Source organism: Pseudophryne corroboree, chromosome 9, assembly GCF_028390025.1.
Source record: "Pseudophryne corroboree isolate aPseCor3 chromosome 9, aPseCor3.hap2, whole genome shotgun sequence".
Lineage (NCBI taxonomy): Eukaryota > Metazoa > Chordata > Amphibia > Anura > Myobatrachidae > Pseudophryne > Pseudophryne corroboree.
The window spans coordinates 463,883,911-463,955,999 of record NC_086452.1 but is presented as its reverse complement, the minus strand read 5'-3'; the positions used below and the strand labels follow the sequence as shown (position 1 = coordinate 463,955,999).

Genomic DNA, 72,089 nt, shown 5'->3' with positions numbered 1-72,089 from the left:
CAAGATAGCTCAGTGAGGAAGAGGGTGAGGATAAGGGAGGGGCTGAGTGGCTATCCACCAAGAAAGCTCAGTGAGGAAGAGGGTGAGGATAAGGGAATGGCTGAGTGCCCATTGCCCCAAGATAGCTCAGTGAGGAAGAGGGTGAGGATTAGGGAGGGGCTGAGTGCCCATTGCCCCAAGATAGCTCAGTGAGGAAGAGGGTGAGGATTAGGGAGGGGCTGAGTGCCCATTGCCCCAAGATAGCTCAGTGAGGAAGAGGGTGAGGATAAGGGAGGGGCTGAGTGCCCATTGCCCCAAGATAGCGCAGTGAGGAAGAGGATGAGGATTAGGGAGGGGCTGAGTGCCCATTGCCCCAAGATAGCTCAGTGAGGAAGAGGGTGAGGATTAGGGAGGGGCTGAGTGCCCATTGCCCCAAGATAGCTCAGTGAGGAAGAGGGTGAGGATTAGGGAGGGGCTGAGTGCCCATTGCCCCAAGATAGCTCAGTGAGGAAGAGGGTGAGGATAAGGGAGGGGCTGAGTGCCTATACCCCAAGAGAGCTCAGTGAGGATAAGGGAATGGCTGTGTGCCTATCCCCCAAGATAGCTCAGTGAGGAAGAGGGTGAGGATAAGGGTGGGCTGAGTGCCTATACCCCAAGATAGCTCAGTGAGGAAGAGGGTGAGGATAAGGGAATGGCTGAGTGCCTATCCCCCAAGATAGCTCAGTGAGGAAGAGGGTGAGGATAAGGGTGGGGCTGAGTGCCTATACCCCAAGAGAGCTCAGTGAGGAAGAGGGTGAGGATAAGAGTGGGGCTGAGTGCCTATACCCCAAGAGAGCTCAGTGAGGAAGAGGGTGAGGATAAGGGAGGGGCTGAGTGCCTATCCCCCAAGATAGCTCAGTGAGGAAGAGGGTGAGGATAAGGGAATGGCTGAGTGCCTCTGCCCCAAGATAGCTCAGTGAGGAAGAGGGTGAGGTTAAGGGTGGGGTTGAGTGCCCATTGCCCCAAGAGAGCTCAGTGAGGAAGAGGGTGAGGATAAGGGTGGGGTTGAGTGCCCATTGCCCCAAGATAGCTCAGTGAGGAAGAGGGTGAGGATAAGGGAGGGGCTGAGTGCCCATTGCCCCAAGAGAGCTCAGTGAGGAAGAGGGTGAGGATAAGGGAGTGGCTGAGTGCCTATCCCCCAAGATAGCTCAGTGAGGAAGAGGGTGAGGATAAGGGTGGGGCTGAGTGCCTATACCCCAAGAGAGCTCAGTGAGGAAGAGGGTGAGGATAAGGGAATGGCTGAGTGCCTATCCCCCAAGATAGCTCAGTGAGGAAGAGGGTGAGGATAAGGGTGGGGCTGAGTGCCTATACCCCAAGAGAGCTCAGTGAGGAAGAGGGTGAGGATAAGGGAGGGGCTGAGTGCCTATACCCCAAGATAGCTCAGTGAGGAAGAGGGTGAGGATAAGGGTGGGGCTGAGTGCCTATCCCCCAAGATAGCTCAGTGAGGAAGAGGGTGAGGATAAGGGAATGGCTGAGTGCCTATCCCCCAAGATAGCTCAGTGAGGAAGAGGGTGAGGATAAGGGTGGGGCTGAGTGCCTATACCCCAAGAGAGCTCAGTGAGGAAGAGGGTGAGGATAAGGGTGGGGCTGAGTGCCTATACCCCAAGAGAGCTCAGTGAGGAAGAGGGTGAGGATAAGGGAGTGGCTGAGTGCCTATCCCCCAAGATAGCTCAGTGAGGAAGAGGGTGAGGATAAGGGTGGGGCTGAGTGCCTATACCCCAAGAGAGCTCAGTGAGGAAGAGGGTGAGGATAAGGGTCGGGCTGAGTGCCTATACCCCAAGATAGCTCAGTGAGGAAGAGGGTGAGGATAAGGGAGGGGCTGAGTGCCTATCGCCCCAAGATAGCTCAGTTAGGAAGAGGGTGAGGATAAGGGAATGTCTGAGTGCCCATTGCCCCAAGATAGCTCAGTGAGGAAGAGGGTGAGGTTAAGGGTGGGGTTGAGTGCCCATTGCCCCAAGAGAGCTCAGTGAGGAAGAGGGTGAGGATAAGGGTGGGGTTGAGTGCCCATTGCCCCAAGATAGCTCAGTGAGGAAGAGGGTGAGGATAAGGGAGGGGCTGAGTGCCCATTGCCCCAAGAGAGCTCAGTGAGGAAGAGAGCAAGGATAAGGGAGTGGCTGAGGGCCTATCCCCCAAGATAGCTCAATGAGGAATAGGGTGAGGATAAGGGTGGGGCTGAGTGCCTATCCCCCAAGAGAGCTCAGTGAGGAAGAGGGTGAGGATAAGGGAATGGCTGAGTGCCTATCCCCCCAAGATAGCTCAGTGAGGATAAGGGAGGGGCTGAGTGCCTATACCCCAAGAGAGCTCAGAGGGGAAGAGGGTGAGGGTAAGGGAGGGGCTGAGTGCCTATCCCCCAAGATAGCTCAGTGAGGAAGAGGGTGAGGATAAGGAAGGGGCTGAGTGCCCATTGCCCCAAGATAGCTCAGTGAGGAAGAGGGTGAGGATAAGGGAGGGTCTGAGTGCCTCTGCCCCAAGATAGTTCAGAGAGGAAGAGGGTGAGGATAAGGGTGGGGCTGAGTGCCTATACCCAAAGAGAGCTCAGTGAGGAAGAGGATGAGGATAAGGGAGGGTCTGAGTGCCTATCCCCCAAGATAGCTCAGTGAGGAAGAGGGTGAGGATAAGGGTGGGGCTGAGTGCCTATACCCCAAGAGAGCTCAGTGAGGAAGAGGGTGAGGATAGGGGAGTGGCTGAGTGCCTATCCCCCAAGATAGCTCAGTGAGGAAGAGGGTGAGGATAAGGGTGGGGATGAGTGCCTATACCCCAAGAGAGCTCAGTGAGGAAGAGGGTGAGGATAAGGAAGTGGCTGAGTGCCTATCCCCCAAGATAGCTCAGTGAGGAAGAGGGTGAGGATAAGGGAGTGGCTGAGTGCCTATCCCCCAAGATAGCTCAGTGAGGATAAGGGAGGGGCTGAGTGCCTATCCCCCAAGAGAGCTCAGTGAGGAAGAGGGTGAGGATAAGGAAGTGGCTGAGTGCCTATCCCCCAAGATAGCTCAGAGAGGAAGAGGGTGAGGATAAGGGAGGGGCTGAGTGCCTATCCCCCAAGATAGCTCAGTGAGGAAAAGGGTGAGGATAAGGGAGTGGCTGAGGGCCTATCCCCCAAGATAGCTCAATGAGGAATAGGGTGAGGATAAGGGTGGGGCTGAGTGCCTATCCCCCAAGAGAGCTCAGTGAGGAAGAGGGTGAGGATAAGGGTGGGGCTGAGTGCCTATCCCCCAAGATAGCTCAGTGAGGATAAGGGAATGGCTGAGTGCCTATCCCCCAAGATAGCTCAGTGAGGAAGAGGGTGAGGATAAGGGTGGGGCTGAGTGCCTATACCCCAAGAGAGCTTAGTGAGGAAGAGGGTGAGGATAAGGGAGGGGCTGAGTGCCTATCCCCCAAGATAGCTCAGTGAGGAAGAAGGTGAGGATAAGGGTAGGGCTGAGTGCCTATACTCCAAGAGAGCTCAGTGAGGAAGAGGGTGAGGATAAGGAAGTGGCTGAGTGCCTATCCCCCAAGAGAGCTCAGAGAGGAAGAGGGTGAGGATAAGGGAGGGGCTGAGTGCCCATTGCCCCAAGAGAGCTCAGTGAGGAAGAGAGCAAGGATAAGGGAGTGGCTGAGTGCCTATCCCCCAAGATAGCTCAGTGAGGAAGAGAGCAAGGATAAGGGAGGGGCTGAGTGCCTATCCCCCATGATAGCTCAGTGAGGATAAGGGAGGGGCTGAGTGCCTATACCCCAAGAGAGCTCAGAGAGGAAAAGGGTGAGGGTAAGGGAATGGCTGAGTGCCCATTGCCCCAAGATAGCTCAGTGAGGAAGAGGGTGAGGATAAGGGAATGGCCGAGTGCCCATTGCCCCAAGATAGCTCAGTGAGGAAGAGGGTGAGGATAAGGGAGGGGCTGAGTGCCCATTGCCCCAAGAGAGCTCAGTGAGGAAGAGAGCAAGGATAAGGGAGGGGCTGAGTGCCTATCCCCCAAGATAGCTCAGTGAGGAAGAGAGCAAGGATAAGGGAGGGGCTGAGTGCCTATCGCCCCAAGAGAGCTCAGAGAGGAAAAGGGTGAGGATAAGGAAGTGGCTGAGTGCCTATCGACCCAAGAGAGCTCAGTGAGGAAGAGGAGTATAAATGGGGGGCTGCGTGCCCATTGCCCCAAGATAATTCAGAGAGAAAGAGGATGAGGATAAGGGAAGGACCGAGTGTCCATTGCCCCAAGAGAGCTCAGTGAGGAATTGGGCGAGGATAAGGGAGGGTCTGAGTGCCTATCGCCCCAAGAGAGCTCAGAGAGGAAGAGGGTGAGGATAAGGGAGGCGCCGAGTGCCTATTGACCCAAGATAATTCAGAGAGGAAGAGGATAAGGGAAGGGCCGAGTGTCCTTTGCCCCAAGAGAGCTCAGCAAGGATAAGGGAGGGGCCGAGTGCCCCTTACCCAAAAGAGAACAGAGAGAAAGGTAGGGCGAGGATGGGTGTGCCCTAAGAGAAGGAAGAGGGTGAGGATAAGGGAGGGGCTGAATGCCCATTGCCCCAAAAGAGAACAGTGAGTACCCATAGCTCACTGATTATACAGTTATTATTTAGAGGAGATTATACATATATTAGCCAGAGTTGTGTGCAGACTCCTCTGTTTTGGTTTTGGTTCTAAATCTTCAGCATGTTTTGGTTTTGGCAAAACCTCCCATCGCATCCCCATAGAAACTTATGGGTGCTGCAGCCGTCAGTGGAAATGAAGGGATTGCAGCAGAGATATCTGTGCGGTCTCTCCTACATACATTCAGGGGATACTTAATATTTGAGGCTCCCCCGCAAAACGGGTGTTTTCTAGGAAATAGCCGCAAATATGGTTTGATAAATGGCCCCTTTATCATGCAGCTCACCAAGAACCATTGCAATCTGGCCGGACCATTATGCAATAGATAAGACCTATCCTTATGTATCAATGCCTATTTCCCTATAGAGTGTAAGTCTGCGAGCAGGGCCCTCCTACCTCTATGTCTGTCTGTCATTACCCAGTTGTGTTTGGTTCAACTCAGAACCCCAAAGTGACCCGAGTAGGGTCTCTGATCAAAGCGGAACCCTAAAGTTTGGGTGTGTTCTGTTTTTAGCAATACCAGACCTCTCATCTCTAATATTAGCATCCCTTGTGCATTATGGGGGTCATTCCGAGTCGTTCGCTCTGTATTTTTCTTTGCATCGCAGCGTTTTTCTGCTTAGTACGCATGCGCAATGTTCGCACTGCGACTGCGCCAAGTATTTTTGCTATGAAGATAGTTTTTTTACTCACGGCTTTTTCTTCGCTCCGGCGATCGTAATGTGATTGACAGGAAATGGGTGTTACTGGGCGGAAACACGGCGTTTTATGGGCGTGTGGATGAAAACGCTACCGTTTCCGGAAAAAACGCGGGAGTGGCTGGAGAAACGGGGGAGTGTCTGGGCGAACGCTGGGTGTGTTTGTGACGTCAAACCAGGAACGACAAGCACTGAACTGATCGCAGATGCCGAGTAAGTCTGAAGCTACTCTGAAACTGCTAAGTAGTTTGTAATCGCAATATTGCGAATACATCGTTCGCAATTTTAAGAAGCTAAGATTCACTCCCAGTAGGCGGAGGCTTAGCGTGTGTAACTCTGCTAAAATCGCCTTGCGAGCGAACAACTCGGAATGACCCCCTATATGAGGATATAAGAGATTATATATAAGGAGGTTTAGAGGAATAGATTAAAGGGGGCAAGAAAAGGAGTGAGAGAGCGAGAGAGCGATGAAAGCTTTGAATGAGAGAAAGCCGGAGAGGGAGTGATAGACAGTACAACAGGAGAGAGCACCCTTGCAGCTCAGTGTTCGGCATAAGTCACATTTTCTAATATCTATTGCCATTTGCTGTAATGTAGGCACTAATGAAAGTAGTGTAAAAGCACCACCTAGAGGCCAGCGCTGTGCACTGCAGCCACGTGAACTCCCCATTTAAGTCCCCTATTATTTAGCACAGCATATAAATGAAGCAGCACTGCAAACAAGGGCCCTCATTCCGAGTCGTTCGCTCGGTAAATTTCATCGCATCGCAGTGATTTTCCGCTTAGTGCGCATGCGCAATGTTCGCACTGCGACTGCGCCAAGTAAATTTGCTATGAAGATAGGAATTTTACTCACGGCTTTTTCTTCGCTCCGGCAATCGTAGTGTGATTGACAGGAAATGGGTGTTACTGGGCGGAAACAGGCCGTTTTATGGGCGTGTGGGTAAAAACGCTACCGTTTCCGGAAAAAACGCGGGAGTGGCTGAAGAAACGGAGGAGTGTCTGGGCGAACGCTGGGTGTGTTTGTGACGTCAAACCAGGAACGACAAGCACTGAACTGATCGCAGATGCCGAGTAAGTCTGAAGCTACTCTGAAACTGCTAAGAAGTTTGTTATCGCAATATTGCGAATACATCGTTCGCAATTTTAAGAAGCTAAGATTCACTCCCAGTAGGCGGCGGCTTAGCGTGAGCAACTCTGCTAAAATCGCCTTGCGAGCGAACAACTCGGAATGACCTCCAAGAAGTACATACATAGATGGGTGGTCTTCAGTTTGCCGGCGGCCGGGCTCCCGGCGACCAGCATACCGGCGTCGGAATCACGACCGCCGGCATACCGACAGCTTTTCTCCCTCTTGGGGGTCCACGAACCCCCTGGAGGGAGAATAGATAGCGTGGCGAGCGCAGCGAACCCACAAGGGGCTCATTTGCGCTCGCCCAGCTGTTGGTATGCCGGTGGTCGCGATTCCGGCGCTGGTATACTGGCCGCCGGGAGCCCGACCGCCGGCATAACATACTACACCCACATAGATTAGTGTGGTGTGGTTCATAGGGTTGACAGTGTCTAGGTCGACCATGTTTGGGTCGACCACTAATGGTCGACATTAACTAGGTCGACAGCATCTCTAGGTCGACATGGATGGTGTAGGTCGACAGGTCAAAAGGTTGACATGAGTTTAATGTTTTTTGGTGTTGTTTTCTCCGTACAGTGACCGGGAACACCAATTAGTGCACCGTGTCCCCTTGCATGGCTCGCTATGCTTCGGGCAAGGTTACGATTCCCAATCGTAGTCCGCGTGAATCGCTAAGTATGAAAAAATAAAAAAAATATTTTTTTTTTTAAACTCATGTCAACCTTTTGACCTGTCGACCTACAACATGTCGACCTAGAAACCCTGTTAACCTTGACACCCTGGCGACCTAGAGACCGGATCCCAGATGAGTGACTGCAGAGTTTGCCTCAGACAATCACACACGTGTCACGTCCCAGTTATCCAGAATGGACAGTTTGTGGATATCGATCTCCGCGAGGGCCAGATGTAACCGCTGACTTATTAGGGATCAGAAGACAGAATTGCGAGGAATTACAGAGCTAAGTCTTTCTGAGACTCCGGAATTCCAGGGTTATTAGTGAAACACAGATTAAATTAATCAGGAAACAATTAGCGTTTCACTTCTTCCCTCCCTCTCGTAATAAGCGGATTCTGGTGTCAATGACTTGTCTGACAATATCGTTATTCCCCTGCCCCGGTAGCAGAGAATTTGCTTTCTCATTAATTAATGCATAACTGCCCCCAGTAACTCCTCATTTGCCATAGTGAGCAGGTGGGCTGCGCTTTGCTGATCCCTATGCTGTGGCATAGGGGGTCTGATTGTGGGTGCGGGAGAGTGACTGTGTGGGCCTAATGCAAGGTTGACATCATTCTGGCCCCTCCGGGAGAGAGCAGCTAGCTTAGCGCTGCAGTGGGGCAGTGCTGTTGGGCATGACGCAGCATTGTGGCGTGGCGGGGGTGTGGCACAGTGAAAGGCAGTACATGGGTGCAGCATTTGCGTCATCATGGCCACGCCCCTTCTATACAATGCCGCTATTAGAGACATTGGTGGTCTTTCCGAGTTGATCGCTCGCTAGCAGTTTTTAGCAGCCGTGCAAACGCTAGGCCGCCGCCCACTGGGAGTGTATTTTAGCTTAGCAGAAGTGCGAACGAAAGGATCGCAGAGCGGCAGCAAAGTTTTTTTGTGCAGTTTCAGAATAGCTCAATACCTACTCAGCGCTTGTGATCACTTCAGACTGTTCAGTTCCTGTTTTGATGTCACAAACACACCCTGCGTTCGCCCAGCCACGCCTGCGTTTTTTCTGCTATGCCTGCATTTTTCCGAACACTCCCTGAAAACGGTCAGTTGACACCCAGAAACGCCCACTTCCTGTCAATCACTCTGCGGCCAAGAGTGCGACTGAAAAGCTTCGCTAGACCGTGTGTGAAACTACATCGTTCGTTGTGCCCGTACAGCACGCGTACGCATTGCGCCGCATATGCATGCGCAGAACTGCTGTTTTTTTAGCCTGATCGCTGCGCTGCGAACAAATGCAGCTAGCGATCAACTCGGAATGACCCCCATTGTACAGTGGCAGAGCTACAATGATTTGATTCGTGTTCTCGGACCGACCACTTGTGCTCTGTAAGTGGGCGGGCAGGGGGGCTGCACCGCTGCGGGAGACTTGCCCACCTTTCTGGGGAACTACGGATGGTGTAATGGTTAGCATTACTGCCTCACAACACTGTGGTCATGGGTTTGAATCCCAACGTGGCCCTAACTGTGTGGAGTTTGTATATTCTCTCCGTTCTTGTGTGTATTTCCTCCAGGTACTCCAGGTTTCCACCAACAATCCAAAAATATTCTGGTAGGTTAATTGCACCCTCCTCCCCCCCGGGAGAGATGTGTGCTGAGCGTGCGGGGGCCGCTCACTTCACCCAGAGGGTGAAGTGAGCGAACCGCTAGATTGGCCTGCACGCAGGCTCAATCTAGCAGCGGCGATAGCTATGTGCGGGGCCGCGCATCGCTATCGCTGAGGGGGCTACACACGAGTGATCTGTGCTTAAAATCTAAGCAATCTAGTCAGATTGCTTAGGGGGGGGGGTACGTGTGTTTAGGGGAGACTAGATGGGCGAATGGTTCTATCTGCCGTCACATTTTATGTTTCTATGTGATCAACAAAAATAACTACTCAGAGCCTGTGGGTGCCGGGACTGGAGAGATGCCATTTAAGTGCCAGTTACTGCAGCGTGGGCAACCTTATGCTATCAGTGTGACATAAAATATTGCTAAACTCAGAATGCCAGTTCCACATGCCCTTTATATACCATTACTCTACGCAGGAGCCCAAAATGTCATCAGATATCCCCCATATGCCCATTTTATGGCACCAGACCACTCCTTATACCCCCTTTCTGCCATCAGACTCATCTGCATGCCCCTTACATACTATCAGACCTTGCCACATACCCCTTCCATAGGGGTGAGGCCACAACAATAATGACCGCCCTGCCTAATTTTATCATTTTATTGGTTGGTTGGTTGGTTGGTTGGTTGGTTGGTTGGTTGGTTGGTTATAAGTCCTCATTTGTTGATAGCCAAATACAATAATAAAAAAGCCACTGACAATTTTTTTTTTTTTTTTTATTATGTATAACATATTTACTAAGTAGGAGAGCTTACAGGGGTATTATGTTGCCACAGTGCGTCGACGCATGCCAGTCAGCCGCCGGCCGTCTCAGACCTGCGATTGCCTCTGCCTGACAGTCACGGTCGCTGGGAGGGAGGGGCCGTGCAGGCGGCATTTGGCCGCCGTTTAAGGGGCGCGGACCGGGCAACGCAGGCGCGCCCAGACCTTTGGGGGGGGGGGAAGCGGCGGCTGCGTGATGTCACATGCAGCCATTGCGACTAAAGTAGCGACGAGTAGCTCTCTGCCAGCGCTCAGGAGCTGCGCTGGCTGGGAGCTACTCTTCCAGTACAAAAGCATCGCCGCTGTGCCATGCTTTTGTACTTGTGTGGCGGGGCAGGGACCGACTTGCGGGGCGGACTAGCACTGTGCCAATTTGATCCACCCTGACTGGTGCTACGGCACAGGTTACTATTCCCGGTCGTAGCCCACGTGGATCGTAAAGTATGAAAAAGTTTTAAAACATTTTTTACAAAAAATTGTGAAAAACTCATGTCGACCTTTTCATGTGTTGATTAACAGTGGTCAAATGAAAGACCGTATCCCCACTAGTGCCAGGACTGCGATCTGACAGATCTCCACGTGCTGATGTAGTGAGGGCAGAGCCAAGTACAGTACATTGCATATTGTATTACTCTGCCCATTATACCATACACCTCTCTAGTGCCAACACCTGTGGTAATTACTAAGGGCCACAGGGCCCCTAACACTAAGAACTACACAGGGTGGCCACACAAACTACCACACAGTCTCTCCCTGGTTCTCGCAATAAATAATAGCTATAGCATAACCGTGGCGTTCTAATAGCTCCCTTAAAGACTGGGCTCTGGAACATATATGAAAATATACTAATACAGAAACACTTTACAAAAGAAAGCATTAACAAAATGAAGAGAGAAACTTGCACAGAATTATACTTGGCTTATTCTGGCCAGAGAGAATGGCCGGAAATGCAGGTCCAGGCTTCAACTTACAATTGATCCCCCAAGTCTGAAAAGGCGCCCATACCTTTTATCCACTGACCCTCTCAGACACGTGACCTGGGAATTTGCTGGGTCTCAGCTCCATGTCCCTGGTCAGGAGCAGGGCCACGGACCTGGGACTCAGTCCTGGGTGGTTTCCTTTCACACATGCAGAAATTCCGGGTTAATAGGCGTGCATGTACAAAAACCCAGAATACAGCTACATGTATGAAAGGGGTATAACTGAGGTCACTAATTTCCTGATGACTGGTTGACTTGTACTTAACCCAGGGTTCATAACAAGACAGGTTAAAAGTTACGTGGACAAAGTACAAATAACTATGGGGGTAATTCCAAGTTGATCGCAGCAGGATTTATGATAGCAATTGGGCAAAACCATGTGCACTGCATAACATGTGCAGAGAGAGTTAGATTTGGGTGTGGTGTGTTCAATCTGCAATCTAATTTGCAGTGTAAAAATAAAGCAGTCAATATTTACCCTGCACAGAAAAACGAACCCACCCAAATCTAACTCTTTCTGCACATGTTATATCTGCCTCCCCTGCAGTGCACATGGTTTTGTCCAATTGCTATCAAAAATCCAGCTGCGATCAACTTGGCATTAGCCCCTATACCTGATTTCCACTGTGCAATAGCTACATGAAATATGGTACGCTCATATTAATCTCCATTATTTAAGATGTAATATGAATGTGAGCAAGACTGCTCTGTTATGTGTGATTAATTAGATACCTCGTTTCTCTCAAACCATAAGTCCTAATGACTCCCAAATCCCACCAGACCTGTGTACAAGTACATTCCAATAATTTTGGAAGCTCAGTTATTATAGAAATATCAATTTTACGTAAAAAAATCAGATAAAATGATGTGACGTCTTTGATCTCTGCTTAAGTGCAGTCACACCTGTGACCAGCCCCTGCCGTGTTTAGTGCTAGCTACACATTTCCAAATAACCCACAGCAAATTAAGCCCTTAGACAGGAGTGGTACTGCTTCCCAGTATAACAGGGGACCTCACACTGGAGGTTTCCTGTTATACTGTATGGGGACTGCTAATTTGTCCAACTTACCAAGCTCCGATAGCTCTGCCGCAATTGCTGATGCCATTGTTACATGGCGTTGCCACTGCTTGCTATAGGCTCCAATATCTCAATTTTTCCTTTAGATTCCTCCACGCCAGCCCATACTTACATGTGTGCATCCAAAAAAGCCTTCATCCTTGTCCAGATCGGGCCCTGCACTGCAGACTAGCCAACAGATGGGGCGCTGCAGTGCAGACTGGTCACCAGATGGGGCCCTGCACTGCAGACTGGTCACCAGATGGGGCCCTGCACTGCAGACTGGTCACTAGATGGGGCCCTGCACTGCAGACTGACCAACAGAGGGGGCTCTACACTGCAGACTGGTCAGTAGATGGGGCCCTGCACTGCAGACCGGTCAACAGAAGAGGCTCTGCACTGCAGACCGGCCAACAGAGGAGGCTCTGCACTGCAGACCGGCCAACAGAGGAGGCTCTGCACTGCAGACCGGCCAACAGAGGAGGCTCTGCACTGCAGACCGGCCAACAGAGGGGGCCCTGCACTGCACAACGGTCACCAGAGGGGGCCCTGCACTGCACAACGGTCACCAGAGGGGGCCCTGCACTGCACAACGGTCACCAGAGGGGGCCCTGCACTGCACAACAGTCACCACAGGGGGCCCTGCACTGCACAACAGTCACCACAGGGGGCCCTGCACTGCACAACAGTCACCACAGGGGGCCCTGCACTGCACAACAGTCACCACAGGGGGCCCTGCACTGCACAAGTCACCACAGGGGGGCCTGCACTGCACAAGTCACCACAGGGGGGCCTGCACTGCACAAGTCACCACAGGGGGGCCTGCACTGCACAAGTCACCACAGGGGGGACTGCACTTCACAAGTCACCACAGGGGGGCCTGCACTTCACAACAGTCACCAGAGGGGGCTCTGCACTGCACAACAGTCACCAGAGGGGGCTCTGCACTGCACAACAGTCACCAGAGGGGGCCCTGCACTGCACAACAGTCACCAGAGGGGGCCCTGCACTGCACAACAGTCACCAGAGGGGGCCCTGCATTGCACAACAGGCACCGGAGGGGGCACTGCACTGCATAACAGGCACCAGAGGGGGCACTGCACTGCATAACAGTCACCAGAGGGGGCCCTGCACTGCACAACAGTCACCAGAGGGGGCCCTGCACTGCACAACAGTCACCAGAGGGGGCCCTGCACTGCACTACAGTCACTAGAGGGGGGCCTGCATTGCACAACAGGCACCGAAGGGGGCACTGCACTGCACAACAGGCACCGGAGGGGGCACTGCACTGCACAACAGTCACCAGAGGGGGCCCTACACTGCACAACAGTCGTGCAGTCACCAGAGGGGGCCCTGCACTGCACAACAGTCACCAGAGGGGGCCCTGCACTGCACAACAGTCACCAGAGGGGGCCCTGCATTGCACAACAGTCACCAGAGGGGGCCCTGCATTGCACAACAGTCACCAGAGGGGGCCCTGCATTGCACAACAGTCACCAGTGGGGGCCCTGCATTGCACAACAGTCACCAGAGGGGGCCCTGCACTGCACACAATGTGTGTTTTATTATATATTGATAGCAGGGAGTCTGATCCTTACTGACGGCTGATAAGTGACTCGGGCATGGTGGGACTTGTAGTCCTTCTATAATAATCCCAGGCTGAGTCAGCAGGAGGAAGTTCCACGTGTCACCAGCAGAGGGCGCCGGAGACCGGCAGCGAGCAGACAGGCGGCAGAGCAGCGCTGCGGGGAGTAATGCCGGCCATGAGCACCGGGGATGTGTGCGCCGGACAGGAGGCGCTCCCGGTGCCGGTGTGCGGACCACGGGCGGAGCTGCCGGTCTTCCAGGTGAGCGTCCAGCGGCTTCCCCGCCGCCTGCAGGGCCTGAGGGAGGGAGCGCAAGGCACGCCGGGACTTGTAGTTCCTTCACCCCCAGCTATGGGAGATGTGTCATGTGCAGGATGGCTGTACTTCCCGTGCAGAGGAGATCTCACATTGTAACTGCCCTGTACATGATCTATTGTATTATATGTGACACTGTATGCTGCAATATATATATATATATATATATATATATATATATATATATATATATATATATATATCATTGTTACATTGTATGCTGCATTATATGTTACATTGTATAATAATTGTAGGTTACATTGTAGATTATATTATATATTGCATTCTAGGTTACATTGTATTGCATTGTGTAATGTTTGCAGTGTCATAGTACACATTATTACACACAGAGAATTTCCACCTTTTAGCGCATTTTCCCTAATGTCTGTAACCGTTTATCCAAGACCCCTAATCGCTATAGATTAGACCACGTCCACCCTGAATTTATAGCCTGGAACGCGGTGCATAGCATGGTGTCTATAAGTGAGTGGGGGCAGTGGCGGAACTAGCGAGCGGTGGGCCCAGGTACGACAAAATGCATCCCATCCAAGTCCACCCCCTCGCCCCTGGAGAGGGTCTGGTGAGGGGGACCTGCTCAGGGCCAGAGAAATGGATACCTAGCAACAGTGGGACAGCAGCAGCAGCGCCTCCACCAGTAACACAGCGCTGCTGCGGCTCCCTCCTCCACCTCCCTCCTCCTCCTTCCCCCCGTGTCCGCTGCGCTCCTCTCCGGGCGGCTGTGTGCTGCGGGCAGCGGTTGCCCGCAGCACACAGCGGCATGTAATGAGTCAGTTTGACTCATTATATGCTTTGGGCCCCTGGACAGTGGCGGGCCCCTGGACAGTGGCGGGCCCCAGCGCAACGCACTGCTTGCACTGACGGTAGTTTCGCCTCTGAGTGGAGGCCATTAAGTTTCCACCAGAGCCAGCCCTGACTAAAGAGGGTCTATGTACTAAGACTTGGAGAAAAATAAAGTGGAGAGAGATAAGTAAGTACCAGCCAACCAGCTCCTGTCATTTTTCAATGCACACTCTCTTGCTGTCGGAGCGCAGAGCAGGGACAGTGCTGGGGTGTATGGGCAATAATAGCTGAAGCTGTCAAAATCAATAGCTGCAGTTGTCGGAAGGGTCAGCACCACTCACCGTTCATACATTGCAAAGCGACGTGCTATCTAAAAGAAGGGCCGAAACACTGGGATGCTAGTGCCCCTTACATTGCAGCCAACCCCACCGCTAACCGTTTCCCAGTGAGGACGCTCATTGTACTCTGAGCTCTCTCACTGTAGGACCACGTGACACCACCCCAAACCATGGTCCTAGTGACCTTCTGAGAGCAGGGTTTCCTCAACACTTGTCCTCAAGTACCTCTAACATTCCATGTTTTAAGGATTTTCTTACCATGCATGCACAAGTTCTGTGACTTGGTTATAGGCCCTACACACTGGCCGATTTTTGGAAAGATATGAACGATCTCGTTCATAAATGAACGAGAGCTCGTTCATGTCTTTCAGTGTGGAGACTCCAGCGATGAACGATGCGCGTCCCCGCGCTCGTTCATCGCTGGTCTCCCGTCGGCTGTGCATGCAGGCCAATATGGACGCTCTCGTCCATATTTGCCTGCACTTCAATGCAGCCGCGTGACGGGGGGAGTGAAGAAACTTCACTCCCCCCGTCATTGCCCCCCCGCCGCTGGGTCGCTCGTCGGCCATATCCGCCGTCGGGCAGCTCGGCGGCGGATCGGCTAAGGTATAGGGCCCTTTAGTAAGTATCCCACTCGTCTCCAGAAACCATTCCCAGTCCTCAAGTACCTCCAATAGGTCATGTATGGAGGATTTCGGTCTGTGGAAGCAGCTGGGATAATTACTGACAAAATTGATTAGCTCACCTGTGATAATTACATAATCCACAAAACATGACCTGAGGACTGTAGTTGAGAACCACACTCTAAGGGGGTTATTCAGGTTTGTTAGCAAACCAAAAAAGCAACTAACTGGGTAAAACCATGTTGCACTGCAGGTGGGGCAGATGTAACATGTGCAGAGAGAGTTAGATTTGGGTGGGTTATATTGTTTCTGTGCAGGGTAAATACTGGCTGCTTTATTTTTACACTGCAATTTAGATTTCAGTTTGAACACACCCCACCCAAATCTAACTCTCTGCATATGTTACATCTGCCCCACCTGCAGTGCAGCATGGTTCTTCCCAGTTGCTTGCTTTTTGGGTTTGCTAACAAACCTGAGTAAGGACCTAGTGGGCGCACTAACAGTGCATGTTTTCCAGGTTTCCTCACAGAATCGCAAATGAAATAATCAGAACCACCCGTAGATCTTTTTAAAGGTGTCCATCAATAATGAATACACCTGTGCTCCAGCAAGGAGATAGGGAAAACATGCACTGTCAGTGTGAATTTGGAAGTACTGCTGTAAACATGAGTTGGTGGGGGCTGTAAAGGACTGCAGGGGTAATTCAGATCTGATTGCTGCTGTGTGTTTTCGCACAGTGGGCAGTCAGATCTGAACTGCGCGTGCATATGCGTTGGCGGGGATTGCCGGTCAGCGACGGGTTTGTGCAAAGGATCCATTTGCCCGGGCGTTCGCAAGGAGATTGACAAGAAGAGGCCGTTTTAAGTGGCAGTTGACCGTTTCCAGGGAGTGTCCGGAAAAATGCAGGTGGGCTCAGGCGTTTTCAGGAAGGGTGTCTGACGTCAGCTCCGGCCCCTATCAGCGGGATTACACCGCAGCGGCTGAGTAGGTCCTGGGCTGCGCAGAGACGGCACAAACTGATATTTGTGCAGCTCTGCAACAGAAGTGATCGCACACCTGCACAGTGATTTCCCCTACCTCTGTAGGCGGCGACTATCTGATCGCAGGACTGCAAAAAACGCAGCCCAGCGATCAGATCTGTATTAGGCCCTGAGTTGAGACTCTCCTGCACTGTGTATATTGACTTTAAGGTACATACAGTACGTGATTGGTATCTCCCAGGAATTGAACACGGTACACGCTACATGAGTGCTCGCCGTGTAGATGGAATGTATGGGAGCTGAAGCAAAGTGTTAATTACAAGGTGTACGTGAACGGCTGCCTATAGAATAATGATATACGCCACACTTTGGTGGGATTCGGGGGGGGGGGATGGGCATTCACACCTTTACCTCCTATCACTACGTGTAGCCGGAGTCACACTGGGTCCTGGCTTGTGATGAATGCTCTCCGTGCAATAAGATTAGGAGCTGGTATTCCAAGTGGGGGCGTTGGGTGTCCCAGCTCGTACGCAGCAGAAGCCCTCTCCACATATGGTGATAGCTTTGGGGTGGAATGTAGAAGCGCATATCTCCAGACAGAAGGCCTTTGTCTTATACAGTACAATCCCAAGTGGTGGTGACATGTCCTGACAGACCATTGCAGCAGGACCGCCCGCTGCGTAGGCTGCTGCAGTCAGCCCCAGCTATACTGGGATATGAGCCCATATTGTTTAAATGTTCCTATAATACTGTCCAAAACTGGGAGCAAAGCAGAAAAAGGCAACTATCTATGTATCTATCAATTGTTCCAGTGTCACCGCCTGTAATGCGGAAGCTGGTCCCCCTCCCCCCCTAGTGCCTGACCCTGATCCTCCTCCTAGTGCATAACCCTAACATTCCCCCTAGTGCCTAACCCTGATCCTCCCCCTAGTGCCTAACCCTGATCCTCCCCCTAGTGCCTAACCCTGATCCTCCCCCTAGTGCCTAACCCTGATCCTCCCCCTAGTGCCTAACCCCAACTTCCCTTCCCATCTCCTAACCCTCCCCCTAGTGCCTTACCCCAACCTCCCTTCCCATCTCCTAACCCTCCCCCTAGTGCCTTACCCCAACCTCCCTTCCCATCTCCTAACCCTCCCCTAGTGCCTTACCCCAACCTCCCTTCCCATCTCCTAACCCTCCCCTAGTGCCTTACCCCAACCTCCCTTCCCATCTCCTAATTCTCCCCCTAGTGCCTTACCCCAACCTCCCTTCCCATAGCCTAACCCTCCCCCTAGTGCCTAACCCCAACTTCCCTTCCCATCTCCTAACCCTCCCCCTGGTGCCTTACCCCAACCTCCCTTCCCATCTCCTAACCCTCCCCCTAGTGCCTTACCCCAACCTCCCTTCCCATCTCCTAACCCTCCCCTAGTGCCTTACCCCAACCTCCCTTCCCATCTCCTAACCCTCCCCTAGTGCCTTACCCCAACCTCCCTTCCCATCTCCTAATTCTCCCCCTAGTGCCTTACCCCAACCTCCCTTCCCATAGCCTAACCCTCCCCCTAGTGCCTTACCCCAACCTCCCTTCCCATCTCCTAACCCTCCCCCTAGTGCCTTACCCCAACCTCCCTTCCCATCTCCTAACCCTCCCCCTAGTGCCTTACCCCAACCTCCCTTCCCATCTCCTAACCCTCCCCCTAGTGCCTTACCCCAACCTCCCTTCCCATCTCCTAATTCTCCCCCTAGTGCCTTACCCCAACCTCCCTTCCCATCTCCTAACCCTCCCCCTAGTGCCTTACCCCAACCTCCCTTCCCATAGCCTAACCCTCCCCCTAGTGCCTTACCCCAACCTCCCTTCCCATCTCCTAACCCTCCCCCTAGTGCCTTACCCCAACCTCCCTTCCCATAGCCTAACCCTCCCCCTAGTGCCTTACCCCAACCTCCCTTCCCATCTCCTAACCCTCCCCCTAGTGCCTTACCCCAACCTCCCTTCCCATCTCCTAATTCTCCCCCTAGTGCCTTACCCCAACCTTCCTTCCCATCTCCTAATTCTCCCCCTAGTGCCTTACCCCAACCTCCCTTCCCATCTCCTAATTCTCCCCCTAGTGCCTTACCCCAACCTCCCTTCCCATAGCCTAACCCTCCCCCTAGTGCCTTACCCCAACCTCCCTTCCCATAGCCTAACCCTCCCCCTAGTGCCTTACCCCAACCTCCCTTCCCATTTCCTAACCCTCCCCCTAGTGCCTTACCCCAACCTCCCTTCCCATAGCCTAACCCTCCCCCTAGTGCCTTACCCCAACCTCCCTTCCCATAGCCTAACCCTCCCCCTAGTGCCTTACCCCAACCTCCCTTCCCATCTCCTAACCCTCCCCCTAGTGCCTTACCCCAACCTCCCTTCCCATCTCCTAATTCTCCTCCTAGTGCCTTACCCTAATCCTCCCCCTAGTGCCTTACCCCAACCTCCCCCTAGCGCCTAACCCTAACCCTCCCCCTAGTGCCTAACCCCCCCCCCCCCCCCCCCCCCATTGCCTACCTGTTGCAACAATGGGCAGAGACGAGCTGCAGTGCGATGACATCATCCAGCGACAGCTAACACAATGCAGCTGTCAACATACTATTGCCCCGTCCACTTCATGACACAAATTGCAGCAATGCTTCTTGCCCACCTCTTCTAAAGCCGACCAAACAATTGGTTTTCATGATTATCCCGTAGTGCCGTGGTTCTCAAACGCGGTCCTCAACTGTCCAGGTTTTAAGTTTATCCATGCTTTGCCACAGGTGACTTAAGTAGCACTTAAGTCAATTTGATTTCACCATCTGTGCTGAGCCCGGGATATACCTAAAACCTGGATTGTTGGGTTCCTTGAAGATCACGTTTGAGAACCTTTGGCTTCTGAATGATTGTCCACTCCATGAAAAACGGTCTGGATCGCTTGGTTTTGTTCTGAGAGCTGTCCGGTCCTACCAACCGTTGTATGGGCGACTCCAGGTAGTGATCGGAGATCCCTTCTATACATCATGCAGTATATGGAGGCGCTCCGACTATTGCGCCTCCTCCTGTATCTGGTGGTTGCTGGACTATTGTGTGGTACAGGCCTGGCCAGCCTGTGACTCTCCAGCTGTTGTTAAACTAAAACCCCCAGCATGCTTTGCCAGTTTTGCTATAATGGAATGCTTAAACTGTGTCAGGGCATGCTGGGATGTGTAGTTTTCCAACAGCTGGAGAGCCACGGGTTGATTAGGCCTGGTGTGGTCGATTGGCCAGCAGGAAAGATTGTCTGTAATATGTGCACCACGCTATAACGTGCTCAAGCCGCCTACGTGCAGTAATAGGAATAAACAGATTACTTCTGACCTTGCAAACGGTTTGTGTCAGCCTTTTTTTGCATTAAAGCAGGGGTGGGAAACCTTTGGCCCTCCAGATGTTGTTGAACTACACATACCAGCATGCCTTGCTAATTTTGCTATTTGGCCATGATAAAACTGTTGCTGGGATGTGTAGTTCAACAGCTGGAGGGCCGAAAGTTCCCCATCCCTGCATGAAAGCTTTGCCCGTGCCTCTATATATTTGTATTTTATGTCTTTGTGTCGCGCAGTACACCCCAGAGCTGATTGCTGGCCCCGGAGCTGAGCTGGACCCAAGTGAAGTCACAATCCAGGGGTGCGACTGCCAAGGAGCGACCTGCGTGCCAGAGGAATGCACTTGTCTGCCCGATGGCGAGAACTATGCAGACCGCAGATTGCACAGCAGCCAGAAGCCCGTCCTGGAATGTAACATCCTGTGTCACTGCGGGGAGTCGTGCACCAACCGGGAGACTCAGCGGGGGCTGCACTTCCAACTGCTACTGTGCCAGGTGCCGGGGAAGGGATGGGGCCTGCGCACGCAGGAGGAGATACCCAGCGGGCGCTTCGTGTGCGAGTACGCGGGAGAGGTGCTGGGTCAGGACGAGGCCCGCAGCAGGATCCAGTCACAGGACCCTAGCGCCAGCAACTACATTATCGCAGTGCGTGAGCACCTGCACAGCGGCCAGGTCCTGCAGACCTTCGTGGACCCCACGTACAAGGGCAACCTGGGCAGGTTCCTGAACCATTCGTGCCAGCCCAATCTGTTCATGCTGCCAGTCCGTACCCACTCCATGGTCCCGAAGCTGGCACTCTTTGCGGCTCGCGATATACGGGCCGGGGAGGAGCTGTGTTACGATTACTCAGGGAGGGCTTTTAACCTCGGGGGAGAGACTCAGGATGGGGACAGGGGAGGAGATGAGGGGGGCAGACGCTCGCGCAAGAGGTGTCGCTGTGGGACTGCGGCCTGTTCTGGGTACCTGCCCTTCGACGGCTCTCTGTACCAAGCAGACGTACAGGAAGCCTCTGCGAGCTGCTGACCGGACCTGTCTCTCTACCAGACCTCTGCTCCGGCCTGTACGTGCCACGTTCTTATGTCTCTCGTCATTGGCTGTCCGTGGCTCTGTAGTTGTAGTGGAAGGCTGGCAGCGGCATTCTGGGACTTGTGGTACTAGAGTGACTGTAAATGGACCAGTTTTGTATCGTGCGGGGTGATCCAGTGTGCAGACATAACTTCCTCCATGAAGCAGTGAGAGTGCAGAAGTTGCCCATGGCAACCATTCAGCTGCTCCGTACAATTGTATAGTATGCAAATTATAAATGTTACTTCAGTGCTGATTGGTTGCCATGGGCAACTTCTCCACACTTTTCACTGCTTCATGAATAGACACCTTAAGGGGGGACATTTTACTAAGCAGTGATAAGAGCGGAGAAGTGAGCCAGTGGAGAAATTTCCTCATCAACCAATCAGCAGCTCTGTATCATTTTATAGTATGCAAATTATAGATGTGACTTCAGTGCTGATTGGTTGCCATGGGCAACTTCTCCACTGGCTCACTGCTCCACTCTTATCACTGCTTAGTAAATGTCCCCCTTACCTCTGTGCCAGTGGTGGCTGGGCCCGGGGGCTTTTAAGGGGATCCGGTCTGAAGATCGACAGTGTCTAGGTCGACAATGTTTAGGTCGACCACTATAGGTCGACAGTCACTAGGTCGACATGGATGAAAGGTCGACAGGGTTTCTAGGTCGACAGGTCTAAAGGTCGACATGAGTTTTTCAAAAAAAAAAATTTTTCAAACTTAACGATCCACGTGGACTACGATTGGAACGGTAAAGTGTGCCGAGCGAAGCGGTAGCGGAGCGAAGGCACCATGCCCGAAGCATGGCGAGCGAAGCGGTGCACTAATTTGGCATCTCGGTCACTCTACGAAGAAAACGACACCAAAAAAAAAAAAATCCTCATGTTGACAGCACGTCGACCTAGAAACCCTGTCGACCTTTCATCCATGTCGACCTAGTGACTGTCGACCTATAGTGGTCGACCTAAACATTGTCGACCTAGACACTGTCGATTTGATGAACCACACCCCTTTTAAGGTAACTGCCACGTGAGACAGAATGCCCCAACACCTGACGCGCTCTGCAAATTGTCATCCGAAAACATGTATTTACATGTGTATACAGTATATTTATATTTTGCACATTTTCTCCTACAATTTATGTATTTTTACCCAAAGAATTTGTCTATATTTTAATTGTCCTTGGACACGACACGGCACCCGCCTTATTCAACAGTTATATGCTGTATCCAAGGTATATGAAGTGAAGAACCTCGGTGATAATCACAGGATGCCAGATGGCTCATACAATGTACTGTGTCACATTCGTACAGTTTGTCAGATTTCTGAAACAATAAATCTTTTAGAATGATTGGTTCACGCTGTCCTCTGTGTTGCCAACCTACCCGTACTTACACAACCAATACATGTGCGTCATTTAGTTACACACCGGGGAAGGGACTGCAGCGGCCCTGGACATATATGTACACATTGGCCTCTTTATACACAGGATAGAGTATGTAATATAGTATTAATAATTAACACTAAAGATGGTGTACAGCAAAGGCCAAAATTTCCCAAACTCTGCCATTGCAGTCCAGGTTTTAAGGATATCCAGGATTGTGTGCAGGAGCCTTAATTAGAACCTGTCTTTTTATTTAACCATATAGACTCCAGCAAGGACAGCCTTAAAACCTGGACTGTAATAAGTCTAAACTAGTGGTTCTCAAACTCGGTCCTCAAAACCCCACACAGGTCATGTTTTCCAGGTACCCCCAGCAGATGTACTCATTACCCACTGACAAGTTAAAAATCCACAGGTGGAGCTAATTATTTCACTTATGATTCTGTGAGGAGACCTGGAAAACATGAACCGTTCAGGTTGCTGAGGACGGAGTCTGAGAACCTATGGTCTAAAAAATGAAATATCTGCATCGAACATATTTATCTCGTATAAATAAGAGAAATGGACAGGAAAAATGTTTTTATATATATATATATATATATATATATATATATACACACACACAAACACACATATAGTACAACCAGTAGGAGACAGAACATTCTCCCACCTTGTGGTAAGACGCCTGTCTCTTCTTGCTAGCAGCTGCTGTTTAGGAATGGCCAGCAGCTCCGTTCCATCCCGTATATTGCCTGTTGTGGCTGCAGCTCTAGTAAAATTGTACTATATACTACTCCTATTGCGTTCCCGACACCAGCTGCTAGCCGCAGATAGGGGTTTATGGGCAACTGGAAACCCAATCCTCTGGTATATACTGTATTATTATAATATTCTGCTGTAAATACGCCTTATTTGCATAATGGAGCCATTGCCATGATGGAGAAAAATTTGTTAGGAGAGGGAGGGAATGGATTACTACTGAAATGTAACCAATATACAATAAACAGATCACTTATTGATTTGATGGCGACTGAAATATCCAAAACTACATAGGAACTGATCTTTTACAGTTCTGCCTTATAGGCCCTACACAATGGGCGATATAACTAAACTATATGAACGCTCTCGTTCATTAATGAACAAGGACTCATTTATATCGTTCAGTGTGGAGGCAGCAACGATGAACGATGTGCGGCCCTGCCCTCGTTCATCGTTGGTTCCCCGTCGCTTGTGCATGCAGGCCAATATGGACGATCTCGTCCATATTTGCATGCACTGCTATGGAGATGGGGGGGGGGGGGGGGGAGTGAAGAAACCACTCCCCCCCCCCCCCCCCCCCCCCCCCCCCCCCCCCCACCGCCGGGTCACCCGTCTGCCGTATCGGCGGTCGGGCAGCTCGGCGGCGGATCGCCGTGTCTGTAGGGCCCTTTAGTCTTGCGGCCGGCGTTCTAGAAGTGTCTCCCAGAGAAGAGGATGAGGCTGTAAGAGAAATGAGTAAATAAGACACTTGTATAGGAGGGTGAATTGGTGGCATTGGGAGATTTTCCTCTTGACTGCTGAAGCGGAGGCTGATTTTGGTGCTGTACTTTGGGAGGTGATTTGTGGAAGGGGGGGGGGGGGGAATAAAGAAAAGAGGCATCACATGAAACTTCACTGAGGCGTTAATGATAATTTATCGCTTTCAATTTTCTAGAAGCTTCTTTATAATGTAAGCGATGTCTCTTTGTTCCATTTATACAGTATCTGTGTGAAGTCTCTTCCCCCAGCGGGCTGTTCCGTGCAGCTGCGTCTGACAATCAGAGAGACGCTGCTTATTATAGCTTGGAGGGCGGCTACACTTCCGCCCACGTAAATCTTTTTATGTGCACACTGTGCCTCCCGCCTCACTATCCGGGGTGCAGAGCAGCTACAGAGACCAAATATTCCAAACACAAAATAACTTTATTATAATCATTTCTGTACAGCGAATAGAAGGCGTGCGGAGTGCGGTCCTCTTTTCATTGGTCCCTTATTACGGGGGGGTCAGCAGTGTCCGTGCTCCCGGGGGCAGGCCCTGTAAGACGCTGCTGTCCAGTCACGAGACTTGTTACTGGGATCTGCGATTCCGTTTCCCGGGCTAGCTGGCGCTGGCTGCGCAGCGGAATCCAAGATTGGAGGAGGAGCTGTCGGGCGTGTTCTGGCTTCGAGCTGCACAGCGGTACCTGTAGCAGTAAGACTGGACAGAGAGGATATATATTTATTTTTTACATATGTCCCAATCAATACATATTAATAAGATTACAACTCTGTAATTGTAAAATTCTTAGGCGATTTAAACCAAGCCGCAGAGTTTATCGGACGCCTAGACCGAATTAGCTGGTTTGTTTTGGGTAAACTCAAAAATGACCGTTCGGTGTTCTTGTGATCCCAATGCCATACGTACAGTCTGATCACATCTTTTCCTCCTGCAGGGAACAGGGAACCAATCAGCTCCTGTCATTTCTGAAACGCATATGTTGGGAGCAGAACACATGACAGTTGGGAGCTGATTGGTAGGAGTACTTTGGGGGACATTTACTGAGCAGTGATAAGAACGGGGAAGTGAGCCAGTCGAGACGTTGGTCCCATCAACCAATCAGCAGCTCTGTATTATTTTATAGTATGCAAATTATAGATGTTACTTCAGCGCTGATTGGTTGCCATGGACAACTTCTCAACTGGCTCACTTCTCCGCTCTTATCACTGCTTAGTAAATGTCCCCCTATTTATCATATGCAACAAGTTTTATCATTCACGATGAGTTTTATCAGTCGTTGATAAAAGAGACCTTTTTTTTATTGTTCTCAAAGTCCAGCATTTGGACCCCCTCCCCCTCTAGGAATCCTGCATTTGCCCCATCAGTGGGAGGGCATAAATATTTCCCTTTTTTTATTTAACACTGGACAAACTTTATTAAGACCTGCAAAAGTAGACAAAACATTCAATAAAGATGATGTATATTACCAAGGACCACCAACAGTTCATGTTTTCCAGGTCTCCTCACAGAGTCGCAAGTGAAATAATTATCTCCACCTGTGGATCTTTTAAAATGTGTCAGTGAGTAACGAATACACCTGTGCACCTGCTAGGTGATCTGGAAAACATGAACTGTTGGGGGCCCTTGAGGACTGCGTTTGGGAAAAATTGCTCTATGACACAGGTTCTCAAACTCGGTCCTCAGGACCCCACACAGTGCATGTTTTGCAGGTCTCCTCACAGAATCACAAGTGAAATACTTATCTCCAGCTGTGGACCTTTTAAAATGTGTCAGTGAATAATGAATACACCTGTGCACTTTCTGGGTTACCTGCAAAACATGCACTGTGTGGGGTCCTGAGGACCGAGTCTGAGAACCCCTGCTCTATGACATAGAAGTATTTACACCCAGATATTAAATGCTCATAGCACTGTAATGATGTTTCAGAGTTAATTCCCAGGGAACGGCTGTTCCTACGTAATGTAATGTGTCAAATCATTTGTCTGACAATGGCAGAGGATTACATCTGGGAATTCAGTTTCTATATATGAACGGCAGAGGCTGGAGAGACCTGCGCACCTCCATATATGAAATATACATTTGCATTAAATATTCGGAAGATAGGAATGTAGCAATAAATCGCTCTTTGAATCATCTGGAAGTGGCTGAATAAAATGAAATTTCAGGCGAATAAAGAGGGACCAATAATCAAAATGTTTACAATTATTTTTAAATAGGTTTAGTCCCAATTACCTTATTTACATTAGGTGCCGCCACTAGACATTGCGCTACGTCAAACTACATGGACCGGAGGTCACCTAATCTCTACTGACCTGCCGTAAGTACTGGTGTCAGGGAACGGAAAGCTGTACGGTCACCCTAATGACATGATGGGCTATATCATTATTAAGCTACTGATATATCTCACACATATTCTGCAGCGCTCTATGAGAATATTTGTCCATTCGCATCAGTCCCTGCCCCAGTGGAGCTTACAATCTATATTCCATAGCACATGGACACACACACACTTATACATTAAGGTTATTTTCTCTAACGTCCTAAGTGGATGCTGGGGACTCCGTAAGGACCATGGGGAATAGCGGCTCCGCAGGAGACTGGGCACATCTAAAGAAAGCTTTAGGACTATCTGGTGTGCACTGGCTCCTCCCCCTATGACCCTCCTCCAAGCCTCAGTTAGATCTTTGTGCCCGAACGAGAAGGGTGCACACTAGGGGCTCTCCTGAGCTTCTTAGTGAAAGTTTTAGTTTAGGTTTTTTATTTTCAGTGAGACCTGCTGGCAACAGGCTCACTGCATCGAGGGACTAAGGGGAGAAGAAGCGAACTCACCTGCGTGCAGAGTGGATTGGGCTTCTTAGGCTACTGGACATTAGCTCCAGAGGGACGATCACAGGCCCAGCCATGGATGGGTCCCAGAGCCGCGCCGCCGGCCCCCTTACAGAGCCAGAAGACAGAAGAGGTCCGGAAAATCGGCGGCAGAAGACATCCTGTCTTCACCAAGGTAGCGCACAGCACTGCAGCTGTGCGCCATTGCTCCTCAGCACACTTCACACTTCGGTCACTGAGGGTGCAGGGCGCTAGGGGGGGGCGCCCTGAGCAGCAATAAAAACACCTTGGCTGGCGAAAATACATCACATATAGCCCCCAGGGCTATATGGATGAATTTTAACCCCTGCCAGAATCCATAAAAAGCAGGAGAAAAGTCTGCAAAAAAGGGGCGGAGCCTATCTCCTCAGCACACTGGCGCCATTTTCCCTCACAGCTCCGTTGGAGGGAAGCTCCCCTGGCTCTCCCCTGCAGTCACTACACTACAGAAAGGGTTAAAAAAGAGAGGGGGGCACTAATTAGGCGCAGTATTAACAATACAGCAGCTATAAGGGGAAAAACACTTATATAAGGTTATCCCTGTATATATATAGCGCTTTGGTGTGTGCTGGCAAACTCTCCCTCTGTCTCCCCAAAGGGCTAGTGGGGTCCTGTCCTCTATCAGAGCATTCCCTGTGTGTGTGCTCTATGTCGGTACGTTTGTGTCGACATGTATGAGGAGAAAAATGATGTGGAGACGGAGCAGATTGCCTGTAATAGTGATGTCACCCCCTAGGGGGTCGACACCTGAGTGGATGAACTGTTGGAAGGAATTACGTGACAGTGTCAGCTCTGTATAAAAGACAGTAGTTGACATGAGACAGCCGGCTACTCAGCTTGTGCCTGTCCAGACGTATCATAGGCCGTCAGGGGCTCTAAAGCGCCCGTTACCTCAGATGGCAGATATAGACGCCGACACGGATACTGACTCCAGTGTCGACGGTGAAGAGACAAATGTGACTTCCAGTAGGGCCACACGTTACATGATTGAGGCAATGAAAAATGTTTTACACATTTCTGATAATACGAGTACCACCAAAAAGGGGTATTATGTTCGGTGAGGAAAAACTACCTGTAGTTTTCCTGAATCTGAGAAATTAAATGAGGTGTGTGATGATGCGTGGTTTTCCCCCGATAACAACTGATAATTTCTAAAATGTTATTGGCATTATATCCTTTCCCGCCAGAGGTTAGGGTGCGTTGGGAAACACCCCCTAGGGTGGATAAAGCGCTCACACGCTTGTAAGGGCTCTACCCTCTCCTGAGATGGCCGCCCTTAAGGATCCTGCTGATAGAAAGCAGGAGGGTATCCTAAAATGTATTTACACACATACTGGTGTTATACTGCGACCAGCAATCGCCTCAGCCTGGATGTGCAGTGCTGGGTTGGCGTGGTCGGATTCCCTGACTGAAAATATTGATACCCTAGATAGGGACAGTATATTATTGCCTATAGAGCATTTAAAAGATGCATTTCTATATATGCGTGATGCACAGCGGAATATTTGCCGTCTGGCATCAAGTCTAAGTGCGTTGTCCATTTCTACCAGTAGAGGGTTATGGACACGTCAGTGGTCAGGTGATGCGTATTCCAAACGGCATTTGGAAGTATTGCCTTAATAAGGGGAGGAGTTATTTGGGGTCGGTCTTTCAGACCTGGTGGCCACGGCAACAGCTGGGAAATCCACGTTTGTACCCCAGGTCGCCTCTCAACATGAGAAGACGCCGTATTATCAGGCGCAGTCTTTTCGTGGACAAGCGGGCAAAATGTTCCTCATTTCTGCCCCGTGACAGAGGGAAAGGAAAAAGGCTGCAGAAATCAGCCAGTTCCCAGGAACAGAAACCCTCTCCCGCCTCTGCCAAGCCCTCAGTATGACGCTGGGGCTTTACAAGCAGAATCAGGCACGGTGGGGGGCCCGTCTCAATGAATTTCAGCGCGCAGTGGGCTCACTCGCAAGTAGACCCCTGGATCCTTCAGGTGATATCTCTGGGGTACAAATTAGAATTCGAGACGTCTCCCCCTCGCCGTTTTCCTAAAGTCGGCTTTACCGATGTCTCCTTCTGACAGGGAGACAGTTTTGGAAGCCATTCACAAGCTGTATTCCCAGCAGGTGATAATCAAGGTACCCCTCCTGCAACAGGGAACGGGGTATTATTCCACAATGTTGTGGTACCGAAGCCGGACGGCTCGGTGAGACCGATTCTAAATCTAAAATCTTTGAACACTTACATACAGAGGTTCAAATTCAAGATTGAGTCACTCAGAGCAGTGATTGCGAACCTGGAAGAAGGGGACTACATGATGTCTCGGGACATCAAGGATGCTTACCTTCATGTCAAAATTTACCCTTCTCACCAAGGGTACCTCAGGTTTATGGTACAGAACTGTCACTATCAGTTCAGACGCTGCCGTATGGATGGTCCACGGCACCCCGGGTCTTTACCAAGGTAATGGCCGAAATGATGATATTCCTTCGAAGGAAGGGAATTTTAGTTATCCCTTACTTGGACGATTCCCTGATAAGGGTAAGATCCAGGGAACAGTTGGAGGTCGGTGTAGCACTATCTCAGGTAGTGTTGCGGCAGCACGATTGGATTCTCAATATTCCAAAATCGCAGCTGGTTCCGACGACTTGTCTTCTGTTCCTAGGGATGATCCTGGACACAGTCCAGAAAAAGGTGTTTCTCCCGGAGGGGAAAGCCAGGGAGTTATCCGAGCTAGTCAGGAACCTCCTAAAACCGAGCCAAGTCTCAGTGCATCAATGCACAAGGGTTCTGGGTAAAATGGTGGCTTCCTACGAAGCAATCCCATTCGGCAGATTCCACGCAAGAACTTTCCAGTGGGACCTGCTGGACAAATGGTCCGGGTCGCATCTTCAGATGCATCAGCGGATAACCCTGTCACCAAGGACAAGGGTGTCCCTCCTGTGGTGGTTGCAGAGTGCTCATCTTCTAGAGGGCCGCAGATTCGGCATTCAGGACTGGGTCCTGGTGACCACGGATGCCAGCCTGCGAGGCGGGGGAGCAGTCACACAGGGAAGGAATATCCAGGGCTTATGGTCAAGCCTGGAGACATCACTTCACATAAATATCCTGAAGCTAAGGGCCATTTACAATGCTCTAAGCTTAGCAAGACCTCTGCTTCAAGGTCAGCCGGTGTTGATCCAGTCGGACAACATCACGGCAGTCACCCACGTAAACAGACAGGGTGGCACAAGAAGCAGGAGGGCAATGGCAGAAGCTGCAAGGATTCTTTGCTGGGCGGAAAATCATGTGATAGCACTGTCAGCAGTATTCATTCCGGGAGTGGACAACTGGGAAGCAGACTTCCTCAGCACGACCTCCACCCGGGAGAGTGGGGACTTCACCCAGAAGTCTTCCACATGATTATAAACCGTTGGGAAAAACTCGACAGGTATTGCGCCAGGTCAAGGGACCCTCAGGCAATAGCTGTAGACGCTCTGGTAACACCGTGGGTGTACCAGTCAGTGTATGTGTTCCCTCCTCTGCCTCTCATACCCAAGGTACTGAGATTGATAAGATGGAGAGGAGTAAGCACTATATTCGTGGCTCCGGATTGGCCAAGAAGGACTTGGTAACCGGAACTTCAAGAGATGCTCACGGAGGATCCGTGGCCTCTACCTCTAAGAAGGGACCTGCTCCAACAAGGACCCCGTCTGTTCCAAGACTTACCGCGGCTGCGTTTGACGGCATGGCGGTTGAACGCCGGATCCTGAAGGAAAAAAGGCATTCCGGATGAAGTCATCCCTATCCTGATCAAAGCCAGGAAGGATGTAACCGCAAAACATTATCACCGCATTTGGCGAAAATATGTTGCGTGGTGCGAGGCCAGTAAGGCCCGACGGAGGAAATTCAACTGGGTCGATTCCTACATTTCCTGCAAACAGGAGTGTCTATGGGCCTGAAATTGGGGTCCATTAAGGTTCAAATTTCGGCCCTGTCAATTTTCTTCCAAAAAGAACTAGCTTCAGTCCCTGAAGTTCAGACGTTTGTAAAAGGGGTACTGCATATACAGCCTCCTTTTGTGCCTCCAGTGGCACTTTGGGATCTCAATGTAGTTTTTTGGGTTCCAAAAGTCACATTGGTTTGAACCACTTAAATCTGTGGAGTTAAAATATCTCACATGGAAAGTGGTCATGCTGTTGGCCCTGGCCTGGGCCAGGCGCGTGTCAGAATTGGCGGCTTTATCCTGTAAAAGCCCTTATCTGATTTTCCATTCGGACAGGGCGGAATTGAGGACTCGTCCTCAGTTTCTCCCTAAGGTGGTTTCAGCGTTTCACCTGAACCAACCTATTGTGGTGCCTGCGGCTACTAGGGACTTGGAGGACTCCAAGTTGCTAGACGTTGTCAGGGCCCTGAAAATATATGTTTCCAGGACGGCTGGAGTCAGAAAATCTGACTCGCTGTTTATCCTGTATGCACCCAACAAGCTGGGTGCTCCTGCTTCTAAGCAGACTATTGCTCGTTGGATTTGTAGTACAATTCAGCTTGCACATTCTGTGGCAGGCCTGCCACAGCCAAAAATCTGTAAATGCCCACTCCACAAGGAAGGTGGGCTCATCTTGGGCGGCTGCCCGAGGGGTCTCGGCTTTACAACTTTGCCGAGCAGCTACTTGGTCAGGAGCAAATACGTTTGTAAAATTCTACAAAATTGATACCCTGGCTGAGGAGGACCTGGAGTTCTCTCAATTGGTGCTGCAGAGTCATCCGCACTCTCCCGCCCGTTTGGGAGCTTTGGTATAATCCCCATGGTCCTTACGGAGTCCCCAGCATCCACTTAGGACGTTAGAGAAAATAAGAATTTACTTACCGATAATTCTATTTCTCGTAGTCCGTAGTGGATGCTGGGCGCCCATCCCAAGTGCGGATTGTCTGCAATACTGGTACATAGTTATTGTTACCAAAAAATCGGGTTATTGCTGTAGTGAGCCATCTTTTCTAGAGGCTCCTCTGTTATCATGCTGTTAACTGGGTTCAGATCACAAGTTGTACGGTGTGATTGGTGTGGCTGGTATGAGTCTTACCCGGGATTCAAAATCCTTCCTTATTGTGTACGCTCGTCCGGGCACAGTATCCTAACTGAGGCTTGGAGGAGGGTCATAGGGGGAGGAGCCAGTGCACACCAGATAGTCCTAAAGCTTTCTTTAGATGTGCCCAGTCTCCTGCGGAGCCGCTATTCCCCATGGTCCTTACGGAGTCCCCAGCATCCACTACGGACTACGAGAAATAGAATTTTCTGTCAGAAGCCAATTAACCTACCAGTATGTTTTTGGAGTGGGGGAGGGAAATCCAAACAAGCATGGAGAGAACATACAAACTCCACATATATCCATTGTGGGAATCTAAGCTAAGACTTCAGTGTTGTGAAGCAGTAATGCTAACCACTGCACCAACCATGCTGCCAGCACATTTCAATAGTTTCCAAAATTGTTGTCTCATGTACCCAAATCATACACTTTGCTTAATTTAGACCAATGACACCTGGCTGGCTGCAATGGATTAGAGACAATGTTTTAGCTACACAATATCATTTATAAGCCACTTGTTAAGACTTATGTCCTCTTCTAGATCAGGCATGTCAAACTCATGGTCATCCAACTGTTGTGAAACTACAAGTCCCAGCATGCTTTACCAGCTGATCAGTGGAAGGTATGCTGACATAGCATGCTGGGACTTGTAGTTTCACAACAGCTGGAGGGCCACGAGTTTGACATGCCTGCTCTAGAACATGGGTCTTCAACTTGCGGCCCTCCAGCTGCTGTGGAACTACACATCCCAGCATGCCCTGTCCCAGTTTTAGCATGTCTTAATAGCAAAACTGGCAGGGCAAGCTGGGATGTGTAGTTCCACAGCAGCTGGAGGGCCACAGATTGAAGACCCATGATCTAGGGCAGGCATGTCAAACTCGTGGCCCTCCAGCTGTTGTGAAACTACAAGTCCCAAAATGCTCTACCACAGTTTTGCAATTAGGAAATGCTAAAATTTTGGCAGGGCATGCTGGGATTTGTAGTTTCACAACAGATGGAGAGCCACAGGTTGGCCAAGGCTGCTCTAGATAGTCAGGCTTGATTATCTTCTCGGCCCTCCCATGGGGCGGTACACCTGCTGAACCGTTACACAGAAAACCTAAGGTTCACTCAGCTGTCCTCCCTGAGCTCACCTGCATTATGGTTTGACAGGCGTACCACTCACCTGCCACTGGGTACACCCATCAGTGAAGCCTGGCATGCCAAGTCCGTGATGTACACTGAAAATAAAACCATGTAATAACCATGTACAGATCTGCAACAGACTGCGTCAGTGAATTGCATAGAGAGAGTTGTAAAATTGTGACATCTCCGCTCCAACCATACTGCCCTCCTAACCCAAAAACGCAGACAGGTCTGCTACAACCAGAAGAACAGGTAAGCTGCTCAAATCCATTTACCCTAGGGGCCTGTGGGGCAAATTATTATACAGTAAACAAGAGCAGGGCTGCCAGACTCCTGCCGCAGAGAGAAGCCACGTGTGATGACTGGCATGCAATTATACGGAATTCCAGGACATATCATGGTCAAGGGGCAGAGAGGAGTAAAGGATTCAGCTGCAAAGGGATCTGGTTTGTTGTCAGGCAGCTTATCAGAAAGCAAGTGTGTCCCATTTTCCGAGGACGATAAGCCACTAAACCAACCTTTGTGTGCTTGGCCAGTAGGAGAAAAGCAGAGAACATACAAACTCTATTCTGTGGCAGATACAAAAGTTCTTACTTTATCCCCCCCCCCCATCGCTGTAGGGCAGGCATGTTTAAACTGCGTCCCTCCAGCTGTTTAGAAACTACACATCCCAGCATGCCCTGACACAGCTTTAGCATTCTCGGATAGCAAAACTGTCAGGGCATGCTGGGACATGTAGTTTCTCAACAGCTGGAGGGCCGCAGTTTGGACATGCCTGCTGTAGGGTAACCAGGAGACACCACGACGCTTCAGCACTGGACTAAATATGGAAGTTTGACCTCAACTATCGCTGCGACCAGTCACTGGCCAATCATCTCACCTTGTGACACATGTACGACCCCCCTTTCTTCACCTTGTCCTTCCCGGAGCTGGGACCTTTCTACACACAAGAAATGGAAGCAAAACTATTATGGACAAAAATACATACCGGTAACAGGTGCACCACATAGAGCAGACTGTTTAAGGTTTAAATAAAAATAAAATATATTTTTCAAATAATGCAACAACAATTCTCAAGTCTATCTGTAGTAAGAAAGATCCGAATGGATCCAAGTATTTTCTGCAGGAATTCAGTGAGGATCCGGCTGAATCAGTTACGACTATACTGGTGACTGGGAGGGAGATGACTCTGAAAACGACTCCAGCGTAGGTCTTACCAGGATCCTGAGGAACGCGGTACTCAGCGTAGGTGGGTGACAAGCGGGTTCCGTTGCTGTATAAGCATATACCTCACCATAAAACTAATTACAGGTTGAGTATCCCATATCCAAATATTCCGAAATACGGAATATTCCGAAATACGGACTTTTTTGAGTGAGAGTGAAATAGTGAAACCTTTGTTTTTTGATGACTCAATGTACACAAACTTTGTTTAATACACAAAGTTATTAAAAATATTGTATTAAATGACCTTCAGGCTGTGTGTATAAGGTGTATATGAAACAAATGCATTCTGTGCTTAGATTTAGGTCCCATCACCATGATATCTCATTATGGTATGCAACTATTCCAAAATACGGAAAAATCCGATATCCAAAATACCTCTGGTCCCAAGCATTTTGGATAAGGGAGACTCAACCTGTACTATACACCGCAGCGTTACAGATCAAAGCGTGGGGATAACACGGGACACTCACCGGGTTGTAAGCCTCGTCCGCCGTGTGATGTGTAGTCCACCAATCAGAGGTCCATTCCCAGGCATTTCCCACCATGTTGTGCAGGCCATAGCCATTAGCTGGGTAGGCGGTGACCTACGGGGAACAGTTGCACGGAGAGTGACAGTTATAGAAGCAGTGACCGGTAAGTTACCAATGGAAATCTTGCCATACGGTTTCTACAGAATACACAGGTTACGCTCGGGGTAAGATCCATGCAGAAATACAGCCAGCTCTTGGCTTGTGGAAAATATACAAAAGGTCAAAATGATTGTCCGATTTCTGGGATATAGGCGTGACGCAGAGAAGGAACGCAGCCCGCGGGGCCCCAGAACAGCAGCAGCTGTAGGAGGTGAAGGAGGAGAGAGCATATAGGGAACTGGTACAGGCCGCATAGTGGGGGTCATTCCGAGTTGATCGTAGCTGTGCTAAATTTAGCACAGCTACGATCATTCACACTGACATGCGAGGGGACGCCCAGCACAGGGCTAGCCCGCCCCGCATTTCAGTCCGGCCCCCCCTCGCAGAAGTGCAAAGGCATGGCACAGCGGCGATGCATTTGCACTTCAAGAGTAGCTCCCGGCCAGCGCAGCTTTAGCGTGCTGGCCGGGAGCTATTCATCGCTCCCCAGCCCGCAGCGGCTGCGTGTGACATCACGCAGCCGCTGCGGCCCGCCCCCCGTTCGGTCCAGCCATGACTGCGTTGGCCGGACCAAACCCCTGAAACGGCGGCCAAACGCCGCCATTCCGCCCTGCGAGTGCCTCTGCCTGTCAATCAGGCAGAGGCGATCGCATCCCTGCTACGGTCTTCGGCCGTCTGGCATGCGCCGGCGCACTACGGCACCGGCGCATGCGCAGCAGGGACCCGTTCGCTCTGCTGCGTTAAAACGCAGCGAGCGTACGGGTCAGAATGACCCCCAGTATACTGAGCTATAGTAATGATAGGTAATACACACCAGTAATGCACCAACATGGACATAGCATTGTATATAGACTGTACTAGCTGTAAGTACACCTTATATTGTGCTACCTTGTTCTACAAGCCAAGGGGTAGTTAGTGGTATTTTATCTGTCTATTTATGTTACCCAGTGTTTATATTTTATGAATAGAGTGGTTGTGTTTCCATGCTCCACTTTAATAAATGTCCCTCAATGGTTTTTATTTTCTTTAATTGTAATGGCCTGACTGTGAGTTAGACGCTGGAGCGTCCGTTTGTACGTCTTTTGCCGCCATTGCTTCTACAAATTTATGCAAATACCGCTACAAGCCATTCCCTGGTGCACAGTCGTGCGTCTGCCTGTGCAAGGGCTGAGACTCCTACTTTGTACAACTTCAGATGCAGCCGTTGCTTGCACCATCGAAATTTGCACCAGCACAATGCAAGATGCAGATTCACCGTCACAGTACAGTCTCCAGTGTCAGCAATTGTGCGTCAAAGTTTGCAACCACTATCCGCAACACTCCCATAAGACGGACTGTGGGTCCAATTCACTCCTGATCGCTGCTGTGTGTTTTTGCAGAGGTGTGCGATCAGATAGCCGCCGCTCAGAGAGTGAAAACCCGCCCCGCGCAAGTGTGCGTATGCATGTGTACGCCGTGCAAAAATTCTGCCAGACAGCGGACATCTGCAAATCCGTTTGCAACTCACTCACCATCAAATTATTTTACCAGTCTGTGCAGTGTGTGTGTAGCCCAGGGCTTACTCCTACAGTGCAATAGAAACAGCCAGATCGGGGCTGGAGCGGACGTCACACACCGGCCCTGAAAACGCTTGGACACTGTGTCTGACATTAACATTGCATACAAATTAGAATGAGTCCCACATCCCAATTCAAATCAATGTTTATATTTACCTCCGAAGTCAAGTGATAAGAAAAACCCAGCGATATGGGAGGGGGGGGGGGGAGTGGCTACACGAGGGGAGGGGGGTGTATACATAAACTTACAGGCGCAGTCCGAACATAACCGTCGTCTCCTGTGTTTGTACTGGGGAAATCTCCTTGCCAGACGTTGGCGAAATGTTCTCCTTTTGGCTCCAGTTTGTTGCCCCATGGAAAGAGCCTGCATGCGGGAACACAAAGCGGGTTATATGTCTAGGGTAATGATCAGAGGAATGACGCAGCAAGAACAGAAATGAGATTATGCAAAACTACAGCAACAGAGGCCAAAAATAAACAAGAAGTGATAACTAGACAGCGGAAGCTGCCAAAGCTAAAAGAACACTGCTTTCAATGACAGATACACATTAGATACAAAGCGGGGCTGCGCATACAGCTCGGGTTCCGGAATGGGCGAGGTAAGGAACATCCCACCGCGCCTAAGGCGATGTATATGAAATGATGAGCCAGCCCAGTTGATCAGTATTGTGTCAGCCATGGAAAAGACCTTAGTGGGTAGAAATTACAGTGATGAAGACGGTACAAAAAAAAAAAAAAAAATACGCGATACAGATGTCACAATATCGCGGGGAAACAAAAGAATGTGCAACACTAACTTTAAACACCAATAGCGCAATGTGCAACTGCCAGGTATACTCTAGGCAATTAATCGGCCGATATATCGTTCCGACGTGGATCTGGATGATATATCGACCACATCGTTCAGCGTGTACCCACGATCGTGCTCTCCTTTGGGTCGTTCCCTGAGTCCTCCTGTTGGGTGTGCTGTAGGCCCAACGTGATGACCCAGGGAACGACGACATGCATTTTAAATGTGGCGGCCGATGATACATTGTGCCATCGTCCACTGCATTGCGCAGTGTGTACAGATGCTGTGATGCATCGTTGCTGTCGCTGGGTACACATAGTTTAGTGTGTACCCACCATAACAATTTCAAGCACCAGCCACCAAGGCCTCATTGAAAAGTGCATTTATTAAGCCACGCCCACCTTACACATCAATCGGAAAAACCTGCAAATGTTACAAGTGTTAAAGAATTTAAAAAAAGTCACATTATTCTGCGTAATCTCCGCACACTCATCTCTGCAACGGTTTAAGTCATATACCCTTAACTACCAGATGTTTGGTTTATATGCTACACTTGGTAAATGGCAATTGGAAATTGTACACCCCCATTTATACCCACCTTTCTATCAGTGTTTTACTTGACTTGGTATATTAGTGACTTGACTTATTAGGAACATGATTTGGTATATTAGTGACGTGACATATTAGTGACGTGACATATTAGTGACGTGACATATTAGTGACGTGACATATTAGTGACGTGACATATTAGTGACGTGACTTGGTATAGGTATATTAGTGACGTGACTTGGTATAGGTATATTAGTGACGTGACTTGGTATAGGTATATTAGTGACGTGACTTGGTATAGGTATATTAGTGACGTGACTTGGTATAGGTATATTAGTGACGTGACTTGGTATAGGTATATTAGTGACGTGACTTGGTATAGGTATATTAGTGACGTGACTTGGTATAGGTATATTAGTGACGTGACTTGGTATTGGTATATTAGTGACGTGACTTGGTATAGGTATATTAGTGACGTGACTTGGTATAGGTATATTAGTGACGTGACTTGGTATAGGTATATTAGTGACGTGACTTGGTATAGGTATATTAGTGACGTGACTTGGTATAGGTATATTAGTGACGTGACTTGGTATAGGTATATTAGTGACGTGACTTGGTATAGGTATATTAGTGACGTGACTTGGTATAGGTATATTAGTGACGTGACTTGGTATATTAGTGACGTGACTTGGTATATTAGTGACGTGACTTGGTATATTAGTGACGTGACTTGGTATATTAGTGACTTGGAATATTAGTGGGTGACTTGGTATATTAGTGACGTGATTTGGTATATTAGTGACTTGGAATATTAGTGACGTGACTTGGTATATTAGTGACGTGACTTGGTATATTAGTGACGTGACTTGGTATATTAGTGACGTGACTTGGTATATTAGTGACGTGACTTGGTATATTAGTGACGTGACTTGGTATATTAGTGACTTGGAATATTAGTGGGTGATTTGGTATATTAGTGACTTGGAATATTAGTGACGTGACTTGGTATATTAGTGACATGACTTGGTATATTAGTGACATGACTTGGTATATTAGTGACATCACTTGGCATATTAGTTAGTGACTTGGCATATTAGTGACATGACTTGGTATATTAGTGACGTGACATATTAGTGACGTGACATATTAGTGACGTGACATATTAGTGACGTGACATATTAGTGACGTGACATATTAGTGACGTGACATATTAGTGACGTGACATATTAGTGACGTGACATATTAGTGACGTGACATATTAGTGACGTGACATATTAGTGACGTGACATATTAGTGACGTGACATATTAGTGACGTGACATATTAGTGACGTGACATATTAGTGACGTGACATATTAGTGACATGACTTGACATATTAGTGACTTGATATATTAGTGACATGACTTGGTATATTAGTTAGTGACTTGACATATTAGTGACATGACTTGGTATATTAGTGACCTGACTTGGTATATTAGTGACCTGACTTGGTATATTAGTGACCTGACTTGGTATATTAGTGCTTGGTATATTAGTGACCTGACATATTAGTGACGTGACTTGGTATATTAGTGACCTGACTTGGTATATTAGTGCTTGGTATATTAGTGACTTGACTTGGTAGATTAGTTAGTGACTTGGTAGATTAGTGACATGACTAGGTATATTAGTGACTTGACTTGGTAGATTAGTGACATGACTTGGTAGATTAGTTAGTGACTTGGTATATTAGTGACATGACTTGGTATATTAGTGACATGACTAGGTATATTAGTGACATGACTTGGTATATTAGTGACGTAAACAAAAAGAAAAAACTCTTTTGCTGCGCCTGTGTATATTGATCTATTATAAAAAAAATGTGAATTGAACCTGGATCTAATGGCGTGGGAAAAAAACGTTCGCCACTATAAGGAGATGTGCAGTACTCCTAAAGAGTTGATCAAATTATAGAATGAAAATAGAGGCGCTCATGAGAAACACATACCAAAATATCACAGGTTCAGTATCAGCCAAGGAATAAATAATCAAAATAATAAAGAAATATAAAATATATATATTTATTAATAGTAATATATAAAAATACTATTTCATAATGGATAATTCAATATTCTATATGGTTTTAGCAAGATATATCAGATACAGAAAAATTTGCATAAATTGTCTAAATCCTAATAGTATGTTAAAATACTTGAAGAATCACTGAACTGTACGGTTCAAAGAGTGTGTGTCAGAATGTTGCAGTCTCTTATAGAAACACTGTTGCCACAGCTGCTAAACGTGAATCCTGAATGTATCACATTGACTGCACAAAATAATTGATAGTCAGCATGGATAAATATGTGAAATACCTCTCCACAGGGGCTTGTGAACCCGAGCGTCCCCGGGTGAGTCCAAAAGTTGCCCCGTAAGTGAGGAAGCTGGAGGGTACGTGGAATCTCTGGATCTTTCGACCAGCTGCACGAGTTGTTTGGTTACCCTGCTTGTTGCACCTTGCAGGTGCTTTGTGCGGGTGATTGTGAACGGCAGATTATGTGGCTGCTGGATCGGGTGATGCTTAGAGCCCAGGTGTAGATATGCGTACCTTCCAAGCTACCTGGACGTGCACCGTCCGCCGGTAGAGACCAAGGTGGAGAACGCTGGAAATGATTGCCGTATCCGTGCGGCGTCTACAGCTCCTCCCCCTTTTTTGAAAACTAACAACAGCCGTGGACGGCTTTATACGTGGCCGCACGATCAGCTGCAGACGCCGCACGGATACGGCAATCACTTCCAGCGTTCTCCACCTTGGTCTCTACCGGCGGACGGTGCACGTCCAGGTAGCTTGGAAGGTACGCATATCTACACCTGGGCTCTAAGCATCACCCGATCCAGCAGCCACATAATCTGCCGTTCACAATCACCCGCACAAAGCACCTGCAAGGTGCAACAAGCAGGGTAACCAAACAACTCGTGCAGCTGGTCGAAAGATCCAGAGATTCCACGTACCCTCCAGCTTCCTCACTTACGGGGCAACTTTTGGACTCACCCGGGGACGCTCGGGTTCACAAGCCCCTGTGGAGAGGTATTTCACATATTTATCCATGCTGACTATCAATTATTTTGTGCAGTCAATGTGATACATTCAGGATTCACGTTTAGCAGCTGTGGCAACAGTGTTTCTATACGAGACTGCAACATTCTGACACACACTCTTTGAACCGTACAGTTCAGTGATTCTTCAAGTATTTTAACATACTATTAGGATTTAGACAATTTATGCAAATTTTTCTGTATCTGATATATCTTGCTAAAACCATATAGAATATTGAATTATCCATTATGAAATAGTATTTTTATATATTACTATTAATAAATATATATATTTTATATTTCTTTATTATTTTGATTATTTATTCCTTGGCTGATACTGAACCTGTGATATTTTGGTATGTGTTTCTCATGAGCGCCTCTATTTTCATTCTATATTAGTGACGTGACTTGGTATATTAGTGACATGACTTGGTATATTAGTGACATGACTTGGTATATTAGTGACATGACTTGGTATATTAGTGACATGACTTGGTATATTAGTGACGTGACTTGGTATATTAGTGACGTGACTTGGTATATTAGTGACATGACTTGGTATATTAGTGACATGACTTGGTATATTAGTTAGTGACATGACTTGGTATATTAGTGACATTACTTGGTATATTAGTGACTTGGTATATTAGTGACATGACTTGGTATATTAGTTAGTGACATGACTTGGTATATTAGTTAGTGACATGACTTGGTATATTAGTGACATGACTTGGTATATTAGTGACATGACTAGGTATATTAGTGACATGACTAGGTATATTAGTGACATGACTAGGTATATTAGTGACATGACTAGGTATATTAGTGACGTGACTAGGTATATTAGTGACGTGACTAGGTATATTAGTGACGTGACTAGGTATATTAGTGACGTGACTAGGTATATTAGTGACGTGACTTGGTATATTAGTGACATGACTAGGTATATTAGTGACGTGACTAGGTATATTAGTGACGTGACTTGGTATATTAGTGACATGACTTGGTATATTAGTGACATGACTTGGTATATTAGTTAGTGACCTGACTTGGTATATTAGTGACTTGACTTGGTAGATTAGTTAGTGACTTGGTATATTAGTTAGTGACATGACTTGGTATATTAGTTAGTGACATGACTTGGTATATTAGTTAGTGACATGACTTGGTATATTAGTTAGTGACATGACTTGGTATATTAGTTAGTGACATGACTTGGTATATTAGTTAGTGACATGACTTGGTATATTAGTTAGTGACATGACTTGGTATATTAGTTAGTGACATGACTTGGTATATTAGTGACATGACTTGGTATATTAGTGACATGACTTGGTATATTAGTGACATGACTTGGTATATTAGTGACATGACTTGGTATATTAGTGACATGACTTGGTATATTAGTGACATGACTTGGTATATTAGTGACATGACTTGGTATATTAGTTAGTGACATGACTTGGTATATTAGTTAGTGACATGACTTGGTATATTAGTTAGTGACATGACTTGGTATATTAGTGACATGACTTGGTATATTAGTGACATGACTTGGTATATTAGTGACATGACTTGGTATATTAGTTAGTGACATGACTTGGTATATTAGTTAGTGACATGACTTGGTATATTAGTTAGTGACATGACTTGGTATATTAGTGACATGACTTGGTATATTAGTGACATGACTTGGTATATTAGTGACATGACTTGGTATATTAGTGACATGACTTGGTATATTAGTTAGTGACATGACTTGGTATATTAGTGACATGACTTGGTATATTAGTGACATGACTTGGTATATTAGTGACATGACTTGGTATATTAGTGAAGTGACTTGGTATATTAGTGACGTGACTTGGCATATTATTGACATGACTTGGTATATTAGTGACTTGGTATATTAGTAAGATGACTTGGTATATTAGTGACATGACTTGGTATATTAGTGACATGACTTGGTATATTAGTGACATGACTTGGTATATTAGTGACATGACTTGGTATATTAGTGACATGACTTGGTATATTAGTGACATGACTTGGTATATTAGTGACATGACTTGGTATATTAGTGACATGACTTGGTATATTAGTGACATGACTAGGTATATTAGTGACATGACTAGGTATATTAGTGACATGACTAGGTATATTAGTGACATGACTTGGTATATTCGTGACATGACTTGGTATATTAGTGACATGACTTGGTATATTAGTGACATGACTTGGTATATTAGTGACATGACTAGGTATATTAGTGACATGACTTGGTATATTAGTTAGTGACATGACTTGGTATATTAGTGACATGACTTGGTATATTAGTTAGTGACATGACTTGGTATATTAGTGACATGACTTGGTATATTAGTGACGTGACTTGGTATATTAGTGACATGACTTGGTATATTAGTGACATGACTTGGTATATTAGTGACATGACTAGGTATATTAGTGACATGACTAGGTATATTAGTGACATGACTTGGTATATTAGTGACATGACTTGGTATATTAGTTAGTGACATGACTTGGTATATTAGTTAGTGACATGACTTGGTATATTAGTGACGTGACTTGGTATATTAGTGACTTGGCATATTAGTGACATGACTAGGTATATTAGTGACATGACTAGGTATATTAGTGACATGACTAGGTATATTAGTGACATGACTTGGTATATTAGTGACATGACTTGGTATATTAGTTAGTGACATGACTTGGTACATTAGTGACGTGACTTGGTATATTAGTGACTTGGCATATTAGTGACATGACTTGGTATATTAGTGACTTGGCATATTAGTGACTTGGCATATTAGTGACATGACTTGGTATATTAGTGACTTGGTATATTAGTAAGATGACTTGGTATATTAGTGACTTGTTATATTAGTGACATGACTTGGTATATTAGTAAGATGACTTGGTATATTAGTGACTTGTTATATTAGTGACATGACTTGGTATATTAGTGACATGACTTGATAGATTAGTGACATGACTTGATAGATTAGTGACATGACTTGGTATATTAGTGACATGACTTGGTATATTAGTGACATGACTTGGTATATTAGTGACATGACTTGATAGATTAGTGACATGACTTGGTATATTAGTTAGTGACCTGACTTGGTATATTAGTGCTTTATTAAATTCATTACATTCATACGTATTGATAAGCGTCACATTGAACCGGTATTTGTAACACAGACAGGAGATGAATGTGTTCTGGAATAAGCCATTTGCTTAGTAAGGATATTGGTAATGATGACAATAATTGGACGGTTATAGGAATTGCAATGATCCCTTCCTGCGTTATGTGGGAAATATGTTCCTATTTTTAGACTGTCTATGTGCAAAACACAGTTCTGCCCAGAGAGAGGGGAACGTCTTGTGAAGGGCAGATTATCATCTAACCTGCTATTGGAAGACATCACCGGACACTTCCCAGGACTCGCTCCGTCATACCCAGTGGGGCTCATTCACTAACCGTGTATTTAGGCGCAGAATTTGGCAGTTTTCAAATTACTTTAAACCACAAATGAGGTTATAAGACGCAGTATTTCAGCAGAGAACCGCTGCGCCTGTTCAGGTTTCGTATACAGTTATAAAGGCTCCGCGACTTACTTGCGATGGACACTGCGAGAAAGCAGAAGTCCGATGTGTGGCTGATGGTGTGTCTTTGTACGTAAGCGGCGGATCAGAGATTCCGACAGGGGGCGCATCCGTACAAATGCCCTCGGCTGCCGCATTAGCATATTTTCACAGATCCGCTGCGCACGGGATCGCATTAGCGACAGCATTTGCATCCACCTGTGTCAGGCCCTTTATTAGTACGACTGTCATTCTGATTTAACCATCTCTGCTCAAGCATGGAAATCCTTAAAACCTGGACTGTAAGGGGGCTTTGAGGAATGAGCTTGGGAAACACTGATCTAGAAGCACCACAGCATAATAACGGTATTGCCTAAGCACCTTACATCCATGGTACGTGGGTTCTAGGTAAAACTCAGAGCACGCCCTTACGCACCTGTTCTCCAAACCCCCTCGACAGGCGTACTCCCACTCAGCCTCGGTTGGGAGGCGCTTCCCGGCCCAGGCGCAGAATGTGGAGGCGTCGTTCCAGGAGATGTGCAGAACCGGATGATCCATTCTGTGACGGACAGAAGAGGAGAAGAGAGACGGCGTCACCCAGAGAGAGAACGGATGAGTCAGCGTGTCTCACATCTTTATCGGCCCTTCTGATTATTCAGCGCAACCCTGGATATTCCTGCAAATCAGCATTTCATCATATCAGGGGTTAAGCGCAGCAGCAGCTGTGGATACTAGATACATTTATAGTGGTACGTATTGCGGATTACAGGCTACAGGATTACTGCTACTAGATATGGAATCTTTATACAGTTACTGCTGCCATGAGAGGTGGCTCGGTGAACAAGATAAGGATTCCCACTCCACGTAATTATAGTTTTATTTCAAATATGCACAGTGGGGCCTTACATTGTGCGGGGTGAACCAACGGTATACTGTCAACTTGTGGACGTTCAGGATATCAACAGGTTCTGAATGTAGGTTGACATGGGTGGTCATTCAGAGTTGTTCGCTGTGCAGCGATGAGGCTAAAAAACGGCACTTCTGCGCATGCGGCGCAAGGCGCACGTGCGACGTACTGTTACAACGAACGATGTAGTTTCACACAGAGTCTAGCAAAGCTTTTCAGTCGCACTGCTGGCCGCAGAGTGATTGACAGGAAGTGGGCGTTTCTGGGTGTCAACTGACCGTTTTCAGGGAGTGTTCGATAAAACGCAGGCGTGGCTGGGCGAACGCAGGGCGTGTTTGTGACTTCAAATCCGGAACTGAACAGTCTGAAGTCATTGCAAGCGCTGAGTAGGTATTGAGCTACTCTAAAACTGCACAAAAAAACTTTGTAGCCGCTCTGCGATCCTTTCGTTCGCACTTCTGCTAAGCTAAAATACACTCCCAGTGGGAGGCGGCATAGCGTTTGCACGGCTGCTAAAAACTGCTAGCGAGCAAAAAACTCGGAATGACCACCATGGTCATTTAGCAGACAATCAATATTTAGACATTTATTTAGTTCGACATGCTTAAAATGTCATTCAGAATTTCGACACCAAAATGTCGACATGTGGCGTGTGGTTTTTTTTAATACTTTTTAGGCTACATTAACAAAAAAAATTAATCATGTCGACATTTTGGTGCCGACATATAAAGGTCGACATTTTAACCATGTCAAACTAAATGAATGTCTACATATTGATTGTAGAACTAATGAACATGTCAACCTTCTGACCGTCGACATTCAGATCCTGTCGACATTCTGGTGTCCACAAGTCACGCCACAGCCGAAGTAACAGGCATGAGTATACAGCCTATCGCTGTACTACAACCGGTGACATCACAGGCGCAGTGTTACGGACGCAGTGTCCCCAGTTAATAGATTTGCAGGAATACTGCATCAGCTGGAGGCAGCGGTACTCACCGCAAAGCATCCGTGTTGCCTTAGCGCGGTCACTGGGTCCGTGTAACAAGATCATCTACACTCTCACATACTTTGGTTCAGCGCACGCAATGGCTGCCTCTGTCTGGTATAACGTTAAAAGAATTTCCCCCTCCTGACCACTACAGCCCAGCTGCGCCAATGTGCATGGTTAGTGAATTAACTTTATAATCAATTTATTTTCTGGGGTAGAAAACTCTTAATTATCGGAGGCACGGAGATTCCCAAATTGTATTAACCACTGTATCTCTGACTGCTTTGTGGGTACCTGTCTGATATACTAGAGTCCGGTCCTTCCGGGTGCCTCCAGTCTGCCCCTTTAACCGGGAGCCACCAGGGAGCTGCGGCGACCTGGGGACGAGATGACACAATATTAGCACAAGGAATTGTCGCGGCACATCTGCCTTACTGCGCTCAGCTCAGGCATGAAAGGGACACGCGTCACAGACGTACAGCTCTCTCATCTGGATGTGGAGCATGAAACGGCCTCCAGCAAAAAACTGTCCATTTCAAGAAACACAAAATAACCGGATGACTTGCCGCGGAACAGCTCACCGTCTTATTGTGCAGTTTTGTCCCACGCATGCACATTGTAAGCACAGAGACATATCGCGCGTCAGCAGAAGCTACGTTCATGATGTTTAAGTCATATGTAGGTATAATTATTATTTTTGGGGGGGATACTTTGACCTCGTCAGTGTTGTAGCTACATCTTTCTATTCTCCTTGGTAAGTAGAGTGTTAATACCAAAAAAAAAAAAAAAAAAAAAAAAAGGAGCAAAATTTTCTGTGTCCCAGCGGAAAAATAGGATTATAATTGCTCTTCATCTAATTAGCACAAATGATAATTAGCTGGGAGACGTGAGGGTCCCATGAGTACCCTACAGATCGTCAGCTCGGACACAGCAGCCGGGATCCAGAATTTAAAGGGAAAATATTCTGAAGCAATGATACATTTGCAGACGAACAATGGCAGTTGCTCGGTCATTCCTGGAGATAATTATGTATCAGGTGCTGGAAAGGGGGGAGGGGTCACAGACAGAGAGGGGGGGGGGTGCAAATCCCCACCCCTAAATTTCCCTTCAGCACACTAAAAATTACCTGTAACCATACCTGAACCTACCTGGTAATAGAAATTCAGAGAATTAGTCACACATGTTTGCAAACACATGTTTAGCTGCTGAGCCACTTCACGGCTTCTCCGATATCAGCAGTCCTAACACTACATTTCCACATTTCCCTACAGTAAGGTAGCCTATGCTGGAACAAGCCTTTTGTACACTTTACCGATCCATTTATTTGTAGCTTAATAAAGAGTCTGTTTAAGTTGCACCGCACTAATGTAACAAACGCACATCACTGTTATTGTTAACGGGTGATAAGAGATTTGATTTTAGAAAACAAATTCTACAGGGATGGGCTATTGCAAGAATCTCATCTGCAATTATTCTAGTTTCCGTTCATCTGTGAATCACTGATTAGAGGAGGGAGAAGGCGACTATCATTCTGCAGACTGCATATTACACGTCCTGCACATGCTATGTGAAACTAAATGCATGAGTGGTAAATAGGTAAATACACTGTATAAGTTAAATTTATTGGTTTTATTTAAAAAGGAATAAAAACCTGTATGTTATAACCACATAAAAGAGACACCAGTAATTACCAAGTTATAATGACATGTTATTGATCAACAGAACACTGCCCCGGTGGGCAGGTTAGCACGGATCGTGCATTGCCAGGACTTTCTTCGGGCTGCACCCACTGTGGAATGCCCTACCACGCACAATAAGACTTTCCTCTAGTCTCCAAACCTTCAAGCGTTCCCTGAAAACTCACCTCTTCAGGCAGCTTATCACATTCCAGAACCGCTCACATAACTTTCATAAACCTTCCCATCAAATTGCATCCACTCTGTACAATCCACACATATCCTCTCAAGTCTTCTCATTCTTCACTTTCCCTTCCTCCCGACCCCGATTCATCATTGCCGTATGACCATATCATACAGCCCACCAAGAACCTTTGGAATCTGGTGGACAACTCTGCAATAGATAGCACCTTTCCTTGTGTATCCATGCCTATTTCCCTATAGATTGTAAGCTTGCAAGCAGGGCCCTCCTACCTCTATGACTGTTTGATATTACCCAGTTTTGTTACATAATTGTTTTCTCTGACGTCCTAGTGGATGCTGGGACTCCGTAAGGACCATGGGGAATAGCGGCTCCGCAGGAGACAGGGCACAAAATAAAAGCTTAAGGATCAGGTGGTGTGCACTGGCTCCTCCCCCTATGACCCTCCTCCAAGCCTCAGTTAGATTTTTGTGCCCGGCCGAGAAGGGTGCAATCTAGGTGGCTCTCCTGAGCTGCTTAGAATAAAAGTTTAGTTTAGGTTTTTTTATTTTCAGTGAGTCCTGCTGGCAACAGGCTCACTGCATCGTGGGACTAAGGGGAGAAGAAACGGACTCACCTGAGTGCAGAGTGGATCGGGTTTCTTAGGCTACTGGACATTAGCTCCAGAGGGACGATCACAGGTTCAGCCTGGATGGGTCACCGGAGCCGCGCCGCCGTCCCCCTTACAGAGCCAGAAGAGACGAAGAGGTCCGGTGAAATCGGCGGCAGAAGACATCCTGTCTTCAGACTAAGGTAGCGCACAGCACCGCAGCTGTGCGCCATTGCTCTCAGCACACTTCACACTCCGGTCACTGAGGGTGCAGGGCGCTGGGGGGGAGCGCCCTGAGACGCAATATAACAGTATATACCTTAGGTGGCAAAAAAGAATACATCACATATAGCTCCTGGGCTATACGGATGTATTTTAACCCCTGCCATTTTTACACAAAAAAGCGGGAGATAAGGACGTCGTGAAGGGGCGGAGCCTATCTCCTCAGCACACAAGCGCCATTTTCCCTCACAGCTCCGCTGGAAGGACGGCTCCCTGACTCTCCCCTGCAGTCCTGCTTCAGAATCAGGGTAAAAAAGAGAAGGGGGGGCATTTTTGGCAGCAAATAACGATAATAACAGCAGCTATAAGGGAATAACACTTATATAAGGTTATCCCTGTATATATATATATAGCGCTGGGTGTGTGCTGGCAGACTCTCCCTCTGTCTCTCCAAAGGGCTAAGTGGGGTCCTGTCCTCTATCAGAGCATTCCCGGTGTGTGTGCTGTGTGTCGGTACGCGTGTGTCGACATGTATGAGGAGGAAAATGATGTGGAGGCGGAGCAGTTGCCTGTGTTGGTGATGTCACCCCCTAGGGAGTCGACACCTGACTGGATGATTGTATTTAAACAATTAAGTGATAATGTCAGCAATTTGCAAAAAACTGTTGACGACATGAGACAGCCGGCAAATCAATTAGTGCCTGTCCAGGCGTCTCAGACACCGTCAGGGGCGCTAAAACGCCCGTTACCTCAGTGGGTCGACACAGACCCTGACACAGATACTGAGTCTAGTGTCGACGGTGACGAGACAAACGTAATGTCCAGTAGGGCCACACGTTACATGATCACGGCAATGAAAGAGGCATTGAACCTTTCTGACACTACAAGTACCACAAAGAAGGGTATTATGTGGGGTGTGAAAAAACTACCAATAGTTTTTCCTGAGTCAGAGGAAATAAATGAGGTGTGTGATAAAGCGTGGGTTTCCCCCAATAAAAAACAGCTAATTTCTAAAAAATTATTAGCATTATATCCCTTCCCGCCAGAGGTTAGGGCGCGTTGGGAAACACCCCCTAGGGTAGATAAGGCGCTCACACGTTTATCTAAACAAGTAGCGTTACCGTCTCCTGATACGGCCACCCTCAAAGAACCAGCTGATAGAAGGCTGGAAAATATCCTAAAAAGTATATACACACATACTGGTGTTATACTGCGACCAGCAATCGCCTCAGCCTGGATGTGCAGTGCTGGAGTCGCATGGTCGGATTCCCTGACTGAGAATATTGATACCCTGGATAGGGACAATATTTTGTTAACTATAGAACATTTAAAGGATGCATTACTATATATGCGTGATGCACAGAGGGATATTTGCACCCTGGCATCAAGAGTAAGTGCTATGTCCATCTCTGCCAGAAGAGCGTTATGGACGCGACAGTGGTCAGGGGATGCGGATTCCAAACGGCACATGGAAGTATTGCCGTATAAAGGGGAGGAGTTATTTGGGGCTGGTCTATCGGACCTGGTGGCCACGGCAACGGCTGGAAAATCCACCTTTTTACCCCAGGTCACTTCACATCAGCAGAAAAAGACACCGTCTTTTCAAACTCAGTCCTTTCGTTCCCATAAGTACAAGCGAGCAAAAGGCCACTCCTTTCTGCCCCGGGGCAGAGGAAGAGGAAAAAGACTGCACCATGCAGCCGCTTCCCAGGAGCAGAAGCCCTCCCCTGCTTCTGCCAAGTCTTCAGCATGACGCTGGGGCTTTACAAGCAGACTCAGATATGGTGGGGGCCCGTCTCAAGAATTTCAACGCGCAGTGGGCTCACTCGCAAGTGGATCCCTGGATTCTACAGGTAGTATCGCAGGGGTACAAACTGGAATTCGAGGCGTTTCCCCCTCGTCGGTTCCTGAAGTCTGCTTTACCAAAGTCTCCCTCCGACAGGGAGGCAGTTTTGGAAGCCATTCACAAGCTGTATTCCCAGCAGGTGATAATCAAGGTACCCCTCCTGCAACAAGGAAAGGGGTATTATTCCACGCTGTTTGTGGTACCGAAGCCGGACGGCTCGGTGAGACCAATTTTAAATCTGAAATCCTTGAACACTTACATAAAAAGGTTCAAATTCAAGGATGGAGTCACTCAGAGCAGTGATAGCGAACCTGGAAGAAGGGGACTATATGGTGTCTCTGGACATCAAAGATGCTTATCTCCACGTCCCAATATACCCTTCTCACCAAGGGTACCTCAGGTTTGTAGTACAAAACTGTCATTATCAGTTTCAGACGCTGCCGTTTGGATTGTCCACGGCACCTCGGGTCTTTACCAAGGTAATGGCCGAAATGATGATTCTTCTACGAAGAAAAGGCATTTTAATTATCCCTTACTTGGACGATCTCCTGATAAGGGCAAGATCCAGGGAACAGTTAGAAGTCGGAGTAGCACTATCTCAGGTAGTGTTACGTCAGCACGGGTGGATTCTAAATATTCCAAAATCGCAGCTGATTCCAACGACACGTCTACTGTTCCTAGGAATGATTCTGGACACAGTCCAGAAGAAGGTGTTTCTCCCGGAGGAGAAGGCCAGGGAGTTATCCGAGCTAGTCAGGAACCTCCTAAAACCAGGCCAGGTCTCAGTGCATCAGTGCACGAGGGTCCTGGGAAAAATGGTGGCTTCTTACGAAGCGATTCCATTCGGAAGATTCCATGCAAGAACGTTTCAGTGGGATCTACTGGACAAATGGTCCGGATCGCATCTGCAGATGCATCAGCGGATAACCCTGTCGCCAAGGACAAGGGTGTCTCTCCTGTGGTGGCTGCAGAGTGCTCATCTACTAGAGGGCCGCAGATTTGGCATTCAGGATTGGATCCTGGTAACCACGGATGCCAGCCTGAGAGGCTGGGGAGCAGTCACACAGGGAAGGAATTTCCAGGGCTTGTGGTCAAGCATGGAAACATCTCTTCATATAAACATTCTGGAACTAAGGGCCATTTACAATGCCCTAAGTCATGATGGCGTCACGTCTAAACAAAAAACTGGACAGATATTGCGTCAGGTCAAGGGACCCTCAGGCAATAGCAGTGGACGCTCTGGTAACGCCGTGGGTGTACCAGTCAGTGTATGTGTTCCCTCCTCTGCCTCTCATACCAAAAGTACTGAGAATCATAAGAAGGAGAGGAGTAAGAACTATACTCGTGGTTCCGGATTGGCCAAGAAGGACTTGGTACCCGGAACTTCAAGAGATGCTCACGGACGAACCGTGGCCTCTACCTCTAAGAAAGGACCTGCTACTGCAGGGGCCTTGTCTGTTCCAAGACTTACCGCGGCTGCGTTTGACGGCATGGCGGTTGAACGCCGGATCCTGAGGGAAAAAGGCATTCCTGAAGAAGTCATTCCTACTCTGGTCAAAGCCAGGAAGGACGTAACCGCAAAACATTATCACCGCATTTGGCGTAAATATGTTGCGTGGTGTGAGGCCAAGAAGGCCCCTACAGAGGAATTTCAACTGGGTCGTTTCCTTCATTTCCTGCAAACAGGACTGTCTATGGGCCTAAAATTAGGGTCCATTAAGGTTCAAATTTCGGCCCTGTCGATTTTCTTCCAGAAAGAACTGGCTTCAGTACCTGAAGTTCAGACATTTGTAAAAGGGGTACTGCACATACAGCCTCCTTTTGTGCCTCCAGTGGCACCTTGGGATCTCAATGTGGTGTTGAGTTTTCTAAAGTCACATTGGTTTGAACCACTTTCCACTGTGGACTTAAAATATCTCACATGGAAGGTGTCGATGCTGTTAGCCTTGGCTTCAGCCAGGCGTGTGTCAGAATTGGCGGCTTTATCATATAAAAGCCCTTACTTAATTTTTCATTCTGACAGGGCGGAATTGAGGACTCGTCCTCAATTTCTACCTAAGGTGGTTTCTGCATTTCACATGAACCAACCTATTGTGGTACCTGCGGCTACCAGGGACTTAGAGGACTCTAAGTTGCTTGACGTTGTCAGGGCCTTGAAAATATATGTTTCCAGGACGGCTGGAGTCAGAAAATCTGACTCGCTGTTTATCCTGTATGCACCCAACAAGCTGGGTGCTCCTGCTTCTAAGCAGACGATTGCTCGTTGGATTTGTAGTACAATTCAGCTTGCACATTCTGTGGCAGGATTGCCACAGCCAAAATCAGTAAAAGCCCATTCCACAAGGAAAGTGGGCTCATCTTGGGCGGCTGCCCGAGGGGTCTCGGCTTTACAACTTTGCCGAGCAGCTACTTGGTCAGGGGCAAACACGTTTGCTAAATTCTACAAATTTGATACCCTGGCTGAGGAGGACCTGGAGTTCTCTCATTCGGTGCTGCAGAGTCATCCGCACTCTCCCGCCTGTTTGGGAGCTTTGGTATAATCCCCATGGTCCTTACGGAGTCCCAGCATCCACTAGGACGTCAGAGAAAATAAGATTTTACTTACCGATAAATCTATTTCTCGTAGTCCGTAGTGGATGCTGGGCGCCCATCCCTAGTGCGGATTGTCTGCAATACTTGTATATAGTTATTGTTACAAAAATTCGGGTTATTATTGTTGTGAGCCATCTTTTCAGAGGCTCCTTTGCGTTTATCATACTGTTAACTGGGTTCAGATCACAAGTTGTACGGTGTGATTGGTGTGGCTGGTATGAGTCTTACCCGGGATTCAATATCCTTCCTTATTATGTACGCTCGTCCGGGCACAGTATCCTAACTGAGGCTTGGAGGAGGGTCATAGGGGGAGGAGCCAGTGCACACCACCTGATCCTTAAGCTTTTATTTTGTGCCCTGTCTCCTGCGGAGCCGCTATTCCCCATGGTCCTTACGGAGTCCCAGCATCCACTACGGACTACGAGAAATAGATTTATCGGTAAGTAAAATCTTATTATTTCCAATTGTAAAGCGCAACGGAATTTGCTGCGCTATATAAAAAAACTATTAATAAATAAATAAATTAATTGGTGCATGATATATATATATATCCTGATATATATCCTTGTATATGAAGGTATTGCCATTATGTGTGGCAGAATATTGTGTGATGCGGAACCAGGAAATCACGAGTAAATTAGCTTCTTTCCTGGGCAAGAATCAGGGGGAAGGAATTACATCGACAACTGCATTCCTTTCTTAGCAAATGCTTAACATCCCTTTGAAGTTCGTATGTGTTTGCGGATTTGTGCTACCCTTGAAGGAAGGTTCTCACTTTGGGTATAGACACCAGGGATTTCTGGAAAAGGAATACAAGCACGCTGAGACCTAGACCTTCAGTGAGGGGAGGGAGATCTTTCTATCAAGATCACCTTGCCTGAAAGATGGAATTGGAGAATGGTCTCCTGGCTTGAAGCATAGTCTGAGAGGAAATCACCTCAGTGACTAGATGCAAGGGCAGAGAGCGTCAGCGGTCCCTGGATTCTTGGCAGCCATGTAAAGAGATGGAAGGGAGGGGGTTCTCAGAGACAGCTTAAGAGAAGGACAGCCAGGACCCAGTGGGAGCCTTTCCGAACATCTCCAATGTCACATATCTGTAGCCACCCACCCACCACTAGAGGGACTGAACTGGCAGCTTTGTCTGCTCTCTTGATGGACCAAAATGGGCTTTTTCTAAGCATTATGGAGCTTTGCCTGTGAGGAGCTGGATTTCTGGCTGGTTGTTTGTAAATGTACAAGACCTATGGGCCAGATGATTACACAATAAAATTACTTTTGTCCTCTTGGGAGATTACTTTCCCAAACTTGAGGCCAGATAGAGATTTTCCTGCAGAGAGGGGAGAGGTCAGAGAGATGGGATTTAGCTGCCCGGGCTCTTCATGCATGGCTTACGTTGGGCGTCCACAGGGACAGCGGAGACCAAGTTTGCAGTATATAGCGATGTATTATCCAGGCCGTGCATGGATAACTCCGCCTAATATACGCCCCATGGAAGTGGTATTAGCTTTTTAGGAGAGTGACCTTCAATTAGTAGGGCCCCTAAAATGTGCTTTATCTAGGACCGGCATGGCCATCTGCTTAGACCAGGTACCGCGTAGGACGAGATGTGACAATCCCCCAGTGGTAAGGGACTATGGTGGTCATTCCGAGTTGTTCACTCGTTGCAGATTTTCGCTATGCTGCGATTTGTTGCTAAATGCGCATGGCACGCAGAGCGCATGCGCTAAGTTATTTTACACAAAACTTAGTAGATTTGCTGGTGTTCGTGCAGCGCTTTTCAGTCGCACTGCTGATCGGTGAATGATTGACAGGAAAGGGGCGTTTCTGGGTGGTAACTGAGCGTTTTCCGGGAGTATGCTAAAAAACACAGGCGTGTCAGGGAAAAACGCGGGAGTGTCTGGAGAAACGGGGGAGTGGCTGGCCGAACGCAGGGCGTGTTTGTGATGTCAAACCAGGAACTAAACGGACTGAGCTGATCGCAATCTAGGAGTAGGTCTGGAGCTACTCAGAAACTGCAGGGAAATATTTAGTAGCAATTCTGCTAATCTTTCATTCGCTATTCTGCTAAGCTAAGATACACTCCCAGAGGGCGGCGGCCTAGCGTGTGCAATGCTGCTAAAAGCAGCTAGCGAGCGAACAACTCGGAATGAGGGCCATTGTTCTAAAATATCATTATATAGGTTGAAATGTGCTTCTCGTATATAAAAAAAAAAAAAAAGAAACAGACCCGTATTAAAGCAAAGAAGATTATAGCGGTCTTAATCATTTTCTAGATCAGCTATGTCACGCTAGCAATTTTTTCTGGTGCCTCCCGGAGTCTTCATTCTTTACACGGTACTTTATTTCATCATAGAATATAACGTATGAGGATGTCGCTGTATACACCAGAGTTCATCTAGTTTCATGTCTCACTTACTGCCTGATCAATGCCACTTTTCACCTCTTCACTTATCAGACCTTCAAACACAAACGAGTCTCCAAATTTCTCTGCCTGGGAAAAAAAAAAAAAGAACGTGACAGAATCAGGGACCTAGTGGTAGCCACAAGTGTACGTAAATCCGGATAGAAACCAGGCTACAGAGTGACCAGCGACTAATGATTTCTAATGCAAAAATCAGAATTATCTGACAGTCTTGCTGCAATGATGCTGTTCATCTCAGTCTGTTCTGGTGGGAATGGGTCGACCACTATTGGTCGACATGCATTAGGTCGACCTGAGTTTATTTTTACTTTCTTTGGTGTCGTTTTCTTCGTAAAGTGACGGGGAACCCCAATTAGTGCACCGTGTCCCCTCGCATGGCGAGCGAGCTTCAGGCAAGGTGCCTCGTTCCGCTCGGCGCAGGTTACTGTTCCCAATCGTAGTCCACGTGGATCGTAAAGTATGAAAAAGTTCAAAAAATTAAGAAAAAAAAAGTGAAAAACTCATTGTGGCCGGACAGCCCCTGTTGACCACATGGACAATGTCGGCCGTGGCACTGAAGGGGTGTTCGTCTAGTGCCCGGCGCCATTAGGAGGACAATTGGCACTTGGCGCCACTTTTAAACAGTGCACTGGCGCTAGGCGCCATCTTTAAATGTATTGTAGGAGCTAGGCGCCGGGTATTTAAATATGTAAAATGCTTTAAAATATGTTTTAGGACATGTTTTCACATGTCATATGTCATGCTCTAGGCACAGTGGTAGGATTGCACATTTACAATGCATGCAAATGCCAGCACTTAGAAGGAATGTGTAAGTTATTTTGTTTCTATAAGGCTTTGACAATTGTTCTTCAGCAGCTTGTACACAGCCAGTCGTATGTTAATTGTCCTAGCTCCAGCAGGGGATAGGTGGCGATTATTATTTATTTATTACCAGTTACTTATATAGCGCACACATATTCCGCAGCGCTTTACAGAGAATATTTGACCATTCACATCAGTCCCTGCCCCAGTGGAGCTTACAATCTATAGTCCCTACATGTACACACAGACACATTCACGCTAGGGTTAATTTTGTTGGAAGCCAATTAACCTACCAGTATATTTTTGGATTGTGGGAGGAAACCGGAGTACCCGGAGGAAACCCACGCAAGTACGGGGAGAATATACAAACTCCGCACAGTTAGGGCCATAGTGGGAATGGAACCCATGACCTCAGTGCTGTGAGGCAGTAATGCTAACCATTACACCATCCGTAGCAGGCCTTTTGGTGGGCAGACATTTTCTTTCAGGGGCAAACTCAGGTTTGGAAAGAAGACTGTGCTTTCAGCATCTACTGTGGTGTGATAAGTCAAAACTGGTTTTGCACGGAGACGCAAGTGGCTGCTGAATCAGATTGTGTTTTACGAATGCAAACTAGTGGGTTTCGTGTAACAATTAAAATTTCGTAGGCAGCATTATGTAGGATGCAGATTTATGTTCAACTTATAAGAACGTTGTCTATGTGTGAGAGGATGAATGCAATTGAAATTCAAGTTCTATTTACATTTGTGAAAGAGACAGGAACATGTTAATCAGATTGTGTTTGTCAGTATCCGGAGCCTTACCTCCGGTGGGGGCTTCCGGGGGTTGCCGTGCCGGTGGTTGGCGCGGCTGCGGCGACAGGAAACTGCTGGCGGCGAGTCCTCCTGGATGGGTGTGCGACTTCCGAGGGCCGGGTCCGGAGAGCCGGGCGCTGTAGCAGGAGTTGCTGCAGCAGGGTCCTCTAGTGTGACACAGCCTCAGTGTGTCAGAGGCCAGAGCTGGGCTAAAGCTGTGTACTACAGCTGAGTATGTCTCCTGTGCTGGGGGCAGCCATGTTGGAGACCAGAGCATTGACAATGAAGTTCCCACTCGGTGTCCAGCCAATCCTGTGTGATTTCCCCTTACAAAAGGGGGCTGGCCCAGAAGGAGAGTGCCAGTGCTTCAAGTTACTTTCCTGTGAAAGGTTCTCTAGCTCTGTGCTTCCAGGTTGCTTCTGGTGTCCTGGTCCTGGTTGCTCTCATCCGTCTGTACTCTAACGCTGATGCAGTCCTGCTGGCTAAGCCCGTCGCCACTCATGGAAGCACTCACGGGTCCCCAGGTCATAGAGGTGCTTCGGGTGCTAATGCTGGTTCCCACAGACGTCTCCTCACCTCAAGCCACAGTACCCACTTCTTCAAAGTCAAAGCTCTTCAGCCTCATCTATCTATCACCAGCCACAGTATCCACTTCTTCAAAGTCAGAGTTCTTCAGCCTCGTCTTTTCAGTCACAGCATCCACTTCTTCAAAGTCAAAGTGCTTCAGCCTCGTCTTTCAATCACCAACTACAACATCCACTTTTTCAAAATCAAAGTTTTTCAGCCTTGTCTTTCTATCATAAACCACAGTCCTTCAGTTCTTCATTACCGGAGTGTTTCAGCTTTATTCTTCAAGTCGTATAACCATAGACTCCAGGGGGTAAATTTACTAAGATGGGAGTTCTATTTAAGATGGGATGTTGCCCATAGCAACCAATCAGATTCTACTTCTCATTTATCTAGCACCTTCTATAAGAGAATACCTGGAATCTGATTGGTTGCTATGGGCAACATCCCATTTTAAATAGAACTTCCATCTTAGTAAATTTACCCCCAGTTCTTTAATTCAGTTTCTTTCGATTCCCCAAGTATCTAGCTAAAGGATATATTTGGTAACTAATGCAGAGGGCTGACCACTGTTTCTAGCTAAAGGATATATTTGGTAACTAATGCAGAGGGCTGACCACTGTTTCTAGCTAAAGGATATATTTGGTAACTAATGCAGAGGACTGACCACTGTTTCTAGCTAAAGGATATTTTTGGTAAATTGTTAAGTGGATTAATATCTGTAGTCAGCAAAAACTTTGTGATTGACTGGGGTTTAGTGATCTCACATTTGGTAGTGATTAACACCTTTTGGTGGAGGGTTGCTGTGTGGGGGAGGGGGTTGTAATCACAAAGAGCTTATGTTTGTAGACTTACTTAACCAGTACAGCATAGGACGCCAGGCCTATTAGGACGCTGCAGTGGCTAGTATATGAAGTGGCTAGTTATTAAGTGGCAGCTAATATCAATAGCAGTGTTATACCTGTGTTAAACCGAAGGAAAACAGAAGGCAAACAAATAAGATAACAACCGACGGCATTACAACCTAAATACTCTGGAACTTTATGTGGCCTCTCCTCGCCACAAACATGAGAACACCAAGACCAGGCTTACCACCTCTCTGGCTGAGAACATCAAGTCTGCCCCTGGGCCTAACCATCAAGATGAACAGGGAACTGTGGGGGAAGAGGACCAGGATCAGCAGGGACATCACCATTGCGTCTGAGTATGCCCCCCACATTCTCCTTCCCACCCGTACTAAGATCTGATCAAAATGTTATCCCACTCCTACTTCTGCCACTAGTTACCTGCTACTGTGTTTTTTTTTTTTTGTTTTTTTCCTCTTCATTGCTCGCTTCCACCCCACCATGTGTTTTCCTGTAATGTTTACATCCACTGATTGCACACCTTTCCATTGTGCCCTACATGCAGGGTACATCATACTGCTACATAAGCATCAGTTTTCCAATATATGAACTTGGCCTTGTATGGCTCACCTCCCACAGTGTAACCTTCAAAGTGCACCCAACATGGCTGCCCCATATGGTACACTTGTGGATGGGATGAAAAATACATGGACCTTGTGGTTTTGTTGGAACCCTACTCTAAACTGTAGGACTCTGAAATCACCCCCATTTTGTGTCATCTCTTCTAGGGGTAGACTATTCCACCCTGGGTAATCCTACGCGGAGCGCCCAAGATGGCTGCTGCACTTGGTACCTGTGAGGGTGGAATACACAACCCTTGGAAGTTATTACCCAAAATACCTGCACCAATCCTGCGTTATGCTTTCTGTGGGCTTAAGGTTATTCTTTTATGTCTGTGTGGCTTGTCTATTGCTGTATTACTCAAATCCTCTGTATCATGTGTATTGTTTTTGATGTCTGTAAAGAGCCTTGAGTCCTGTTGGAGAAAGAGCGCTATATAAATAAAATTATTATTATTATTAAGTATTTGTGTACAACCTGTTATTCATTAAAACTAGTTATGTTCTTGAAGAGTTCCTTACGCCTTCCTGCCAACGCTACCACTTAATTGGGCCTCCACCCCATGAGGAGGAATTACATTCAGCCACCTCGTTTATTCACCTCACAGGCAGCCGTCCCCTCCAGCCAAAACTCGGTTGTCGGAACCCCAACTTACACCGAGCGTGACAGTGTTTGGGAAAGCACACTGGTTTGGTTATATATGAAAAGGAGCAGAACATTGCTTTATTTAATTCTTAATTTTTGAAATGTAACTTGTATTTATTTATATTTTGTGCGATAACCTGATTGGTTGGAGAAGACAGGGAGGGCTTACCCCCCTGTGGTACTGTGTGTAGAATGGAGATAAAAAGAGGAGGCCTGTGAGCCTCCAGAGGGGTATTATACCATTTTCTCCTGCTGTAACATCTGCTGTATTGCGGAGTTCTTTTCAGAACTATTTGGGCAAATAAAGATCTTCTGCCTCAAGACGACCGCTTCATCTTGTGACCTGCAGGGCTAGGCGAAACCTAGCTCCATTTTCCTCCTGTCCAGGGTGTAACCAGCATCTCCAAGCTCCGCCTCCAGCCAGCCACCAGGTAGAGGCCTAGTCAAGCGACTAGTGGGGATTCGTCAACACCACACAGGTGTGGTAAGGCGGCATGTCGACACATGCAGAGCAGAACCGTGGTTCCAAATGCCACGGCAGGTTAGGAGTCTTCTGGTGGCAGCGTAAACCCGCCCACTGCGCAGTGGGTGGAGTCAGTAACAGGCGGTTACTGACGGTAAGCGGGAATCCCCTATGAGGTCAGGTCTCGTGTGACCTAAACATCCATTCTGTGTACTGGGGACGGGACGCGAAAGCGGTGAGGGCTTTCGTACGGGACCGTCCGGTCATACTCATGCCGACGCTTTTCCATGTCGACCTAATGGTCATGTCAACCTAATACATGTCGACCAATAGTGGTCGACCTAATGACGGTATCCCGTTCTGGTTGTCTACAGGAAGTGGCTGTTATTATGTCACAGCCGGCACACACAAAACCAGGAGTTGATGAACTTTTATTTTTATATTCTTTTGGTTACATAGTGTCACCAAGTGTCTGCAGTGACATGAAGGAAAAATAAGATTTTACTCACCGGTAAATCTATTTCTCGTAGTCCGTAGTGGATGCTGGGACTCCGTAAGGACCATGGGGAATAGCGGCTCCGCAGGAGACTGGGCACAACTAAAGAAAGCTTTAGGACTGCCTGGTGTGCACTGGCTCCTCCCACTATGACCCTCCTCCAGACCTCAGTTCGGATACTGTGCCCGGAAGAGCTGACACAATAAGGAAGGATTTTGAATCCCGGGTAAGACTCATACCAGCCACACCAATCACACCGTATAACTCGTGATACTATACCCAGTTAACAGTATGAAATATAACTGAGCCTCTCAACAGATGGCTCAACAATAACCCTTTAGTTAGGCAATAACTATAAACAAGTATTGCAGACAATCCGCACTTGGGATGGGCGCCCAGCATCCACTACGGACTACGAGAAATAGATTTACCGGTGAGTAAAATCTTATTTTCTCTGACGTCCTAAGTGGATGCTGGGACTCCGTAAGGACCATGGGGATTATACCAAAGCTCCCAAACGGGCGGGAGAGTGCGGATGACTCTGCAGCACCGAATGAGCAAACTCTAGGTCCTCCTCAGCCAGGGTGTCAAACTTGTAGACTCTTGCAAAAATGTTTGAACCCGACCAAGTAACAGCTCGGCAAATTTGTAAAGCCGAGACCCCTCGGGCAGCCGCCCAAGAAGAGCCCACTTTCCTCGTGGAATGGGCTTTTACAGATTTAGGGTGCGGCAGTCCAGCCGCAGAATGTGCAAGTTGAATCGTGCTACAGATCCAGCGAGCAATAGTCTGCTTAGAAGCAGGAGCACCCAGCTTGTTGGGTGCATACAGGATAAATAGCGAGTCAGTTTTCCTGACTCCAGCCGTCCTGGAAACATATACTTTTCAGGGCCCTGACTACGTCCAGTAACTTGGAATCCTCCAAGTCCCAAGTAGCCACAGGCACCACAATAGGTTGGTTCAAATGAAAAACTGATACCACCTTAGGAAGGAATTGGGAACGAGTCCTCAATTCACTCTTATCCATATAAAATACAGATAAGGGCTTTTGTATGACAAAGCCGCCAATTCTGATACACGCCTGGCCAAGGCCCACAGCATGACCACTTTCCACGTGAGGTATTGTAGCTCCACGGATTTAAGTGGCTCAACCCAATGCGACTTTAGGAAATCCAACACCACGTTGAGTTCCCACGGTGCCACTGGAGGCACAAACGGGGGCTGACTATGCAGCACTCCCTTAACAAAAGTCTGAACTTCAGGCAGTGAAGCCAGTTCTATTTTGGAAGAAAATCGATAGAGCTGAAATCTGGACCTTAATGGAACCCAATTTTAGGCCCATAGTCACCTCTGACTGTAGGAAGTGCAGAAATCGACCTAGCAGAAATTCCTCCTTTGGGGCCTTCCTGGCCTCACAGCACGCAACATATTTCCGCCATATGCGGTGATAATGGTTAGCTTTAATTAGCGTAGGGATAACTTCCTCCGGAATGCCCTTTTCCTTCAGGATCCGGCGTTCAACCGCCATGCCGTCAAACGCAGCCGCGGTACGTCTTGGAACAGACAGGCCCCCTGCTGCAGCAGGTCCTGTCTGAGCGGCAGAGGCCATGGGTCCTCTGAGATCATTTCTTGGAGTTCTGGGTACCAAGCTCTTCTTGGCCAATCCGGAACAATGAGTATAGTTCTTACTCCTCTCCTTCTTATTATTCTCATTACCCTGGGTAAGAGAGGCAGAGAAGGGAACACATACACCGACTGGTACACCCACGGTGTTACCAGAGCGTCCACAGCTATCGCCTGAGGGTCCCTTGACCTGGCGCAATATCTTTGTAGCTTTTTGTTGAGGCGGGACGCCATCATGTCCACCTGTGGCCTTTCCCAACGGTGTACAATCATTTGGAAGACTTCTGGATGAAGTCCCCACTCTCCCGGGTGGAGGTCGTGTCTGCTGAGAAAGTCTGCTTCTCAGTTGTCCACTCCGGGAATGAACACTGCTGACAGTGCTAACACATGATTTTCCGCCCATCAGAGAATCCTTGTGGCTTCTGCCCTCGCCATCCTGCTTCTTGTGCCGCCCTGTCGGTTTACATGAGTGACCGCCGTGATGTTGTCTGACTGGATCAGCACCTGCCGGTGTTAAAGCAGGGGTCTAGCCTGACTTAGGGCATTGTAAATGGCCCTTAGTTCCAGAATATTTATGTGTATGGAAGTCTCCTGACTTTTCCATAGGCCTTGGAAGTTTCTTCCCTGTGTGACTGCCCCCCAGCCTCGAAGGCTGGCATCCGTGGTCACCAGGACCCAGTCCTGTATGCAGAATCTGCGGCCCCCTAGAAGAAGAGCACTCTGCAGCCACCACAACAGCGACACCCTGGCCCTTGGAGACAGGGTTATCCGCCGATGCATCTGAAGATGCGACCCGGACCACTTGTCCAACAGATCCCACTGGAAGATCCTTGCATGGGACCTGGCGAATGGAATTTTTTCGTAAGAAGCTACCATCTTTCCCAGGGCTCGCGTGCATTGATGCACCGACACCTGTATTTGTATGAGGAGGTCTCTGTCTAGAGACGACAACTCCTTGGACTTCTCCTCTGGGAGAAACCCTTTTTATCCTGTTCTGTGTCCAGAACCATACCCAGGAACAATAGACGCGTCGTAGGAACCAGCTGCGACTTTGGAATATTCAGAATCCAGCCGTGCTGCTGTAGCACTTCCCGAGATAGTGCTACTCCGACGAACAACTGCTCCCTGGACCTCGCCTTTATAAGGAGATCGTCCAAGTACAGGATAATTATTTCGGCCATTACCTTGGTAAATACCCTCGGTGCCGGGGACAGACCAACGGCAACGTCTGGAATTGGTAATGACAATCCTGTACCACACTTTTGAGGTACTCCTGGTGAAGAGGGTAAATAGGGACATGCAGGTAAGCATCCTTGATGTCCAGTGATACCATGAAATTCTCCAGGCTTGCAATAATCGCCCTGAGCGATTCCATTTTGAACTTGAACCTTCGTATATAAGTGTTCAAGGATTTCAATTTTAGAATGGGTCTCACCGAACCGTCTGGTTTCGGTACCACAACATTTTGGAATAGTAACCCCGGCCTTGTTGAAGGAGGGGTACCTTGATTTCACCTGCTGGAAGTACAGCTTGTGAATTGCCGCCAGTACTACCTTTCTCCGAGGGCAGCAGGCAAGGCTGATGTGAGGTAACGGCGAGGGGGAGTCGCCTCGAACTCCAGCCTGTATCCCTGTGATACTACTTGCAGAACCTAGGGATCCACCTGTGGGCAAGCCCACTGGTCCCTGAAGTTCCCGAGACGCGCCCCCACCGCACCTGTCTCCACCTGTGGAGCCCCAGCGTCATGCGGTGGACTCAGAGGAAGCGGGGGAAGATTTTTGATCCTGGGAACTGGCTGTCTGGTGCAGCTTTTTCCTTCTTCCCTTGTCTCTGTGCAGAAAGGATGCGCCTTTGACCCGCTTGCTTTTCTGAAGCCGAAAGGACTGTACCTGAAAATACGGTGCTTTCTTAGGCTGTGAGGAAACCGGAGGTAAAAAAATTTCTTCCCAGCTGTTGCTGTGGATACGAGGTCCCAGAGACCATCCCCAAACAATTCCTCACCCTTATAAGGCAGAATCTCCATGTGCCTTTTAAAGGCAGCATCACCTATCCACTGCCGGGTCTCTAATACCCTCCTGGCAGAATAGACATTGCATTAATTCTGGATGCCAGCCGGCAAATATCCCTCTGTGCATCCTTCATATATAAGACGACGTCTTTAATATGCTCTATGTTAGCAAAATATTATCCCTGTCTAGGGTATTAATATTATCTGACAGGGTATCAGACCACGCTGCAGCAGCACTATTTATGCTGAGGCAATTGCAGGTCTCAGTATAGAACCTGAGTGTGTATATACAGACTTCAGGATAGCCTCCTGCTTTTTATCAGCAGGCTCCTTCAAGGTGGCCGTATCCTAAGAGGGCAGTGCCACCTTTTTTGACAAACGTGTGAGCGCCTTATCCACCCTAGGGGATATCTCCCAACGTGACCTATCCTCTGGCGGGAAAGGGTACGCCATCAGTAACTTTTTAGAAATTACCAGTTTCTTATCGGGGGAACCCACGCTTCTTTACACACTTCATTCACTCATCTGATGGGGGAACAAAACACTGGCTGCTTTTTCTCCCCAAAAATAAAACCCCTTTTATGTGGTACTTGGGTTCATGTCAGAAATGTGTAACACATTTTTCATTGCCGAGATCATGTAACGGATGTTCCTAGTGGATTGTGTATATATCTCAACCTCGTCGACACTGGAGTCGGACTCCGTGTCGACATCTGTGTCTGCCATCTGAGGTAACGGGCGTTTTTTGAGCCCCTGATGGCCTTTGAGACGCCTGGGGAGGCGCGGGCTGAGAAGCCGGCTGTCCCACAGCTGTTACGTCATCCAGCCTTTTATGTAAGGAGTTGACATTGTCGGTTAATACCTTCCACCTATCCATCCACTCTGCTGTCGGCCCCACAGGGGGCGACATCCCATTTATCGGCCTCTGCTCCGCCTCCACGTAACCTTCCTCATCCAACATGTCGACACAGCCGTACCGACACACCGCACACACACAGGGAATGCTCTGACTGAGGACAGGACCCCACAATGTCCTTTGGGGAGACAGAGAGAGAGTATGCCAGCACACACCAGAGCGCTATATAATGCCGGGATTAACACTATAACTGAGTGATTTTTCCCCCAATAGCTGCTTGTATACATATATTGCGCCTAAATTTAGTGCCCCCCCTCTCTTTTTAACCCTTTGAGCCTGAAAACTACAGGGGAGAGCCTGGGGAGCTGTCTTCCTGCTGCACTGTGAAGAGAAAATGGCGCCAGTGTGCTGAGGGAGATAGCCACGCCCCTTTTTCGGCGGACTTTTCTCCCGCTTTTTTCATGGATTCTGGCAGGGGTAATTTATCACATATATAGCCCTGGGACTATATATTGTGATGATTTGCCAGCCAAGGTGTTTATATTGCTGCTCAGGGCGCCCCCCCCCCCCCCCCCAGCGCCCCCCCCAGCGCCCTGCACCCATCAGTGACCGGAGTGTGAGGTGTGCATGAGGAGCAATGGCGCACAGCTGCAGTGCTGTGCGCTACCTTGTTGAAGACAGAAGTCTTCTGCCGCCGATTTTCCGGAACACTTCTTGCTTCTGGCTCTGTAAGGGGGACGGCGGCGCGGCTCCGGGACCGAACACCAAGGTCGGGTCCTGCGGTCGATCCCTCTGGAGCTAATAGTGTCCAGTAGCCTAAGAAGCCCAAACTACCACCAGTTAGGTAGGTTCGCTTCTTCTCCCCTTAGTCCCTCGCTGCAGTGAGTCTGTTGCCAGTAGGTCTCACTGTAAAATAAAAAACCTAAAATATACTTTCTTTCTAGGAGCTCAGGAGAGCCCCTAGTGTGCATCCAGCTCAGCCGGGCACAAGATTCTAACTGAGGTCTGGAGGAGGGTCATAGGGGGAGGAGCCAGTGCACACCAGGCAGTCCTAAAGCTTTCTTTAGTTGTGCCCAGTCTCCTGCGGAGCCGCTATTCCCCATGGTCCTTACGGAGTCCCAGCATCCACTTAGGACGTCAGAGAAAATAACAAATACACACAAAGACCATACGGATGTGGTAGAATATGTTGCTGAGAGATTGTATTTGCGGGTACATTGGGGACACCTGAATAAGCCAAGCAGCTAAAATTCACATATCTTACAGGGCCCTACACACTGACAGATAACACTGCACGATATGAACGTTCTCGTTCATTAATGAACGAGAACTCGTTCATATTGTGCAGTGTGTAGGCACCAACGATGAACAATGCGCGGCCCAGTCGCTTATGCATGCAGGTCAATATGGACAATCTCGTCCATATTAGCATGCATTGCTATGGTGACGGGGGGAGTGAAGAAACTTCACTCCCCCCGTCACTGCCCAAGACCCCGACCCCTCCAGGTCGCGCCTCTGCCGTATCGGCGGTCGGGCAGCTCGCAGAGTCTGTAGGGCCCATTAGTTATTGGAGTATTCAGAGGGCGGCAGATAGTAACTAACAACAGCTCTAGCCTAAGGAATACATTAGAGCACAGGTTCTCAAACTCAGTCCTCAGGACCCCACACAGAGCATGTTTTGCAGGTCTCCTCACAGAATCACAAGTGAAATAATTAGCTCCACCTGTGGACCTTTTAAAATGTGTCAGTGAGTAATTAGTACACCTGTGCACCTGCTGGGTGACCTGCAAAACATGCACCGTGTGGGGTCCTGAGGACAGAGTTTGAGAACACCTGCATTAGAGCATAGGTCTTCAGCATGCGGACCTCCAGCTGCTGTGGAACTACACATCCCAGCATGCCCTGCTACAGTTTTGCTATTAAGGCATGCTAAAACTAAAGGCCTGTACACACTGGTCGATATATCGGCCGTTCTCTTGAACGGCCGATATATCGCGGGACCGTCGGCCAGTGTGTACGGCCGATACGTCTGTGAACTCCGTCGTTCACAGACGTATCGCGTCGGCCGCGCAGCACAGCCGACGGCCAATATATCTACCAATATATTGGCGCGTCGCTGTGTGTGTACGGGGCGGTCGGCCGAGCGCCCGTACACATGCTGCGGCGGCCGGCGGTGATTGACAGCTGAACTGGGCGGGTGTGTACACACGCCCGCCCATTTCATGACGTCAGTCCCCAACGGATCGGGCAGTGTGTATGCTCAACACACTGCCCGATCCGTCCATAGATATATCTGCAGATCAACTGATCTGCAGATATATCTATTAGTGTGTACCCACCTTAAGGCAGGGCATGTTGGGACGTGTAGTTCCACAGCAGCTGGAGGGACGCAGGTTGAAGACCCATGCATTAGAGCAGGGGTTCTCAAACTCGGTCCTCAGGACCCCACACAGTGCATGTTTTGCAGGTAACCCAGCAGGTGCACAGGTGTATTAATTACTCACTGACACATTTTAAAAGGTCCACAGATGGAGCTAATTATTTCACTTTTGATTCTGTGAGGAGACCTGCAAAACATGCACCGTGTGGGGTCCTGAGGACCGAGTTTGAGAACCTGTGCATTAGAGTACAGGTTCTCAAACTCGGTCCTAAGGACCCCACACAATGCATGTTTTGCAGGTCTCCTCACAGAATCACAAGTGAAATAATTAGCTCCACCTGTGGACCTTTTAAAATGTGTCAGTGAGTAATTAATACACCTGTGCACCTGCTGGGTGACCTGCAAAACATGCACTGTGTGGGGTCCTGAGGACCGAGTTTGAGAACCACTGCATTAGAGTATCTCATCCCATGTGAACCCTGATAGCTTATCAGACCAGAGAATAAAGGCCATTTACCGAGAATATATATGCAGCATTCTCACAAGTAAAGTGATCAAGTCTGACAGGGACTGTGCAAAAGGCACAATCACCTGTGTGACTGAAGCTCAATTACTCCGTTCACAACAAATAAAATGCAGTCCAGATTCAAGTAGATGATTTGTCACAGAGAAGATTATAAGGAGGTCTTGCCATTAAAAGCATTGCACTTTCAAATAGAGGGTTTAAACACACAGGAAAGCCGTCGTTTAGTAAATAAGCCCTCTTTAGAATCGCCACTTAGTAAATAAGCACCTAAATGTGCCCATTCATAGATTGTACCATAGCACAAGTATCGTCTCACCTCTGTCACATGACCAGTTGCTGTGACAAACTTTCCAAATTCCGAGTTACTGACTTCATGTTTATCCATATAAAGGGCATCAATATGAATTCTGCGGGCAGGACTCTCCCCATCCACTGGGATACCCGGCTCATCTGTTCCCATTGTAAATACCCCTGAGGGGAGCAACACCATCTATGGAGGGATTGAAGATACAAAGTGATACATTTAATATAATGTGAAATAGTAACATATGTACAGGAAATCTGTACTGCTTCACTTATACCCCTTTCGCACCAAAATGCCGGGTCCGACCCAGGATTTGGAACACAATTCTGATCCCGGGCAGACCCCTTTCACACCACGACTCTGACCAGAGTTATTTCCACGTTGTCACTGTTTATACTGCATACGGGTGCGGTGGAACGGTTCTGCCGTCACTTAGAGATGACATCATCTCCATGCAACAGGAAATCTGGATCTCCCCATGCTGTAAACAGGACCTGCATCACCCGTTCACACTGCCCCTTAACCTGGGTCCTTCCTATTGCCAACCCTGCAAGCAACGATTCCTCGGTGAAAGTGGTGGTGGTGTGAATGGGGTATTATTGTGGAACATTCATAAAACCGCAGCATACAGAATTGTGCCACAATACAATCTTCCTCCTGTGCAAAAAAAAACCATTGTGTAGCTATTAGGGTCATTATGAGCCTAATTCAGAGCAAGAGCTAAAGAAGGAGCAGGTTACCCCTGGTATAAGCCATGTCTGGCTGCTTATTCATGTAGTGCACAAACATCGGCCAGCTTTGTTCTTCCACTGCAATGTAGAAATAAGCTAGGACACCTTCTGTGCATGACGCAATGGCGCACACATTTGTCACAGAGTACTATGGAGGTCATTCTAAGTTGATTGCTAGCTGCCGTAGTTCGCAGCGCACCGATCTTGCTAAAAATCGTAATTTCTGCGCATGCGTATGCACCGCAATTTGCAGGCGCGTCGTACGGGTACAATGAGCATCGTGGATTTGCACAGAGTCTAACGAACATTCCAGTCGCACGGCGTAGTGTCAACTGACCGTTTTCAGGGAGTGTTTGGAAAAAACGCAGGCGTGGCTGGGCGTTCGCTGGGCGGGTGTGTGACGTCAAAAGCCGTCCCTCCGTCGTTAGAATCAACGCACACGAAGAGTAACTACAGGGCTGGTCTTGTTTTGCACAAAAAGATTTTGCAGGCGCTCTGCTGCACAAAGCAAAAATACATTCACCAGTGGGCTGCGACAATGCGTTTGCACGGCTGCTAAAAACTGCTAGCAAGCGATCAACTCTGAATGACCCCCTATACCCAGATCGTGTTGTAGCAATACCCTCACATTTGGCCTAACCCCCTCTCAGCAGAAGAGCCGTCTCATGTCTTGGTGGCCCTGCCTACTGGAGCCTGAGGTGGGTGGCTGACCCAATGGATACTCTACACAGGTAGGAATACCGGAGATTTATCACCAGCACCCACCAAGCATACAGTGGGATACATATATTTTCAAGGCCTGGCCTCCCTATGCCCTGTCCCGATGTCCAGCTCCCCACCCTAACATAGTGCCCCCCACCCTAACATAGTGCCCCCTTCCTTGTGTCATATATGCCAAACATCTATGTTTCTCCACTCACCAGTTCAGTTTTAAGATTAGGAAACATACCCCCAGCCTCATCTTTATCTGCCCTCAGTCTCACCATGAACTACCCCAGCCTCATTATCTGCCCCCCAGTCTCATTATTATCTGCCCCCTCACCATCTGCCCTGTCTCACCATGAACTACCCCAGCCTCATTATCTGCCCCCCAGTCTCATTATTATCTGCCCCCTCACCATCTGCCCTGTCTCACCATGAACTACCCCAGCCTCATTATCTGCCCCCCAGTCTCATTATCTGCCCCCTCACCATCTGCTCTCGGTCTCACCATGAACTACCCCAGCCTCATTATCTGCCCCCTCACCATCTGCCCTTAGTCTCACCATGAACTACCCCAGCCTCATTATCTGCCCCAAGTCTCATTATTATCTGCCCTTAGTCTCATCACTAACTGCCCCAGCCTCATTATCTTCCCCCTCCTCATTATCTGCCCCCCGCCTTATTATTATCTGCCCCCCGCCTCATTATTATCTGCTCCCAGCCTCATTATCTGCCCCCTCCTCATTATCTGCCATCAGTCTCATCATTATCTGGCCCCTCCGCACTATCTGCCCTCAATGTCAGCCTCATTATTATCTGCCCCCTCATTATCTGCCATCAGTCTCATCGGCTGTCCCCCGCCCCCTCCTTACATTTTCCCTCTGCCCGGCCAGGGGCTCCTCTGGCAGGGGTGACTCGTTCGCCTCCCGGGAGTATCTGTAGGCCGCCCCTTGGTGGTGAGTGTGAGCGCCGCCGGCCCGCTGAGCGGAGTTACAGCCGCAATCTGCCCCCGCCAGCCCCGGCCCGAGCAGCAGCAGCGTCAGGCACAGGCGGCGGAGAGCAACGGGGGAATCCGGCTCACTGGGCGCAGCCATGTCTGCAAGCAGGTCATGTGACCGAGTCAGGTGACGAAGAGTGAGTTACACACAGTGACACAAACAAAAATAAAAAATGTGGAAATTTGAGAAAAACACATACAGTACCTTTTTTTATGGTCTGTACCTATTTTTTTTAAACTTCCATTGAAAGTATAGGAAAAGGGGTGTGGCCACGCCCCATTTACCCGTGACCACGCCCCTTTTCTAATTTGTACCGATTTTTGTGTGTAAAATGTTGGAGGGTATGAAAACATCGCTGGAGAAATCTATCGATGGTGAAGAAACGTTGGATCCTCAACATTGCACAACATCAAACATTGGAACCATGGCCCTCATTCCGAGTTGTTCGCTCGTTATTTTTCATCGCATCGCAGTGAAAATCCGCTTAGTACGCATGCGCAAAGTTCGCACTGCGACTGCGCCAAGTAACTTTACTATGAAGAAAGTATTTTTACTCACGGCTTTTTCTTCGCTCCGGCGATCGTAATGTGATTGACAGGAAATGGGTGTTACTGGGCGGAAACACGGTGTTTTAGGGGCGTGTGGCTGAAAACGCTACCGTTTCCGGAAAAAACGCAGGAGTGGCTGGAGAAACGGTGGGAGTGCCTGGGCGAACGCTGGGTGTGTTTGTGACGTCAACCAGGAACGACAAGCACTGAACTGATCGCACAGGCAGAGTAAGTCTGGAGCTACTCTGAAACTGCTAAGTAGTTAGTAATCGCAATATTGCGAATACATCGGTCGCAATTTTAAGAAGCTAAGATTCACTCCCAGTAGGCGGCGGCTTAGCGTGTGTAACTCTGCTAAATTCGCCTTGCGACCGATCAACTCGGAATGAGGGCCCATATATCCGATGTTTCCGATTAAACATCAAATGATTCTCATGATCCCTAAACGTTTCAAAGAATGTATCCAGCGGGGGTCAGAGAGAAACGTTACATTGTATCAGGGACCCGCTTCCAGAGGCGTAACTACAGTTTTCGGAGCCCAGGGCAAGATGAAGAGTGGCGCCACCCCAATTCCCCTCCGCCCCCCCCACCACGCACATACGCAAACAAAAAACAAAAAAATATAAAATCAAAATGTGTGTGCGCGCGCCGAAGGAGCATGGTCACTGAAAATGGGGCGTGGCAACATGACTATCACCTACCCCTTGCGTCGTCTCTCAGCACACCTTCATTCAATTTTTGCACATTACGGCAGTATAGTCCCCTTTTTACACAGTATGCAGGCAGAGTCC

The 72,089-nt window shown here is 48.2% G+C and overlaps 2 protein-coding genes across 5 annotated transcripts; one reads left to right on the top strand and one right to left on the bottom strand.

Annotated features, from left to right (window-relative positions):
- The first annotated feature begins 13,018 nt into the window (after positions 1-13,018).
- On the top strand, positions 13,019-21,173 carry LOC134958597 (histone-lysine N-methyltransferase SETMAR). The gene is made up of 2 exons (XM_063941298.1): positions 13,019-13,373; positions 19,742-21,173. Exons 1-2 carry the CDS (start codon positions 13,281-13,283, stop codon positions 20,525-20,527), a joined length of 879 nt encoding a protein of 292 aa, XP_063797368.1. The 5' UTR covers positions 13,019-13,280; the 3' UTR covers positions 20,528-21,173.
- A 2,699-nt stretch (positions 21,174-23,872) lies between these two features.
- SUMF1 (sulfatase modifying factor 1) lies at positions 23,873-70,887 on the bottom strand. 4 transcript variants are annotated; one of them, XM_063941294.1, is made up of 10 exons: positions 70,625-70,886; positions 68,332-68,505; positions 55,387-55,461; positions 46,138-46,220; positions 44,382-44,504; positions 36,166-36,280; positions 34,202-34,315; positions 33,385-33,444; positions 32,545-32,599; positions 24,080-24,165 (listed from the first exon to the last, which is right to left on the bottom strand). In XM_063941294.1, the coding sequence occupies exons 1-9, from the start codon at positions 70,844-70,846 to the stop codon at positions 32,564-32,566; spliced, it is 1,002 nt and encodes a 333-aa protein (XP_063797364.1). In that variant the 5' UTR covers positions 70,847-70,886; the 3' UTR covers positions 24,080-24,165; positions 32,545-32,563. The 4 variants fall into 4 exon arrangements, with proteins under 4 accessions (XP_063797363.1, XP_063797366.1, XP_063797365.1 ...); XM_063941293.1 differs by lacking the exon at positions 32,545-32,599 and having other exon boundaries at positions 23,873-24,165; XM_063941296.1 differs by lacking the exons at positions 32,545-32,599; positions 70,625-70,886 and adding an exon at positions 69,971-70,051 and having other exon boundaries at positions 23,873-24,165.
- Between the last annotated feature and the right edge of the window lie 1,202 nt (positions 70,888-72,089).

Bases quoted from the DNA above. Each gene is read 5' to 3' on its own strand.
- LOC134958597 (XM_063941298.1), top strand. From the start codon at position 13,281: ATGCCGGCCATGAGCACCGGGGATGTGTGCGCCGGACAGGAGGCGCTC. The intron at 13,374-19,741 runs GTGAGCGTCCAG...TGTGTCGCGCAG, and splicing joins CGGAGCTGCCGGTCTTCCAG to TACACCCCAGAGCTGATTGC.
- SUMF1 (XM_063941293.1), bottom strand. From the start codon at position 70,846: ATGGCTGCGCCCAGTGAGCCGGATTCCCCCGTTGCTCTCCGCCGCCTG. The intron at 46,221-55,386 runs GTAAGTGAGACA...TCTCGTCCCCAG, and splicing joins AAAGTGGCATTGATCAGGCA to GTCGCCGCAGCTCCCTGGTG. The intron at 36,281-44,381 runs GTGCGTAAGGGC...TCCCGCATGCAG, and splicing joins CGAGGGGGTTTGGAGAACAG to GCTCTTTCCATGGGGCAACA.